This window comes from Telopea speciosissima, chromosome 10, assembly GCF_018873765.1.
Source record: "Telopea speciosissima isolate NSW1024214 ecotype Mountain lineage chromosome 10, Tspe_v1, whole genome shotgun sequence".
NCBI classification, from domain to species: Eukaryota; Viridiplantae; Streptophyta; class Magnoliopsida; order Proteales; family Proteaceae; genus Telopea; species Telopea speciosissima.
The window spans coordinates 15296932-15349273 of record NC_057925.1 but is presented as its reverse complement, the minus strand read 5'-3'; the positions used below and the strand labels follow the sequence as shown (position 1 = coordinate 15349273).

General features: G+C 39.1%; 1 protein-coding gene across 3 annotated transcripts; it reads left to right on the top strand.

The window, feature by feature from the left end:
* Positions 1-12179: 12179 nt before the first annotated feature.
* LOC122642660 (digalactosyldiacylglycerol synthase 2, chloroplastic-like) lies at positions 12180-49193 on the top strand. 3 transcript variants are annotated; one of them, XM_043836201.1, is made up of 5 exons: positions 12180-12278; positions 20101-20441; positions 20742-21005; positions 47363-47712; positions 48450-49193. In XM_043836201.1, exons 2-5 carry the CDS (start codon positions 20160-20162, stop codon positions 48970-48972), a joined length of 1419 nt encoding a protein of 472 aa, XP_043692136.1. In that variant the 5' UTR covers positions 12180-12278; positions 20101-20159; the 3' UTR covers positions 48973-49193. The 3 variants fall into 3 exon arrangements, with proteins under 3 accessions (XP_043692136.1, XP_043692135.1, XP_043692137.1); XM_043836200.1 differs by having other exon boundaries at positions 12180-12281; positions 20106-20441; positions 48450-49192; XM_043836202.1 differs by lacking the exon at positions 12180-12278 and having other exon boundaries at positions 20076-20441.
* Positions 49194-52342: the final 3149 nt, after the last annotated feature.

The following is a 52342-nucleotide window of genomic DNA, read 5'->3' as shown; positions in this document are numbered from 1 at the left end:
GGCAATATGACACTTAGGACTTGAACCATAGGCTGTTAAGCTACAACTTTGTAATTGCTTGGTTGATTCTTAAGTAGGTCATAAATGGGCAACTATATGTTATAATTCATTAACAATAATGAATCAATTATAACCAAACACAATTATCAACAATGATTTAAATAAGAGAGAATTAAGCAAATACATAGAGATACATATAAGATTAATTACAAATATCCAGTTGTTCTAAATCTTCCTGGAAGGCAACCATATCCTTCTCATTTCAACATTCATGATTTCATCTATTCAAAAAAAAAAAACATATGATTCCATCCTACTCAATCAAAAGGATACCAATCTAAACACCATAATTGTTCTAGATTCTTTGTTTAGGCATAACTGTGCCTTTCCCAACTCAAAATGCAAGCTCCCATTTGTTCCAAATCAAAATATTTGATTCTATTTATCTCAGATTAAATATACAAGTCCACCATTTCTAAAAGAGAAAAGGAAAAACTAAAGGAAAAATAAAAGAGCTCCACAAATATCTATCCTAAGACAAGAACTAGAAGAACTGATCCGGGATAACTTCAATTTGTTGAGAGAAAGCTGGGCTAGACGTTGCACCACCGCCACCACCGTGACCAAGAAAGGTGTTGATGTCATCTACCCCTCTCTCGATACCCTCTAGGCGCCGAGTCTGGTCGGAGAGTTGCTTCGTGACCTCATCGAAGGCATCCACCACTCATAGGTTCAGCCGCCTTATGGTCGTCAGAATGTCACTACCTCTCGCCTAATGAAGGAGTAGGGATTCTTTCCCGGTGAGCAATAGGTCTTCGCTTCCCCAATAGACACATTAAGAATCCCCGCTAACTGTGCTATTGTGAAGGCTATAGGGACCCCCTTGACATATGAAATAACCCGATAATTTTGTGTGCCCGGGTTCTTGGTGTCCAGACTTACACAGAAATGTCGGATGAGTTTTGGGTAATATGGTTCAGGGAGGTTGAGAATGTTGGTCCACCCCAATGCCTCGAATCTCTGTTCTACCTTGTATGCTTTGAGATCATCCAACACTACATTTTACCCCTTCCACTATATTTTTGAAGCGGAAGTAGTCTTGGTAAAGCTTTTGGTCCTCTATCTTTTAAAACCATAGTGGATCTAGGATAGTTGGTGCAACTTGTTCAACGCGTGCACGTCGTGTTTTTTGAGCCATTGATTGTTTTAACCTGCAACCAAAAGCCAAGATTGATAGCAAATTTGTACCTTGAAGGCTAAGGCCTAAGTAGGCGATCAATGTAAGGTTGTGAAGTTCAAAACCTAGCCCTTGATTTTTTTCTTTCCAAGCAAATTAAATTACAACAGGATTCTTAAACTAGAAAATTTTAATTTTTATCAAATTGTGATCTAAGAAGTTGGAGAAAAAGGAAAGGCATGGCCATTATGTGAATGACATGATAAATAATAAAGATTCATGGTCATAATATGCCTATAAAGTAATGCTTTATGCAAAACAGTGAGTTCAAGCAAAATATGGACTTATTTAATCTTGAAACATGCTATAAACTTTAAAGAAAATTTTCAGATTTTGTGATTGGGAGATTGAATCATAAGAAACAAGTAAATATGATTTGTGACAACTCAGAGAATGTAAGCTAAGCCCTATCTAGTAAGACCGAATCAAATATGGCAAAAGAGAAGAGGAAAATTTGATTAGGTTTTGATTTTTCCAAAATCCAACCCAAATCCTTGGATTAGATGCCATAGTTGGGTGCAAGCCCTTGTATAGGTTGCTTGTGGTGAGAAAATGATTAAGATTAGATTACAAACCTATTAGGCAAAAAGAAAATAAAAACCCCAAGTTTCCAAAACCTGAATCGTGTTTTGGGGTTTCTCCAAGAGAAAGAAATCAATGGGAGAGAGAGAGATCTTACCTGAATGCGATTGGATGTTATTGAGGAGTGATTTGGAGCACCAAAATCCACCAAGGAGTGAGGAGAGAGCAAGTACGGTCACAGTTGGGGTTTCTCCAGAGCTTTAGAGTTGTGTTTTGAAAAAGAAAAAATAAGCCTTTAAATCGCGGACTTTAAATTTAAAGAAAAAGGCCCCACGATTTTACATATGGTTTCAGCCCAAGTAAAAATCACCTGAAAATCCGCGCTTACCCGAGACTATTTATTATGGTTTTAGTCTTAGTCGGATTTACCTGCGGTTTTATATTTGAGTAAAACCAGGCATAAAACCGCCCAAGCCAGAAAGGGTTTTCTTGCCTTGTCTTGATGAACCAACCTATGTTAGGCTTTTATTTCCTTCATATGTTGTTTCCCTCGTCCCTTGTGACCTATCTTACCTTGGTAATTTAAACTCTATGCTTGGTAAATAAAATTATAGAAGTGAAATATCTACAAGATATGAAAACTGTGTTGCGACAAGAGCATATAAGGGAAAATGAGACATGATAACCATAGGAAGATATTTGGAGTGGAGAGAAATGAATAAGATCAATGTACATGTAAAATTCATGTGAGATCCCTAGTGCATGGACGTGAATAATGAGATCAATGTGAACAACATGTGTTTTTAGTTACTTTACATCCCAATCAATATCAAACAAGCAAGTTACTGGATGAAAATACCTCAACAAGAGACAATAATTATTTATCTGAAGAAAAGAGGAAAGATTCTAAGGATTTTATCAATAATCATATATACAAGGGAATATGCTTGAAGATAAGACAATGTGATAATTTTCTATGAGATTTTATGGCATGTAAAAGAATTAGATTTAAACTTGGAGAGTTTTTCCAAAATATTGTGAATTGAGGATTTTACCACAACCAAAACCTGAACATAATCCAAGTAAAATTCAACTAGACATGATAAACCTAGCAACAATCTCTAAAATGCTTGCAAAGACTTGAAAATTTATAAAAGATGCAATAATTAAACAAGGATCCAACAACTTAGTGCCATCGATCAAATAGGGCTTGATTTACACCCAAAAACCCTAATTCCAATCGATTTGGTATGGATTTGGTGTACATGGCTATGGGATTACAAACAAAATCAAGTATATGATCACATCTTGAAATGATTTATCCCAAATCCAAGAAAAGAGGAAGTAGAAATGGGAAGAAAGCCATATCTTGAACAACTGAGAGTTGAACCTTGAGGCTTGAGATTATAAGAAAAACCACCCAAGGGAAGCTTGAACGGAAGTCCCTGTAGAGATTTTTCTCCCTGCGGTTATGTCCCTTTCTTTGGAGCCAAAAGAGAGTTTTAAAACTCGTGGCTCTGTTTTGTTAAAATTCTATGAACAGACGGACGAACGGATCCACTTGTCGTGAATCCGCTCTGTACAAAACTTGAAATTATCATTTAAAATCTGTGCGGATCAACGAACGGATCCACACTCATGCGTCTGTCCATAGATCCGTTTGACTTCAACTCTCTCGGCCTTTGAGACTTCTGAGACCGAATGAACGAACGGATTCGCATTCCACATCCGCCCACTAGTCCGCTCTCCCTATTTTACGGAGGAGCCACAAATGAACCTGGAGTGCTGACGTCGCTCGTGAGTCCACCCAATTTCTTTTAAGATTTTGTGCTTATTTTGGAGACCTTTGACCATACTTGTATGCAATGATTATGTGCCTATACCCTAGATCGGACACCCTGTTGTGTGATCCATTTGTGTGGGCCACTTAAGTCTAGTTAATACCTTGAAATTGAAAGAAATTAGGACTGGTACCCGACTGGGCCAGCTAATAAGAACTAGCAGGCATTGGTAACCGCTGTGACTCCTCTCTTACATAAAAGGAGAAGAGTTACCTTTGAGGATGAAAACCTTAGACCTTGTGAATTTAAAGACCCGAACTTTATGGATAGGGAAACCTAAACCTATGCGGGTAGAGACCCTTAATGGGATGCGTAGAATCTAAACCTGTGGGTAGGTACTAGGAAAGGAAAGTAATAGGCTGGTTAGGGCTGGGCTGGTCTATGTGATTGAGCCATAAAGATCATGTGTATTTGGAAGTCATTCATAACACCTCAAGCTAGTGACGACTCTATTTGAACTTTACTTGGTCCATCCAAACCTTGTTTAGACTCATAGAGAAAGTCCTACACCATGATTTGATTTTCCAAAAAAAGAAAAAAAAAAAAAAAAGAGACTTAGCGAACCGTACCTAAGAACTACCTGTTCTTGTGGATTGACCTAGATGACAGATATGTCCATAGGGATATGAATGTAATTATTGAATTTATGCCTACATATTGGTGTGATAAATATATATAGATATCCCTTAGAACCTTGGACTTGTGTGACTAGAGTGATTCTCTGGTACTACAGGTATGACTTACCTCGACCCTGTTGTGAAACTAGTTGGAGCCCTGACCTTGGTTGACCATACCTTAGGGTAATGAATAATAAATTTAATGACCGGATATGTTAAATTATGGAGACTGTTGAAGAGTTGACTTGGACAAAAGCTAGTAAAGGTTATTGGTTCTCGAAAGAGGACTGATGTGGATTCTTCCTTGTGGGATAACTGTATAGTAGGTTTAAAGGTTGTGAAAGCTAAAACTGAAGGATGTAACAAGACCTTCTCCAACAACAGATATGAATGGGGTAATGGATCACCAAATGCGTTTCCTCCGTACTGGGAGTGAACAATAGGAGATTCCATCAATATTTCAAATCATTCTAAAGTTGGGTTAGGTAATGAGACAACCAGATGTGAAAGCCTTCAAAATGTGAACCCTATGTTTGGAAAAGGACAGGTTAAATCCTGTAACCCAAGAATGACCAGAGTAGTGAAGGCTAGAGTAGTATCACCTGATCTGGAAGATCTAGGCAACCTCTGTTCCTTGAGACTTAACTTAGTAGTTGGAACCCTGTTTTCCTAGGGTTATTGTGAACCACACCCCTGTGGTAATGTGACCCTGTAAGGAAAAGAGAATTGTGGAACCTGACTTGCTGTGACATGTAGGCACTGCCTCATCTTGACCCGACCTTTAAATTAGTCCAAGATGTGGGTGATTTGGGATGTTGTTATCCAACAACCCTTATCACTTGAGACCCTAGGTGCCTCAAATTTCGGGGATGAAATTTCTTGTAAGGTGGGGAGGATGTTATACCCGCACCCCGGGAGTATAATTAATTATTATTTCTTCCCCGTGACGTGTAGTTATCACTGCCACGTATGCTGGTGAGTTGTTCTCATGGTCAAACCCAGCTACAAAATTATTGACCATAGTACGAGTTTGCCTGTGGAGGAAACTATTCGGGGTCATGGGGGATAAACCATGACAAGAAAATAGTAAGTGCTAGCCCTTAATTTTATTTATTTATCCTTTCCCTCGATGCCTTCGAAGTACGGGTCAAGGTTTGGACCGCCCGGGCTATTTTAATTGAATTGAGAATAATTCACTTATGGGCCCCACTTGCCTTGGGGAAACATGTGAAGAACAATTATACCCATATCATGTGAGCTCATCTTTTAATTAGGTTCTTTCCTAATTATAACTAGTGGGCAGACCCATTAGCTTAAAAGGCCCATTGGGCTTAAGTAGCAATTTAACCTAAGGGTCCATCTAACTCTATTTGACGCAAGGTTGGGTATTCCTTTCTCTTACCCAAATAGAACTAATGGGTCAACCCATTAAGCCCTCTTGACCCATTTAACTTAAAATACCCATTTGACTTAATGACCCATTTATCTTGGATCAACCCATTTAGCTCTTGACCCATTTGACTTAAGGGACCCAAGTCACTTTCTATAAATAAGACAAAAGGGGGGGAGAAGCATTCTTTCTCTTTACTTCTCCCATCTAACCTAAATCGTGGAGGAGAGAAAGAGGAGAGAAAGGAGAAAGAAGAAAGAATAAAGAAGGGAAGAAGAAAGAAGGAAGGAGAAAAGGAGGAAGAAGAATGGAAAAGCTTGGCTGAAGGCTTGGAATCTCATCTCGTGGAGCCCCTCTACGTGGAGCTTTTCTATATTGGGGGATGGTAAGCCATTAAAACCCACCTCTCTTCATCTATTTTGGGTTTTGGGGTTTGGGAAATGGGAGAGATTCGACCTAGGGTTCTCTTGGAACCCAAGGAATCGATGGAACCTCTAAACCTAGACTATGGTGGAGTTATTTCACTCCATTACAAGCTCTAAGCTTAAGCAATCTCTTTCCATTTGAGAAATTTAAGGTTTCTACCCTGTTATGTCCTAAATTAGGTTCTCTTTACTTTCTCTCTTAAATCCTTGGGATTACATGGATCTAATGAGGTCTTAGAACCCTAATGGACCTAGGAGGAAGATTCCTTGAAGCCTCCTTACCTTTAAACCCCTTGGGAAAGGAACCCCTGGTGAGAAACCTTTCAAATTTTGATTCTGCAGGTATGTGGTTTTACATGCGGTTTCAAGACCTACAAGAAACCGCCCTTGCAACCACCCCCTGAATAAGCCCCTGTTAAAGTCGGTTTGAGGTGCGATTTCATATTTTGAGACAAATCACCTGTAAAACCACCCTTGGTAGAGACCTTCCTAAGCCCCTGGTTAGCAAGGATTTACATGTGGTTGCAAGAATTGGGCATGAGACCACCCATAAAACCACCCTGCCTCTGAAACCTTATACTTAAATGATTTATGGGAGACCTTTTGGGGATCCGTCCCTTTACTTAATTAACCCTGTTTTCACTATTTATTTAGGTTTAAAGTTTTTGTCTTGCGACTTGTTACTTAATTGCGGCGACAACTCATAACATCGGAACATAACTTATATGTGAGTGGGTTTGGTTGTTTGAGCTTGATATTATTATTGCATTATATATTATGTTATCATTATAAATTATTAAGCATGCTTGCGCATATTGCATACTTTTATATATGATTGTTATAATGTTGATTGGAGATGCTTTACTTTGATGGGTCTCGGTGCCGGTGGGTGCCAGTGCCGGAACCTCGAATACTATATACATTTATGAAGTAATTATGTTGAATGTCATGTTGAACTGTATGCGCCGTGTCGTGCTGGTAATCGGACACTAAACCAGATGAAAAGTTGATGTGCCCGGATTACCTCTCGGGACGATAGGACTTGCATGTAGTATATCTGCGGCTAAGATTTTATACCCTTATGCTACGACCCTTACCAACAGGGGTTGAGGTGTTGGGTAATCAGTACACCAGATTCTGTGGAGGTGGGAGAGGCCAGTCATGGTAGTATTGGTTATCAGGGGTCTACCACTGAGTGGTCTTGGAGGCTTCGATCGGCGTAGGTCTCAGGTGACAATTGAGGTTTCATTGTAGCGATAAGTTAAGTGACCCACAGTGTCTCCCGAGTTGTCACAGTAGCATATACCTTTGACTTAGTTGTGATGTTAGGTGAAAAATTTATTTAACATATGCATGCATCATTGGACTATGTGAATTGTGTGTTTGTGCATCCCCATCCTCTCATTGGCTCACTGGAGCTAACCCCCTCGTGTACACACTTTTTAGATTATGATGCAGGTACGGAAGAGCCGAAAGCTGTGTTAGAGGAACATAGCAACGGGTGTCCTTGTGGCGATTGCGCCTAAGGCCGTGAGAATTCTAGGGACTTGTTCCCCTTTTGTTTATTTTAGGGCGTAGGCCCATGTATAAACATTTACTGTTATACCCTTGTTGATAGTTATTAGATGGTAATGGAAAATGGATTAATTACAGTATTTATCATCTAGGCTTTGATCATCTAGGACGGATTCACAAACGGAACTTCTAGGTGAATCCATTAGTGCATCCGTCCGGACCCTGAGACTTTTCGGAGAGCGAACGGAGCTACGGACGAAACTTCTCAGTGAATCCGTTCCTGGCTCCGTCCCAACCAGTTAACCAGGTCATATCGAACGGATCAACGGACGGAACCACGCTGATGGATCTGTTCATGGATCCGTCGAATCTCTCCTTGAGATTTGGGAGGAATTCCATCTCCAGCCTTTCATCCATGAAACCATAGGGTTCTTAGGGTTAGGGATGTGAGTCCCAAGCTTTGTTAAGGTCCAAAGCACCTAGCCCTACATAGGACTTAGAGGATTTTAATGGACTGGAGCCATCTCCAGGGTTTCCCAAACCTAGATCTAGGTCTTAAGGCTTTGAGCAGCAGCTCAAGCCATGAAAGCCATGAAGGCATCAAGAGAGAGGAAAGGTAGGTCTCAAATTAGGAAACTAAAGAGGGGTATTGGGTTTCCAAGAGTAAACCCTAAGCTGGGAATCGATCCCAAGGGGATTTCCAAGTTTGGAAAGGAAAGAGAGGGAGAAGGGGAGAGTACTCACTTCAAGGATGCACCAATAATTGGCTTCCACCTCCAGTAGCTCCCTCCAATCACCTTCTTCAATACCTTCAATGCTCTCCAAGCTTCCATAGTTTTGGGTAGGTAGGAGAAGTGAAAAAGCCATAAATGGCTGGGCTGGGCTTTTATAGCTAGCCTCCCACTTAGGGCTTGTTTGGCTTGGGGCTTTAAGAGTTAAACTCATTTAAATACCATCATTGGCAAGTGGGTTCACCCATGTAGCACACGCACAATTCAAGGAGACCAAGGGTGGGTGTCTAGGTGTTTAGGTAGGATGCTTGGGGCACGGGGTGTGGGTCCCACACTAGGAAAAACACCTAAAAGCCTTAAACAGTACGGACGGACTCACAGACGAAAGCAGTCTTGTGAGTCCATTCGTGACTCCGTCGCTGCTGTATAGGACAGAACCCTAAAGAAATTTATTGGGTTTTGGCCCACACTTCAAGGAGAACAAGGGGAAGGTATACTAACATTCACAAGGGCAGTATCTTACCCCTCAACCATCACGACGTGTCCTTCGTGATCCCGAAGAGTCTCCCGACTACAATGCTAAGCTCATCGTTGAGGGAGGTGTCTAAGTGTGGGGACACAGGAAACATCTTCCAGTATTCTTCACTTCGGGGACTCATACTAGGAGGATGGTCAACAAAATCATCATCGACGAATCTCCCCAAATCCGGTTGAGGAACCTCTCTTCTACAGATAGACATGTGTATTGGTCAATGATCTTGTAGCTGGGTTTGACCACAAGTGAAAATAGCTCACCAGCGTATATAGCAGCAGTATCTACACGTCATGAGAGAGAAAAACTATAATTAAATAGCAATTCCGAATGCGGATGTAACAATGAACTTGGTTGATTTGAAGAATGTAAGAAATATGGTAAAGAAGTGAGTAACGGAGGCACCACCAAAGGTGGGTAATGGTGGGATCGCCCATGGAAAATTCAAAAGAGAAGACGACCTAGACTGATACTATGTTATTTAGGTAAGTCCATGATTTTGGAGCTAAGATTAATTTATCTTTTCATTGATAGATGATGAGAATATATACATGAGACCATACATAAAATCATGGGAATCGATTGGCAAGATTGACTTCTAATCTAATGCACTAATTGGGTTGTACACTCATACTTTACAAATATAGAACAATGGATAAGAATGGAGAGTGGACATGCTTTGGCATGGATAAGTTACCGGGAAGATTGAGATGTAGTGAGATGAGAAGAAAACGATAACTGCTCCTAAATTGTTAGAGTACAAATCAAACCTCCTTTCACCTTAATAATAAAAAATATAAAAATAAAATATAAAAATAAAAACAAAGCTGTGACGTCATTGCCAAAGAGAAGTGCACCTTAATTGTTGGGATATAAAACAAAGGAAACCGATTAAAAAAAAAAAATCCAAACTCATCGTCTGATCCTAATTTGCTTCAAGACATTTGTCACTCATCCGTTCTCACAATCTAATCTTAATTTGATTCTTTAATTTGTTCGAGTACAAATCAAAGCTCCTATTATTACCCACACACAAAAAAAAACCATAGTTCGAGAACTCGCGAGATCTCAGTGAGTTTCTCGATTTTTTGAAAAATCGAGACGAGTTGGTATACGAGTTGCAAAAGTGCAACAACTTGACCGAGATCTCGAGAATCTCAACCCAAACTCCAATAAAAATAGTTAAAAAATCAAATTCCAAAAGGAAAAAAAGTCAATTCCCCAGTTCAAGAACAAAAACTGGATTTTCGGCGGTAGGTGCAATTTTCAACTTTCTAATGCTGGGTTTTTTCTCAAATCTAAAAATACCATACATCTTAATATGGTAAATCATTGCTAAAAACCAAAAGTGCAGTAAAAACTTCATTTGTTTTGATGTCCAAGAAAATATTTTCATTTAGAGCGATTTTGACAGCATTCGTGCACACCAAATTAAATTTGACCGGTACATAACTCCTATTTGGACTTTGTTTTTGCAAAATCTAATAGTGCTATTGTGTTTAAATGGTCTGAAATAGGCTGAATACCAAGTTTCAAACCCAAACTAGGTCTAAAACCCACCGAGTTGAGGCTTCGAGTGAAAAAAAAAAAATTGCACCAACTCGACGAGATCTCGACTTGACTTGGTTTTTCAAAGGACCGAGTTGGTACTGAGTTCCGAGTTTTAGTCTTGGTCTAAACCAGGGTTTTAGTAAGCAGAATCAGTCTCTGCCAATACCAATCCAAATTGGCTATATCGCAGATCGAACGAAAGTATTTTTGATCAAGAAACTTAATGAGAGTGAGGCTCCAACTCAACAGTCATAAACGAGAATTAGGGTTTTGAAAAAAAAAAAAGGAGAAGTGAGATTGGGGTTTTTGGAATTTCACTTTTATTTTCTTCTTAAGTGTCATGACCAATAACTAACTATGGGGATTAAGTAAATCTTTTTAAAATATAAACTAGTGGGTGTAAAATAAATTTGAAACCTACCTATCTTGTAATTTCAGTTCTTATCCAGTGGATCTAAGAAATTATCCCTATATATAAAAGGTTCTCTGAACATGAGCTGTTTCCTACGCCTAATCACATAGATAATGGGTGTAAAACAAATTTGAAACCTACCTATCTTTGGACTGGTCTACTGAACAGATTGCTGTAGACTATTTCTCTTTGTTAGTTTCTTTTCTTTCCTTTCCGTAGAGTTTTTGTATGCTCCAAGAACTTTGAATGTGAATACCCACATTCTAGCTCAAGGAGCTTCTAGGTTAGGTCTTTCAGTGGTTGGGTGGATAAAACCTCCAGCGTTCATTGTAAATCTTGCCCTCATTGGCATGAACTTCTCTTGTCTTTTCAATTGATTTGGGTCTTTGGGTCCTTCTTTCGTCAAAAAAGAAGAAGATATTTTTAATTTATTTTTCAAGGAGAGAAAAAAAACAATAAACAAAACATCTGTGAGCAAGCATAGGAAACCCCTCATGTTCAGAGAGAACAATAAATAAAAAAAAGGCACATGGTACTTTGGCAATTCCATATAATTTTTTTGTGTAACAGTAATATTAACAAGGGACAATGTTCTCAGTCCAAGAGCATACTGATCTCTTTAGCCCTAAGAAATGATTCTTTTTCAAGGGCAATGGTTGGATGTTTCTCATCGACATAGGCTACACTCTCCCTAATAACAATATGAGCGAGGGTTCTCCATGCAATAATTCAACAAAAAGAACACGTAACTTTGTCCAACTTGAAGATATTTTTTTCCTAACAATAACAATAATAATAATAAGGGAGAAAGAACATGAAATGACCACCGCACCTCTAGTCATTTCCAAGGTTCCAGGGGGTGTGGTGGTCATTTAATGTGCCCATGTGTTAGGGCATAGGTGAAGCGTGTGCTGCACGATCGGGTTGCGTTGTCTTTCCCTAACAATAATAATATTAAAATTATTATTATTTTTTTGGTAAAATTATTATTATTCAAATGGATAAGATAATGATTGGTTACACATGAGCACATTTTTATTTAATAGTTTTTTTTTTTTGGTAAAAATTTAATAGTTAATACAGCCAAGAAATGATGTAGTTTCCTTGTGTATTTTCTTAGTTTTAATAAAGTTTTTTTTTGATAAAAGAAAAACAAAAAAGAAATGACGCCAGCTAATGAAGGAAAAAAAGCAAACACAAACAAAAGACGAGAGGAATAGAAGAGATTCCCCGTTCTGGCGTTCTCTAATAAGCACGTGCCGGCTGGAGTTTTAGACTTTCAAGTCATTCATACTTGGCGTCTCAAACGAGTAAAACCCTCTCCCTACATTACACGATTATTCCAGATAAACTGGACCTTCACGAACCACATTCCTTTCTGTGTTCCAACCTTTAGTCTCATTGATTCCTTGCAAGTCTCCTTCCCAATTTTTATCGTTTTCCTCCTTTAATCAAATCCAACGGCACATATAGGAGCAGTTCGATTCGATAATCACAGAAAAAAACAGGTACAGATTCATCTAACACATCTTCCAATCTCTCTCTTTCAATTACTTTCTCTGAAATCTCTGAGCTGCGTTGATTGCATTCTGGTGTCGGTACTTTCTTATCCAATACGAATATTTTGGTTTTTATTGTAGTTTCATATTTATTTTATCTAGTTGTTAATTTTATGGTTTCAAATTTCTTCTGAATCCCATTTGATTGTAAATCAACATTGAATGCGATAATTTTCCATTTTCGACCCCTCGGAGGATTTTAAGGAAACTGTGTCCGTGAAAATTGTTGCTGATTTGGTATTTCACCTTGGATTGCTTATTTCTGAGCATGCTTTGGCGTGTTCATTGATAGAAACAAAACAAAATTGTTGAAGATAGACTCTTAATTGTAAAAGACCTACAGACCTAAATTCATTTCAAATACGGTGAAACTTTAAATTAATACCTTGGTTTTATGGTAAGTTAAACTGAAGGAAGTATATCACTATGAAATGTAACCTGAAGTCCCAATATTGTGGCTATGGGATTCATTACCTATGAAACATTATATATGTGTTATTTATTAACAGGATTGCTGCTTTATTTTGATTTAGAACATTGAGATTTTCCCTGAATTCCAGGCCCATTGGTTTTGTTTTTCATTTGGTAGTTGGTTCCTGAGTTCCTCACCCTGATCTCAAAGCCAACTAGGATGTACCCTTTTTCTTATGAACCATTTCTACAGGTTACATACTTGCATGTTTGTATTATGTCTTCCTTATAGAAAATGAATGGTAAGTTGATAACTCGGCCATAGCTCTTGGTATGCATATATTCTGATTTATGTTCATGGACCCATGACTTCTATTTTATTTTTGGGAGAGGGTTCTTTGAGCAAGTGGCATAGAGAGGCCCACCTATGAGGTAGGGCATCATATATTGAAGGACAGTGAGGATATTTCATGTGAGGAAGAGAGAGACAGACACATAGATGCTAGTGTATCCTATGCTCAGAGAACCTTTTGCCTTTTTGTTTTTTATAACAGGTCATTTAGACTGTAGGTTGTGTGGCGACAGCGGACAGAAATCTGACCTGGACCACTCAGACGAGGGGGCGAGCGGGGATTGTTGTTGGTGATGGATAGGGAGTCACCACCATGGTACTAAATCTCGTTTCGTTTCGGTGTTTCGGTCTGACCGAAATTTCCGAGATACCGAAATTTCGTCGAAATATGGTATTTTTCTGTGGGTGTAAAATGCCAAAAATACCGAGATTTTCGAAATTTTCGAAACGAGATTACCGAAATTACCGAGATTTCCGAAACGAGATGACCGGAATTTCCGAAATATTCGAAATATTGCACGGGACACTTTTAGTGACTTTTTCAATATCTCACGATATATCATGAGTCCACGATATTTCGTCGATATCTCACGAGATATCGTCGAAATATGGTATTTTTCCATTTCAGATTGATATCGTATCTCGGACAGCTCGAGATATACGAAATTTGGCGAAATATCGCCGAAATTTCGCGAGATTTTGAACCTTGGTCACCACCTAGATTAGGGTTTAGGATCCATAAATGGTACCCCTACTTCGCAGAAGGTTCGCTAAATTAACTCCCAAGACTCAATGGCTGGTCTGCCCCAGATCTCTGGGTAAGTGTCAGGTTACAGGCTGGGAAGGTGTTAGACACCCAGCAACCGCCCGACCGATGGCTAATCTTCCTAGACCAAACTCTAATGTATACTGTTGTATTATACGTATTATGCACCTAATTAATCTAATTGAAATGAATATTTTAATCCTAGTTGCTAACCTAAGTTAACTAATATACTTGAACTTGGAAAGAAAATCTAAATTATGGGGGTTAAGCTCATGACAGGGGCATTTTGGTAATTTTCCCCAGGGGACTGAGATTTCTGATGAGATTTCAAGAGACTCCAGTCATCACTGTCGGCACAACTCCTGGGGTGCCAAAATTCAATGTCTACAGGTTGATAACTTGGCCATAGCTCTTGGTGTGCACATATTCTGATTTATGTTCATGGACCATGACTTCTATTTTATTTTATGATGCATACACATATTAGTTGGCTCACCTTTCAATCATCCTCAAGCTGATTAGCTGAGGTGGTAAGAACACCGAATACTGAGCGGATAAACAAAATTAAATGAAAAAGAAAAGGAAAGGTTGTATTCTGCAGCAGTTGCAAGAACCCACCAAAGTAGCAGCTCCTGAAAACACATCACTAGCAAATCAGCTGCTAGTAGAGGCAGAATGGGTAGATTCTCCAACTATGGAAAAGCTCTTGTTTACAGGCAGGAAGAGAGAGAAGGGACTGAATTGGCTTAGGGTTATTTGGGCTTTTCAATTGTGGGTTGAGAAATTGGGCAGGTCCATAAATCCGGAATAAACTTGTCAGAAGTGGGAGGAAAAAAATCCCAATTCCTCCTAAGAACTTGAGGTTTCTGACACTCTTCTGTTATTCACATCTACGCAAGACAACTAGCACTGTTTCTATTTATTTATCTTTTAAAATGGACAAAATGTTGAGAACCATACTTGGATGTCGGAATGATTAAGCATGAAGAATACCAGGCTTGAAACCTCACAGGCAGCAGTGACATTGGAATCCTAGTTTTGAAGGTCTGGAAGAGCCTTTCTTCCAAGTCTGAAAGTCGAGGATATGTGGAACATTGGTTCTCCCCCCCCTAGCGCTAAGTGTAGCACTTAATGGATGAGGCAGGAAAGTATCCCTCCTGATGTTTTCAGTAATCCTCATAAACTACTAAACAACCAGGGGGCTTCCAGTTATCACAAAAACATTATTAGATAAAAAGCTTACTATCATGTCTCTTTATACTCATGATCCTTCTTCATATGTTGCCCTTTTTGTTTGTAGTCCAAAAATTCCAACAGCACAAGACATGTTGATGCAGATAAATCAGCAAAAGTGGGCTTATGTTAGTGAAAATAAGCCTTGGATTGGGGTGTATATATATGTTGGGCCTTTAGCCCAATGAGTTGCTATTGTAATGGACCACTTTAATGGGTCTAAAATATGGGTACTAGGTAGGAATACGCGATTTACTTCATTAGTTTATTTAGAGTCCTTATTTGGGCCAATTTCGTTTATTATTTCAGTTTCCTAGTCAATTTATGTTACCTCCTTGGTTTAGGATTGTTTTAAACCTTTCCTTTTTTCTGAGTTTGAGTCTGTTTCTTAGTCTTTTATATAAGTTTGTAAGGGGCTACAGCCTTGAACACAAACTTGAGTAATGAATTTGGCTTGTTGCCTTTGGTGATTCCAAGAACCCTTGGTGGTGATTCCTAATCATAGCTTTTTTTTTTTCTATTCTATTTCAGTTTCAATTTCAAAAGCCAAAAAAAAAATAAAAAAATCTGTCTTTCCCATTGAATTCTAGTTACTTACTTCAACTTGGATTTCTCTAAATCTCTTGTTTTATAATTGATCTCTGAATTTTGTTTTCAGTTCTCTGTTCTGAATCTTGTAATGGTTTCAAAATTTAAACTTTTCAATTGAAACCTAAAATCCTACTGCTACTAGAATTCATACATTTTTTTTTTATAGTTTTGGTTATATTTTGGAAATTTTGTTTCTATATTTTGTTACTGTTCAATCAGTTATTGGAGCTTTAGTTGATCTTTGTTTAGAGCCCCAATCTGTTGATTGATTCTACAGTTGTTGACCTATCCTTCCCGTTCCCCTAGTGGGATTACTCCATAAGTGTGACTCTGACCATCAGATTTTGATCACACTTTATAGACATCTTCTACACTAAAATCAGTTCCTTTGACTTGATTATTTTGATCAAATCAGACCATAGTTGTCAAGGAGTCACCTAGGTGTCCAGGTGCCTTGGACACTTTGGTCGCCTAAGCAGGTGCCTTGGTTGCCTTGTTGGTGTCGCCTTACGTCGAAGACCCTCCGATGCCTTGGGTCGCCTGGACGCCGTGATAACAATGAATTAGACCTTCTGTTATTCTGTTATTAGTTTTCTTTTCAAATCTGGTTTGTTCTTTTTTCCCTGCAATCCTATCGCTAGTTGATCTCCACTGGTTCAATGGGTTTTCAATGCGGGGAGGATTGGTGCTGATAAATCAGCAAAAGTGGGCTTATTTTAGTGGAATTAAGTGTTGGGCCTTTGGTCCGATGGGCTACTTTAATGAGCCTAAAATATGGGTAGTAGGTAGGAATACGGGATTTACTTCATTAGTTTAATTAGAGTCCTTATTTGGATCAATTTCCTTTATTTTGTAAGTTTCCTAGTCAGTTTATATTACCTTATCAGTTCAAGATTGGTTTAGGCCTTTTCTTTTTGGAATTTGAGTCTGGGTTTTAGTCTTTTATATAAGTTTGTAAGGAGCTTCAGCCTTGTACACAAATTTGAATAATAATTTTGGCTTGCTGGCTTTGGTTATGTGGTGATTCAGAATGTCCCTGCTGTGGTGATTCAGTAGGCTCCCTGGCGGTGATTCCATTCTTCATCATATGTTTCTATTTTTTTTTTATTATTTCTATTCTATTTCAGTTTCAATTGCAAAAGCCCCCCCCCCCCCAAAAAAAATCCTATCTTTCCCATAAAATTCTAGTTTCTTACTTCAACTTGGATTTCTCCAAATCTCTTGTTAAAATTGATCTCTGAATTTTGATTTTGGTTCATTGTTCTGCTATTAGTTCTGAATCTTGTGACGGTTTCAAATTCTGAAAATTTGAACTAAAACCTGAAATCCTACTGCAACTAGGGTTTATACAATTTTCAGACTTCTAGTTCTGTTTTGGAAACTCTGTTTCTATATTCTGACTGTTCAATCAGTTATTAGAACCTTAGTTGATCTTTGTTTAGAGCCCCAATTCGGTATATCGATTCTGCAGTTGTTGAGCTGTCCCTTCCCCCAGTAGGATTACTCCATAATTGTGAATCTGACTATCAGATTTGATGCAATTGTGTTATTATGGTTGGACCGGAACAACCCACTTTGGAGAATCAAGCAGCGATGCAACCGGCCCAACCCCTTTTTTTGTTCAAATGGGGTGGTAGATTACATAAATACATAGGTTTATTATGGTATATGTATTACGTAGGAGTTATTTGGTAGTTTCTTTATTTGAGTTATTTCTTATTGAGTAGGTTTCCATATTTAGTTGGGTTTCTATTGATATAAGAGTTGTTCTTTATATTTACCTGTACTTGATATTTATATGGAGAAAGTGCAAATTTTGTTTCCTGGAGGTTGTACCAATCCACTAGAAGGATTAGTTTACCTATTGGAAATCTAGAACTTTTCAAGCCTTAATTAAAATTTTGAAGATTCCTGTGTTTAGTTGGTGAAATCTGTGATTTGAGTCTGGAAACAGCCTCTCTGCAAAAATAGGGGTAAGGCTGTATACATTATGACCCTCCCCAGATCCCGCAGTGGGGGGAGCCTTGTGCACTGGGTACGCCCTTTACACACTGGGTTAGTTATGGATTTTCCCTTTTTAATCAGGGTTATTATTGTCAATTTGTAATTATTATTTCATTCTTGTTTAACCATGTAGGAGCATAGTACTAAATCTCGCGAAATCTCGGTCGAGATCTCGAATATTTTGAGTATCTCGACCTGACCGAAATGAAACAGCAGCTCGAATAAAAAAAATGCAAAAACTCGGTCGAAATTTCGACCATCTTGCGATATCTCGAGACAAAATCAAAATCTCACGAGATATCGAGATTCTTTTTTCAAAAGTAGCTTTATAAATACCAAAACTCGTTAGTCACGGTTGAAATTTCGACCAAGACTTAACAAGCTCTGGTTTTTTGGGTGTTTTTTCTCCTTGTTCTTCATCCTTTCACTTCTCCTTGCTGATTCTTGTTTTATTTATCCTTATTTATCCCTATTCACACAAAAAAAAAAGGTAACCTACTTGTACACTCCCTAAGGTTTGTCTCGTTTATTTGTACACCCCTTACTTTTTAAAACCTTACTTTCAGACTCCCTTGGGAGTCTGGACTTACGGTGTTAGTTTTACAATGTAAAAGACCAAAATAGCCTTTGTACATCGTCTTTCAATAAAGCCAAAAGTTAAATGACCATTGTACCCTTGTTCCATCTCCAGCCTTGAAATAACAATTTAGGGCTCAAATTTAGAAACAAATGTTGGAAACCTAGGATAGGTTACCTTCAGCATGTTGATGATGCAATTTACATGACCACTGTGGATGACTACACTCGTTTCTTCTCCCAGGCTATGACATGACATTCATTTGTCCTACAGTCGGAGAACAATGCACGTCGGCTCCATCGGACTATGAGTGGGGTCGATCATGGACGTCGGAGAAATTATTATTAGAATATTTGTAAACATTTGAGTCACTAGATGACTACTTGACTTGTATTGGACTATTGGGGATATTGTCATATTGATATCATCTTCTTAACTTGTTAGTTACTTATTGTACTTAATATTATGACTTAAGTTATGACTTATGAGTCATTCACTTTATGTTTTCAACTTCCAAGTCAATTTACTTGTTTAAATTGCTTATTAATCATTAATTTATTATGCCCTCTAGTACTTAAAGTCTTAAACAATGTGTATGTGTAATTAACTAAGTTATACGTTAGGATTCGACCGTACATTGCCAATCAATGGTGCAAATCCAAAACGCCACTTTGGGTGACTATTTTTGCAATTTGAACATTTAAATGTGTTTATATAGCCTAAAATAGGGTTTCCAGGAAGTTTCAGGCCTTAACTTGGCCTAAAACCCACTGAAATGACCTACTGAAACATAACAGAAAAAATGCAAAATTTCGACTGAAATATCCGAAATTTCGGACATGATCAGCCCAAAACACCGAAACGAAACGAGTTTTCGAACTATGTGTAGGAGTCCAAGTTAGTTTGAACTCTATCTTCAGTTCAGTTTCAGATTATGATTAGGAGTCTTTAAATTCTTTATTTACTGGCATGTAACCTACAATTGAGCGGATCGATGATTGAATGAAGTTTGAGTTTGGCTTACCTCTCCTTCCTCCTTCCCTGTGAATCTGAGTTTCCCCTCAGGTACAGTGTTCTCTTGAACTCCCTTGATACAAACCAGTTTGACCTGGGTACTTCAGTGGTTGGATCGCCTCCCTAGGGAGACTCGGACCCTAGGTCTCTGTCCCCCATTAGTTTCCCTGGTGTGAGATTTAAACCAGGAATCAAGCTGGTTCTTCTTCTTTCCACCATAGCCAATTGCAGGTTTATTCTTCGAAATATCAACTGTTTTGAGACCCTCTGTAGTTGGAAATCCATAGAGTTGGAGATTGTGAATTGTTCCCTTAACCTTCAAAAGGTTTGAGATCCTATGGGAAGGGTCTGATCCTCGCATGCGAGGTTTTACTTCTGCTGGTTGTTTCTATCGATGGTAGAAGAAGAAGACCTCAAGTTTTGAAATTTGCAATTAAGGACAATTCCTTAATAATTGTTAAAAACCCCCTCGACCCTATTTTATTCCCAATCTTTCTAAAAATTCCAGAAGCAACCCCGCTTCAAATTTTATTTCCTATCTTGTCTTTGATTCTTTTTCTTACTTAAAAGGGGGTCTCAATTTTTATCAGAAGTTACAAGATTGCCACTGCTCTTTAAGACTTGAGTTGTTTGTTACCTTTGGGCCCATAGTGACCCTAATTTCAGGTTATTGAGCCTGGGATCTCATTACAATTTCTTAGTTCTATCGATTGACTGAGCTTACTAATGATTTCTCTGTATTTTATCAATGCAGTGAGAATATCCACTTGTGGTAACTCAAATTTGGCTCCCTAATTGCGTAACTGCTTTCACTTGAATTACAAGGTAGCTGATATAGCAGGCACCCATAGCCTTCCCACAATTGAACCTGATGATTGGATGGATAGGAAGCAGCATATTGCAATTTTTACGACCGCGAGTCTTCCATGGATGACTGGAACTGCTGTTAATCCTCTGTTTCGTGCTGCATATCTTACAAAAGATGGGGAGAGAAAGGTTACTTTGGTGATTCCGTGGCTATCTTTGAAGGATCAACAGCTAGTTTACCCCAATAATATAACATTCAGGTCGCCCAGAGAGCATGAGGCTTATGTCCGTCAGTGGGTTGAAGAGAGGACTGGATTTATAGCTGGATTTAATATAAACTTCTACCCTGGAAAGGTAAATTAGAGCTGCAAATATTTATTTTTGTGACTTTTTATAACATAAGCCTAAAATAAATGAAGCTTATGTTCGTTAGGAATCATGAAGATAGGATTGTAGGAATATGATGTGATACTGTTATTCGAAATTTGAAGATTAAGATTCAGTACAGTGCCCATCCATTCAATACACAGTTTTGTCCTATATTGTTTCTGTACACTAGGTCAAGGCCCCAATTTGCGTAAGCAGAGTCTCCTACTTGAAGCATCTTTTTCTTCTTTCTTTTGTTTGACATTCAATCATTTTGTGAACTTCCAGTTCTCCAGAGATAAAAGGAGCATTCTAGCTGTTGGGGATATTACAGAAATCATACCTGATGAAGAGGCAGACATTGCTGTCTTAGAAGAGCCTGAGCACCTGACATGGTACCATCATGGGCGGAGATGGAAAACAAAATTCCGATTAGTCATAGGGGTTGTTCACACCAATTATTTGGAATATGTAAAAAGAGAAAAGAATGGGGTTGAAGCATTTCTCTTGAAACAAATCAACAGTTGGGTTATCCATATCTACTGCCACAAGGTACCTCTTCCCTCCCCCTGGTAGGTAGGTTCTCTATACAGCAATTCATGCTTTCACACTTCTTTGACTGAAGCAGAATAAATTACTTAACTCTGATTGATTCTAATCTGTGGGCAAGGATCCATGTAGCCGACCCCATTTAGTTGGGATAAGGCTATGCTGTTGTTGTTGATTTTAATCTGCAATATGTTAGTTTTTGCTGAAATGAGATGAAGATGGCATCAAATTGTTACATCTCATATTAAGTATGCCAATATTTTGTGGTATATTATTATGTGTTTTTGTTCAAATTTTCAAATTTGTGCTCCTTCAGTTGGTTGCTAGGAACTATTACATGATGTGGTTTATGAATGGCATTAGGCAGTTGTCACTTCAGCAACGGTGATTGAGTTTTTTCTAAGGATAACCAGCTTATGTTAGTGTTAGGTTTTTAGAGTAAAAAGAGAAGAAAGAAGAAAAGCTCCAAGAGAGACAAAGTTCAAACACGATTTGGTGTAATCTGTTCTCTCTCTCAACTAGACAAACAGCCTTATATTGAAAAGAATATTTAATTGCACTCAAGCCCTTAGCCAAATACAAATAACACATAGAATACATAAAAAGGGGTTTATGTACAAGTATACCCCTGAAACAACTATTCTTATCACTCCCCCTCAAGCTGGGTGGTATATGTCATACATACCCAGTTTGTCTAACATAAAACTGAAGTGATGAGAACTAAGTCCTTTGGTGAATATGTCTGCCACTTGTTCATTTGTCTTCACAAAAGGAGTACAAATAGTCTTAGACTCTATCTTCTCCTTGATAAAGTGTCTATCAACCTCAACATGCTTTGTCCGGTCATGTTGAACCGGATTGTGAGCAATACTGATGGCTGCCTTGTTATCGCAGTATAGACTCATAGGCTCAGTTGTCTCAAACCCCAATTCTTGAACAAGTTTCTTCAACCACAAGATTTCACCCACACCATGGGCCATGGCTCTAAACTCTGCTTCAGCACTTGACCTAGCTACCATAGGTTGCTTCTTACTTCTCCAAGTGACTAAGTTTTCCCCAACAAAAGTACAGTATCCAGAAGTGGACCTTCTATCCGAAATAGACCCGGCCCAATCAGCATCTGTATAAACTTCGATTCTTAAGTGATCATTCCTAGAGAAGAGAATTCCCTTTCCAGGACATGACTTCAGGTACCTGAGGATCCTATAAACTGCATCAAGATGTCCCATCTTGGGTGCATGCATAAACTGACTCACCACTCCAACAGCATAAGTTATGTCAGGTCTGGTGAGGGAAAGATAGATTAGCTTGCCTACTAATCTCTGGTATTTTTCAGCATCCATAAGAGGTTCGCCACAATCTTCCCCCAGTCTGTGGTTCTGCTCAATAGGGGAGGAGATTGGTTTGCACCCCAAGTAACCTGTCTCTGTAAGTAGATCAAGAACAAACTTCCTTTGGAAAAAATTGATCCCTTGCTTGGACCTTGAAACTTCAATCCCCAAAAAATACTTCAATGGACCGAGATCTTTGATCTCAAACTGTCGAGCCAAATAAAGCTTAAGTTTTGAGGTTTCAGCTTCACTGTTTCCCATGACCACAATGTCATCAACATAAACAATGAGAGCTGTAGTAGTACTGCCCTTCCTTTGTATAAACAATGTGTGATCAGCTTGACTTTGAGTATACCCATTCTGTAGGAGTGCTTGTCTAAACCTCTCAAACCAAGCCTTAGGAGACTGTTTGAGTCCATAAAGAGTTTTCCTAAGACGACAAACTTTCCCATTGTCACCAATAAGCTTGAACCCAGGAGGATGATGCAAATACACCTCTTCTTCTAGGTCACCATGTAATAATGCATTCTTCACATCAAGTTGGTACAATGGCCAATCAAGATTTGCAGCCACTGAGAGAAGTACACGGATGGAGTTGTGCTTGGCCACTGGAGCAAAGGTCTCCTGATAGTCAATGCCATACACCTGTGTATAACCCTTAGCGACCAATCTTGCCTTATTCCTCTCCACAGTACCATCAGACTTGAACTTGACCGTGAAAATCCATCTGCATCCAACAGGGGTCCTCCCTTTAGGAAGCTCAACAAGGTCCCAAGTGTGATTCTTCTCCAGAGCCAACATCTCTGTGTTCATTGCTTCTCTCCATTTTGGATCTACCATAGCTTCTGCTACATTCGTGGGAATAGATATGGAAGAGATAGCCACAGAAAAGGCTATACCTGTAAGGGAGATAGAATCATAGGAAACAAACTTGGCAATGGGATTAGTACATGCCCTTGTGCCCTTGCGGTGGGCAATAGGAAGATCTAAGTCTGAGGATATAGAAGTAGAAGAAGGTATACCTGTCTCGATGGATGGAAGTTCAGGATGAGGAGACGAAGAAGGGTTTTGGCAGGTCTTCTTTATAGGAAGCCATGAAGCAAGATTTCTCCTGTCTTTCGTATACACCAGTAGCTCCCCCTGTTCTCTATTCACCTGTGCACTGGGAGACTCCCCCTCAACAACATTATCCATAAGAGGCTCCCCCTCAACAACAGTATCCACAGAACTTTTCTTTCCCTTCGTCAATTTGAAAAGGAGAAATAGAAACAGGGGAGAAAAGAGGAACTGAAATAAACTCTGGGACCTCTTCACCCTCTACACCACCCCGAGATGAACACTCCCCCTGAAGAGGTGACTGAAAATAAGGAATAGTTTCAAAGAAATGGACATCTTTGGAGAGAAGCCACCGACGTGTAGGGGGATGATAACACTTTTAACCTTTGGATGTGGAGGAATACCCAAGAAAGATGCACTTTAAAGCCTTAGGATCCAATTTAGTGTGGGCAGATTTGCTAATATGGACATAGCAAATACACCCAAACACCCTTGGTGGAAGAGAGAAGGAAGAAGAACAGTGGAACTTTGAAGTTCAAGATACTAGATGGCATGTGATTAATAAGAAAGACAGCAGTGAGGAGGGCATCGGACCAAAAGGTTTTTGGAACATGCATGGTAAACCAAAGGGACCTAGCCACTTCAAGAAGATGGCGATTTTTTCTTTTAGCCACCCCATTTTGTTGTGGGGTATCAACACAGGCCACCTGATGAATAATGCCATGGTCTGAAAAAAAGGTTTCCAAACCACTATACATATACTCCCCTCCTTTGTCAGAACGAACAATTTGGATCCGGGTTTGAAATTGGGTATACACTAACTCATAAAAATTTGTAAATGCAACATGGACATCACTTTTGTGTTTCAACAAGTACACCCAAGTAACCCGAGAATAATCATCAATAAAAGACACAAAGTAGCGGAAGCCACGCAAAGAGGTAACAGGGGAAGGCCCCCAAACATCAGTATGGATAAGATGAAAAGGTGAAGTAGATCTATTACCATTGGATGTATAAACTGTTTGACAACTTTTGGCAAATAAACAAGGTTCACAATGAAAAACATGAGAGACAGGAAAGGAGGTAAATAAGTGAGCTAACTGTTTCCTCATAACAGAAAAAGAAGGGTGTCCCAACCGACGGTGCCAAAGCAAAATATCCTCTTGAGTACGTACACCTTCTTGCCCACAAACATAGGATTGAGGTTGTACAGCAGGGGAAGAACCAGTCTCCAAAACATATAAGCCATTAGCTTCATGACCACTGCCAATCACCTTCCTCGTCACCAAATCCTGAAAAAGACAATGGGTAGGAAAGAAGGTGACAAAGTAGTTCAAAGATTTAGTCAATTGGCTAATAGAAAGAAGGTTAGTAGCAAAATTGGGAACATGAAAAACAGACTTCAAGGGTAAGCAAGGTGTAACTTGGATATCTCCCTTACCAGAGATGGAAGAGAATGAACCATCAACAATTTTTACCTTATCTTTCCCAGAACAAATAGAGTAGGAATTATACGGCTGAGACCTACCAGTCATATGATCCGTGGCGCCCGAGTCAATAATCCAAGGTGTGGTGCCGGAGGAAGAAGAGGCTTGTAGTGCAGTAGAAGTAGGAGTAGCAGGTGAACCATCCAGGTGGGCAACAACCCGGCGAAAGGCAGCAATGTCAGCTTGGGAAAGGGAGGAGGAATCAGCTTCAATGACCCCAACATGAGCCTTAGGCCCCTTCTTCCGTTGTCCCTTCAGTCCCCCAGAGGAACCAGGAGGGGGCTTCCCATGGAGATCCCAACAGAAGTCCTTCGTATGGCCAGATTTACCACAATGGTAACATAAGAATCGGCTCTTCGAAGATCCCTTAACAACCCCTTTATCAACTCCCTTAGGGGAGTCCTGAGAGGTGGAAGAAACAAGAGCAGATCGCTCAACAGTGGGGTTGATACTAGTCCCCATGGCACCCCTACGGGTTTCCTCACTCTGTAGATATCCACACACCTCCTCCAGTGAGGGAAGACTAGGTCGGCTAAGGATTTGTACCCTTAGAGGCTCAAATTCAGGATTCAGGCCACCAAGAAGAAATAGTACCCTCTCCTTCTCAAACAACCTGTGTACCTTGACTTCATCATCAGGACACAGTTGAAGATCTCTATAGTGATCATACTCCTCCCACAGGCCCACAACAAGACAATAGTAGTCAGAGATGCTTCTATCACCCTGGCGTAGGCTAATAATCTGTTGGAGAAGTTGGTACACCTTTGTAGAGTCTCCAACACGATCAAAGATACGGGCTACTCTATCCCAAATGTCTTTGGTAGTCTCCTAACCCATAAACCTCCATCCAATCTTAGGCTTCATTGAGAAAAGAAGCCAAGCCATCACAAGAGAGTTCTCAGTGTCCCATTTGGAATACCCTTGGTCGGTAGGAAGAGGGGCCTTGATGCTGCCATTTATGTACCCCATCTTTCCCCTATACCTAAGGATCAGTTTCATGGATCGGGACCAATCTAGGTAGTTGGTATTGTCCTACTTGACAATGGGAAGCTGCACATTTGGGTGCTCATATGAAGGGACAGAGGGTGATGCAGCAATTTGGTCTGCAGACAAAGGCAAGGCTGTTTCCACATTTTTGTCACCCATATTTACCTTAAATCAAATACTTAGTAAGTCCAAACAACTGTATTCCAACCACAACAACTGCTCCTTGAACACAGCAGTAAAAAAGAGGCAAAAACAGAGACCAGAAAACTGAAAAAGGCTTGTAAAACCTCAACAAAGCAGCAAACAGCAGCGGAGCAACAAGGGCAAGTCTTCCTTACCCAAAAACGATGCTGAATGGCCCAAAGAATGTAGCAGACAAAGCTCTATCGAAGAGCTGGATCACTTCAAGAACTCTGACTGGCAGAAATGGGTGCAGATTGCAGAATGTGTCTGGCCGAAACTCAGATTCTATCCTCTGATGCTGCCAGTAGACTTGAGATGATCAAATGGCAAGAAAGGGGACTTCCAAACGAAGCTAGAGCATTTGGTTGCTCTCTATTTGGTTGTCAAACAAGGAAGAAACAGCTTGGTGAAGATACCCTAAGGTTTCCTTCGCAGACCAGCAAGAACAAGGAGATGGAGGCTAACTCTAGCCTTCCACGCAACCTTCAAACATCTTCAAACTCCAGGAACAAATTGCTCTGATACCATGTTAGGTTTTTAGAGTAAAAAGAGAAGAAAGAAGAAAAGCTCCAAGAGAGACAAAGTTCAAACACGATTTGGTGTAATCTGTTATCTCTCTCAACTAGAGACAAACAGCCTTATATTGAAAAGAATATTTAATTACACTCAGGCCCTTAGCCAAATACAAATAACACATAGAATACATAAAAAGGGGTTTATGTACAAGTATACCCCTGAAACAATTATTCTTACTAGTTAGTTCAGTTCAGGATTGAAGAAAATACTTTTGACCAAGGGAAGGGGGTCATGAACAATAATTACTGAGTTCAGGGTTGTGGAATATTGAAAGTGAGCATTTGGGTTCTTCAATTTGAGAGATGGGGTTAGGATTTTAAGAAATTGAGTATGGACTGATTAGTGAGATGTAAAACTGAAGGTATTTAGGTCTTATGAAAATCTAGACAGTGATTTAGGGCTGGCCAATTGGTGGTCAAGGCTAGGGAGATCATAATTGGAAGGCTTGCTGGTGCTTTTGGATATATAGGCGATCAGCTATCAACTAAATTTTATGGTGTTTTAGGGTCTCTACAATTGGGAGATGGTTTAGAAGGTGGTCTATGGTATAAGGAGGAGAAAAAGATGGTTCTATTGGAACCTACATTCAACTTAACAAAACCATGATTTGATTAAACCTATCCTATTCTATTCACTCATTACCCATTTCTCTAAACCTTAATCTGTACTAAAACAGTTCTATTCAATGTTTTAATGGAACCATGAAACAGCGTTAGGTCATTGTATGCCAGACCTGAATGATCTAATATTTAATTAGAGCAACCCTTTCCTGAAAAAAGAATTTGTTGAAAAAGCGGCCATCCGGCCGTCCCAAATGATCAGGTCATTGTACTCTTCATTTAAACAGTAGGGCAGGAGATTATACCAACAATTTCTGAACCCAAAGCTTAAAAACATTTCACTCTTCCCATGGCCATTCAGTTCCTGACTTCCTATAAGGGGTTTTAATGGGTGGGAAGATATTCTCTGGAGCAGTAGTAGAGCATAGAGCTAGATCTGAGAGTTGATTGTTAGTCTTCCTCACGCATTCTGTTATGATTAAAAAAATTTCTGATAAATCATTGATTTGTCTGGTATCTATAACATTTACTACTTTATTTTTACCAGATCGAATTTTTATGATGTTCAAAAATTTATAGATCCAATGTCACATTCAGTAAAGATTTATTATACAAGTGTTTCCATGTCTCTTACCACCCCGTCAATTTTGTTCCACTAGATTCCTCTTTCATGGGCACGTGTCTTTCCAGCAAATGGGAAATCTTCCTCCTGTTACATGAATCAAAATTTTCATTCACCCGGGAGTGTTCAGTGCTCTCTCTCTCTCCATGGTTGAGGGTTAATTAATAAAATCAAGGGGATGTTTGTGACTTAAATGCCGACAGGGTTCGGGGCACTGCTCTCGCAAGTGCCGACCCAAAAGGTCACAAATAGACATGTAAAAGTAGTAGCAAAAGTCCTAGTATCGCATACAACACAGCGGAAGCTTAAAGGTTAAGTCACATTTTAAGAGTTAATTTATGCACTAGTGGCAAATGGCTACATTTATGTGTAAACAAAAATCTGAATCAAACATACCAAAGTGTTATTTACAATTCAAAAAGTCAACTGTTCTTAACATCATGAAATGTCTTTTGGGCCTAACCTTGGGTTCTTAACTCACATACACTACAGTTGCACAAGCCTCCTCATCTGAAAAATATCAACATATATGGGATGAGCTTACGCCCAGTGAGGTACATATGATTCTATACACACAAGCAATCAAAGATACAATAATGGATACAAGGACATAAATGACAAAACGTAGAAATTCATTCCTTAATTAGTTAGGTCAGGTCTTGGCCATTTAGTGAACTACCATAGTTCACCAACTGTTGAGGGTGGTTGTCCATAGTTATCAAGGCGTCGCCTAGGCGTCCAGGCTCCTTGGTCGCCTTGCCACCATGGCGGTTGCCTTGCTTTTTGACCCTCTACAATGCCAAGGCCACCTTCCCGCTTTGATAACTATGAAATGCCTCAGAAACAGTTGGAACAGCTTCCACAATGCAAGATGTCAAACTCTCTAGCCCAGGGATCAAAGCTATGAGAATCCTCCCTAGATAAAAGATCATACGTGCTGTGCTGCCCTCGAGTTGCTTGATACAAAAATGGATTGCCATTTTTGTTTTTGTTTTTTGGGTTGTTCAGGTTGTTAGTTTAATAGAGAAGAGAGTAGGTTCGCCAAGCTGAACAAACATTCTATTAAAAAAGACAGTCCCAGTGCACGAGACTTCCGCTACTGCTGGGTCTGGGAGGGGCAAATATACGCAGCCTTACCCCCACTTCGCAGATAGTCTGTTTCTGTGTTTTGAACCAGCAGCCATTTTTACTCACAAATTACCAAGTACAAATGCACATTTAGGCCATCAGATAGCTGCTCTCCAATTAAAAATACACCGGTTGAGACACAAGTCGGAGCATCCGAACAAAGCAGAGGAGGGTGCTCTCGAAGAGACAGCAGCAAAAGCACGAGTCTCCATTGATCACCTATCAGCAGGGGTAAAGTGCCAAGGTTAGCATCTCTTATCTCAAGCTCCTCCATGGGTGATTAGGCAGGGACATGATTGAAGCTGCAGTCTTCAGGTCATGGGTCTGATGCAGTACTGAATTTGAAAGACTTAACACACTAGCCAAACAAGATCTTTTCACACACAATAAAATCCACAGATTTAAGAAATATTAAATCAAACAAAATCGGATGGTCAAACAAGGAAGAAACTGTGATTGAGTTTAACAAATAGCAAGGGAAGATTTGCTGAAAATCTGAACCTAATCGGATGGCCAGATCAGCAAATAGGCTAACTCCTAGTAGGAATAGGACTAGGGGTAAAACAGTAAAGAGCTAATGGAATTAGGGTTTAAAGGTGAAGATAAGTTGCTGATTTCATATATGAAATTAAACCTATGATAAGTAGCTAAATTGGTTCATGAAATCTGAATCAGAATTCAGATGTAAAACAATGTTTAACAAGGCAGAGGGCAAAATAGAGATTTCACTCCAGCAGTCAATCGGCTGGTCAGAATTGGGTGAAACTTAAATCGAGTTCACTAGTTAGGGTTGTTAAGATTCAATCCAAATTTCAGCTAGATCTAACAGCTGGTTTACTTAATATAAAAAAAAGTTTTGCGTGTGAATCTCAACTATAACCAGAATTTCAGAACTAGAACAGTAGTTACTAAAAGATGAATTGCAGGAAATTAATTTGATCAGTGCTTACTTGAATGGATGGAAGGAAAGAAAGATGGAATAGCAAGAAAAACAGAAATTAAACACCCGGGCTTCACACAAGGTGGTTTGATTGGATCAAACACCAGCCTGTGACAGAATCCCTAGAGAGCTAATTTTACATGTTTTAGAGAAGAGAAGGGTGCTGAGTATGTATGGGGATATTATTAAAGATATGTATGATGGCGTGGTGACTAGTGTGAGAACCGTGGGAGGTCAAGATAGTGAATTCCCAATTACAATTGTGTTACATCAAGGATTAGCTTTAAGCACTTATTTGTTTGCGCTTATTATGGATGATTTAACCAGGAACATTCAAGATAGGGGTGTCAAACGGTCGGTTCGGCTCGGTTTTGGTTGGCTGAATCGGTTTTGGTCTAGGAATGAGTGAATCCGAAACCAGACTTTTAAGAACTTTCGGTCTTCGGTCGGATTTGGCTTCAGTCCGGTATGATTTCGGCTAATTCGGTTTTTTAATATCGGGCTGATACCAGGTTCGCTAAGTTTAATTTTGGGCTTGAACCACATTATAATCATAGATAATAGATATATTCATAACCCGTACTATTATTTTATTCATTGGATTTTTTTCATACACAAACAGAGATGTTCCTGGCATTAACAGATAATAATTGCATTTACAAACATCCATCATCCATGTGTAGCAGTATTCAGTGACTGCATATTCTGCATTCAGCAATAAGAGAGTAATGATACCTGTATGCTGCTGTTTGTCAACCAAATAATGTAATTACTTTTTGCAGTGTCAATTAAAACCACAAACCTTTAAAACCCTGTCATGATTCATCCATTGAATGCATTCAGCACTCTCATTCTCACAAGTTAAAACCTACAAAAACTGAAAATTATAACATCCACGATCCATTCATCCATTGAACGCATTCAACCACCACTGTTCACTCTCATGCTCAAAAGTTAAAACCTACAAAATATGAAAATTATAACATCCATGATTCATTCATCCATTACATTGAATGCAGCATTCAGCCACTAGTCACTCTCATTCTCACAAGTTAAAACCTACAAAATATGAAAATGACAAAATTCCAAATGCTACCAGCCAACCACGCATGACAGCCCTCAAATGTCACAAGTTAGCTAACTCTCCTGCTGACCTACATAAATAACAACTAATTTAAGTGCTGAAAATGGAATTCAACACTTTTATCTACAACATTTCATAAATTTAACAAAGTAAATACCTGAGATTGAAGTAGAACCATCTCCACTACAATGAAAAGAGATCACCACAATGAATGCAATCAATCCATGATCAATATCCTATGCAAGTAATATCATTAAAACATGCATGTTGGCATGATCCATTAAATCTCATTCTCAGAAGTTCAAGCCTACTGAAATGAAAAGTAACAAATCCAAATACAACTATGCATATATGACACATCTCATAAAGAAAGTCTAAGACAACCTCTCATAAGTCATCATCCTTCAGTAACTCAGCTACTCTCATATAAATAACAAATAATTTGGTTGTGAGAGCTGAGAATAGAATTCAGTTATTGCATTTACCATAACTCATAAATTAAGGAAAATGAATACTTGAGAATGAGCTTAAGATGGTACCATCCTCCACTACACAATAGAACAAGTTGAACAGTCAGCAAATGATGAAGCTTGAGAAGTACCGCTTGTGGTCCGATACTCCAATCCCCCTTTCAGTGTTCGACATTAGCAACACATCGTTTACAACATTAGCCATGTCATCGGCATCATCAATAGGCTCAGCTTTAGACAAAGTATAATTATTTATTAATTAATTAATTTCTACTAGATACACCAAATTAGGCAACTAAGTCAAGCAAATGAAAAATATGTGAATGGAAATTACCTTCAAAGTTCAAAATCTAAATCAAATATCCAATCTCGAAGGCAAATCAATGCTTCAGCATTGGTAGGTAGTAGTTTGCTCCGATCTTTGTCAATAACATGACCCCCCGTGTTAAAAGCGGTCAGAAGCAACCGTTGAAACTGGAATTGCTGATATCGTGAGCCATTTTAGTCACGTCTGGATACCTTGACCAATTTGTCTTTCAAAATGAAAACACATCAACCCAAGGGAATCATCATCGAATGGGATCTTTGAATCATCTAAATACACATCTAGTTGTAATTTAGATCTATTATCAACTTCAACACTCTCGGATGCCATAAATTCTTATGGAACATATGAATAATTAGTACAATTAGTTAGTACTTAGGCTTCATAATTATAGAAAACTTGCAACTAAAAATATAATAAGGTTGTAAAATATGAAATATATTTACCACTATAGCACTATATTTTGACGAGATCTAGAAGTCCCAGCTTGATTAATTAAAATTGTAGAAGACCTAGAACCACTTCCATCCACGCTCTTGTACTCATTAAAGAGCCCATACAATGCACTTTTCACTTGTGTAGCAAGCTCAGATGTGTTTGGGTCCAAGGGGGAAATCTTAGAAAATGCCCAATTCACAAATCCAAGCTTATACTAAGGGTCAAACACCAAAGCAATGGCCAATATCAGACTATACCGACTCCAATACTTGTCAAATTTTTTTTTTTTTTCAATTTCCACATCCATTTCTATCATAAAACTCAGCTCATTTGATGCCTCTTCCAACAAACTTAGGTGCATCTTCCACATATTGTGAAAATAAAGATTTGCAATGGGATACTTGGAACTAGGAAGCAAAATAGTAATTTCATTGAAGGGTTGCAAAAAACTCATCAATTTTTTAATTTTTAACCATTGTAAATAATCGGGACAAGTCTTATAATAAGGGTCCGTTAACTGAAGGTGCTTAAATCCTCTCCTATAAAACAAGGCAAACTCATGCATGTGATAAGTTGAGTTCCACCTCATACAGACATCACCATTCAAGCCCTTACTACTTACTATTATCAATTGCTTGCAAACCTCCAAGAATCTCACCTTTCTTGCTTAGGATGCTTTCACATAACCAACGCTAGCATAAACCAATAACACAGAATCATTTATGCACTACAATCCATCTTGAACAATGAGATTTAAGATATGTACACAACAACGATTATGAAAGAAAGCACCATTACACAAAAGGGATCTCTTCAAAATCAGATTTTGCTTTAAGATTTCAACCAAAGAAATATTTGTACTAACATTGTCCAAAGTTATTGAAAAAAGTTTTTTTCAATGCCCCATTCAAACTGGATTTTTTAAACCATTTCAGAGATTTGTATACCAGAATGTGGAGGCAACAATATACAAAATCGCAACAACTTCTTATGCAAAACCCAATCCTTATCAATATAATGAGCTGTCAAAGAAATATATCCATCATTGGTGATGGATGTCCACAAATCACTAGTTAGAGATATCCTCCCATTCAATGATTTAAGCAAATCCTTGATTCTATTACTCTTCATATTGTAGTACTTCAAAATTTCAGACATTTGTGTGTTTCGGCTAATATGAGAGTAGTCAAGAAAAAAATAGGTGATTAGCTCCCTAAAATCCTCATACTCTACAAAATTAAAAGGCAACTCATGTTTGATAATAAGCCGAGTAACTTTGTCATGGACAATGTTTTGATCAAGTTTTTTATATCTAACCATCATTTCCCCTTCATTAGAAGCAATAATCATTTGTTTCACATCTTTGTTTTCAAGTTTTGAGCATATCAAAAGATGTCTCCTATGGCTACCGGTTCCATTAATGGGTTAATGCTGTTGTCAGCCTTATAGACTTGCCCACATTTCTTGCATTCTGCTCTATCCCTCCCATCTTCATAATCTTTCCTATTAAGTGGTTTAAATTCATCCCACACAGAACTTCTTTTTCTCCTCTTGTTTTTTTGAATTTATTGCACTTGCAGTAGTTACAGTAGCTGTTGATGCTTCTCTAGGTTATAACGACCCCAAATCCGGACGGGGTACAAGGTACTGCCCTCACGGGCATTGGTCAAAAACCACCATTCACATTTGATAACCCAACTCCCATACATAACATACGTACACAACGGAAGACTTAACAACACTTGGAGTTGGATTTAAGGTTTACACATTTATATAAATCTACTGGTGGCAGACACTAAAGTTCAGCATAGTTATCAAACGTTATATTACATCAAAAGATTGTATTATCACATTGTTTATCCAAACATCATAAGTTCCCATGATCTGTCTCTAAGGTTAGTGCACCATGTGCTCTCCTATAAAGTCTGGAGTTGTGCACACCTCTCTTCTGAACTCATCATCTGAAAAAAGTAGATTTATTATAGGGATGAGCTAACAGCTCAGTGAGGAAAACATAATACAATACAACCAAGTATTCATGTACTTCAATATAGTGTACAAATACAATGTTTTACTATTATGTCAGATTTTAGCCAATATTGCGAAATACCGATAGTGCACTATATAGGAGAGGTTAGCCTGACCTCGTGTCAATAAATTTACTCTTTACCCCCGTACTGTAACTCAAGAGAGGAATGACACGGCTCGTACTCGTAATCTCGTATCATATACAGGATTTTACCGAGTCCTTAGCTTGCTTTTGTATTACATAAAGGATTTTATCGAGTCCTTAGATCGTTCACATACAAGATTTTATCGAGTCCTTAGCTCGTCCACAGACAAGATTTTACTGAATCCTTAGCTCATAAGAAACCTCATCTAGTACATAACCCCCTAGTGGAAAGGGACGGTATTCATAGGGTCATGTTCTCATAGTATTACTATTATCAATCTCATTCACTTGATTCACATATTTCGTACACTTATTCACATAACTCGTATTCTTGTTCACATTTCTCGTACACATATTTACATTTCTCGTTCACATGTTCACATTTCTTGTACACAAACATATACTCATACAACTTGCATATAACACCTTAACATATACTTAACATCATCATATCATTTATCTCATAATCATATCATTTTAAATGTGTCATGTCAAATATTTCAATACATCTCATATAGCAACACATATGCAATGCTCTCACATTCATTAATCATGCATGCAAGTCAAATATTCAATAACTATATTACACATCATAAAACACAAAGTCATGCTAATACATTTCAATATATATCATATAGAAATACCAGTATGATTCCCTCACATTGCTTGTTTTAATGATTCACACATTCAATCTATTTATTGTAACACCCAAGTCTGTCAAGTCCTAAAATATCAAGCCAAAGTATCATGTCTATAATTTTACAATCGTATAATACCTACCATAGTACATATAAATATACCTAGTATATTAAATTACAATATATTCATGACCTATTTGCTAGGTGTTACACAAGTAATCCGAATCCATCATCAGATTCATCATCAACATTGGGACCAAGACAAGCTCCTCCTCAATATCTTCTATAGGGATAGTTCGTTTGAACATTTCTGAAGCTAACTCTTGTCAATAGGAAAACATACAACATATTCAAACCACATCGGAATCTAGTATTCTAAATCACATCACCTATCAAAGAAGTAACAGAAATAAACCAAAGTAGATGTTAGTTATAATATGGTTACCTAAGCATATTATCCTATGAAATATGTATTGAGAAGAGATTAAAGGTACTGACAAGAGCACAAAATAATTCTAGTAACAAGATAGCTAAGAACATGATATAGCCACAAACTATAAATTTTCTATTTGGTAACAACTAGCAACTAACAAGGAGTGAGCTTTGTAAGCCACTTCTACAAAGTGTGCTTTTCTGAACCATTTTTAATTAAAGGCTAATATATAAAGCAAAATATGAGTTACCTGCCCGCTCCAACTGCTGAGAATGTTGAAAGAAATCCCTGACAATGGAGAAGAGAAGATAAAGGAGACCTATTAATGGACTACATAATGAAACAAAAAAAATTGTTGTTGAGACTTGAGATATTGAGATGTGCAAAACAAATCTAAACACTCACAGGAAAGCAAGCCGAGGGATTTTCGATAATGACACAGGTAAGGCTCCAGACAAGCTGTTATTTGCTGTCTCCTACCCAGTTCCCACTTCCTATACAGAAGAACAAAGAAAAGGGAAAAAAAATAAGAGATCAGAAACAAGCTTAAATGAAGAAAATAACCCAAACAAATCAGAAACTATAGAAAGTGATACAAGTATCGATCTCATACAGTAGACAAACAGTGACAGCGCTCGTGTACATATATATAGTATCATAGCTGTCAAAGCATCGCCTAGGCGCTGCTTAGGCGTCCAGGCGGTTTTGTTGGGGCCTAGGCGACATCCGCCTTATTGCAAAGCGCCTTGAATTGACTTTTATTGGTATCGAACCCAGTATTGGCCCTTATTTATGCCAAATATCATTTAAGTAAATACCCCCTAGTTGAATCCAATAAAAATAGTTAAAAATAAAATTCCAAAAGGATAAAAACTCAACCCCCCAGTTCAAGAACAAAAACTGGATTTTTGGCGGTAGGTGAAATTTTCAACTTTCAAATGCTGGGGTGTTTCTCAAATCTTAAAATTCTATATATCTTAATATGGTAAAACATTGCTAAAAACCAAAAGTGCGGTAAAATATTCATTTGTTTTGATATATAAAAAAATATTTTCATTCAGAGCGATTTTGACAGCATTCGCGTAGACCAAATAAGGTTTGACCGGAACACAACTTCTTCAATATAAATCAAATTTAAACAATTTTGGATTTGTTGGAAAGCTGGTTTTGTGCTCTAACTAATACATAAAGTCTCATGTAAAAATAAAATCATTTGAGTAGTCAAACTTCTTAGAAAACAAGAACATCTCTCTAAATCGAGAGCAATTTAATTACTTATAGATAAGATCATATTTTCTAAGAACAGTATAAACCAAATGTACGTTTTGATTGTTTCAAACTTCCAATAGGTTGCTTCTTCAGTTCTGCTGTCTTCTAGTTCTATGCTGATTTTTGATGACTTGATGTGGCTTAATATTGATTTTAGATGACTTGAGGAGACTTAATGTTGATTTTTGATGATATTAGGTATATATCGTAGCATACTAAAATATTGTAGCATCCTAAATAATGTTAGAAAAGGGGGAAAATAAAAAATAACACTTGAGAGCACCTTGGTCGCCTAGATGACGCCTAAACGGGCGCCTTGTCGCCTAAGCGCTTAAGCACCTCTCCACTTGTCGCCTAAACGCTTAGGCACCTCTCCACCGCCTTGGGTCGCCTTGCCGCCTTGACAACTATGTATAGTATATCTATGCATTTGATCGTTCAACATCAAACAGTGATAGTGCTCCTTAAGCCTGCATCTGCATGATTCATGAATATTGAAAATGACTTCCATTAGCATGTTTGCAATATACTATCTATAACACAGCTCAAAAATATTTCAAATGAATTACTTACACGTTCCCATTGATGGTCATGCATGAATAGGGAAGATACGAATCCATAGAAATCAATGATCAAAGAGAGAAGATGCCTAAGAGTAGAAGAAAGATATTTCTAATTAATAACTTAATTTCCAGATGCAGACTATAAGAAAATGGAAAATTTCTTTATAATAATAATAGCCAAAGGGGCAAAGCCAACTTACAGGTCGGGGACACCTTCTAGCCTTCTTTAATGCTTCAAGATATTTGTAAGAACTAAGTTCCTTTGGTAATTAGCTTCTTGGAAGCCTGAAATAATATATGAAAGAGGCACAAGAAGAAACGTGTCAAGCTCAGCGAGTCAACAAGTAGAAGAATTTATTTCACACAAAATACATATTATTACTTTGTTGTGGACTCATCAACACTCCATAATACATCATTTGGTTGTCTACAACTCAAGAATAATATGAAATTCCATCAAACTTTAGATATGCACTACATCAAACATCCGAACCGCATTAACATGGAACAAACCAAGCAAAGCAAGATCTGAAATACCTTGCATTGTAAGGCGTCTTGCAAGCAAGCCTGTAATATAGCTTCGGTAGTCGCCCCACCCTAAAATCACAAGATTCACTTCCAAGTCCCACCGCTTGTAGTCAATCTCCTCCGTGCAAATGATTCTCAAGCTCGAATTGATGAACTCAGAGTCTTAGAACTCGTCCAGTAATTCCCAAGAAGCCCAAAACTCGACTCTTTCCTCAACCCACAGCTCTCGGTGGCAACCAAAGAAAACAAGGAGAAGATTACAAGCTGGAGCGAAACTGTAGAAGCAATGTTGGCCGTTGGTGTTCGTGGATGTAGAAGATTAGAACTTAGAAGGAGATAAGAAGAAGATTAGAACTTAAAAGGAGATTATTAGAAGAAGAATGAACGAGCTGAAGAGGGTTTCATATAGCCATTTAGAGTTAGCCGTTAGCGGTAGGGAAAGAGACAAAGAGAGACAAGAGAAGCTGCTAATTGTTAAAGAGAATATATATGCCCCCTGTGTTAATAGGGGTTTTTTATTTATTTTAAATCAGGCTTTAAACAGTTGGTTCAATCAAGCGCTTGTCGGGCTAGTCCAGACCGAAACCGAGGTATGATCATTTTGTTTCGATATTTCGACATTTTACACCCAGAAATGGCCAAGCAAAACTTATAGTAAAAATACAATATTTTGGCAAAATTTCAGTATCTCGGAAATTTTAGTCTAGCCGAAATGGCCTTCTGAAATGAGATTAAATACTATGGATACAGGATAAGCTCTGTTAAAGTCGTTTAAGGTGGCATGGCCATGTTCAACCCAGGCCTTGGGATGCACCAGTATGGAGAAGTGATTTGATTCAAATTGAAGGATCTAAAAGAGCTAGGGGCAGACCTAAAATGACCCTAGGAGAAGTAGTGAGGAAAGACATGCATAGTTGTTGAAATAGGCTACTTATCACTTACCCGATTGGGGTAAGCAGTCCTAATTCTATTAGGACTGTCCCCTACTCGATTGGGGAAGTATTCGTAGTCATATTAGGATTTTCCCTCTTTATTCCCTCTTTTATTTTTCTCCCTCAGCCGAGTCCTAGTTTGGTATTCCTAGTTGTACTAGGAATCCCTAATAGGAGTAGGACTGAGGTAGATTCCTATTTGTACTTGGATTCTTTATTATTCAGCTTAATGTAAATACAGGGCCTGTGTGATTGATTATGATCACTCAAGCATTATATTTCGTGGCTTCTAACATGGTATCAGAGGCTGTTCTGATCTGATATGAAGAGCAGCTCCTCCCCTCAAATTTTCTGGTTCTTCTTCTTCTCCATCTCTCTCGGCTACAGGTCTTCTTCTTCTCCACCACTCTCGGACTCTCTCTCTCATTCAGGGCAGCACCTTTGAGGTGATCCAATGAAGGTTTAGCTGCTGCCCTCAATGCCACCTCACTGAAGATTATATAAACTTGGGTGTGATCAGAATCTACCGCAGGTTTCCTCCAAGCCTTGGAGATCGAGGTACTACCTTTTTCAAGCTGGATTTCTGTATTTTTCTTGGAGATTGGTTCCTGCACTTGTTGATCTACACCTACATACTTTCAGATTGCAGTTTTTTGAATCCAAACTAAATCAGATTCAGACCTGCAACTTTTTTAAGCTATTCATAAATTTTTTCAAATTTAGGGTTTCTTATTCCCTCATCAGAAGTTACTGGTTTTTTTACATCATTGCTGCCCAAGTTTTATACACCATGGGAGATTCAGATGTTACCACAGCCAACTCTGGAGGGGATTCTCAGTCCCGGACAGAATTCCTCCCTTATACTGCCGCCATTAAACTAGATGGCACCAATTATCTCATATGGGCCAGATCTCTCTCCTTGACTGTGGCTGGTAGAAACCTCATTGGACACCTTACTGGCACCACCAAACAACCCACTAAGGAAGGTGCTGCCCGTACTAAATGGGCTGCCAACGATGCTATGGTCATGTCCTTTGTTTTGAATTCTATGCACACTGACCTCTCTAGCCAGTATCTCCTCCTTGACACTACTACTCAGATATGGACTGCTGTCAAGGGAACCTATTGCCGATCAGGAAGTGGTGCACAGGTTTATGAGATCAGGAAGACCCTTCAGAACACTACTCAGAAGGAGTTATCTGTCATTAAGTACTATGCTGCCCTCAAATGCTTATGGTAGCAACTGGATCATTATGCTCGATTTCAGCTTACTACTACTGCCGACATTACTGCCTATCACTCCTATGTGGACCAGTTTCGGGTGTATGATTTTTTGGCTGGCCTTAATGATGATTATGATCCTATTCGGGTGCAGGTTCTTGGTAGGGTTCCTTTCCCCTCTTTAGAGGAAACTTTTTCATATGTTCACAGTGAAGAGACTTGACGGGCTGCTATAATGGTTGATCCTAAAGTTGAGAGATTAGCCTTACAGGCTTCTGACTCCACCTCAACTCCTTCTTCTGAGAGTATTGCTACCGCTGCTACAGCCAAAGAGCCTGTGAAGTGTGATCATTGCCACAAACCGTATCACACTAAGGCACAGTGTTGGAAACTACATGGGAAGCCTGCTGATTTTGAGGCCAAACGGGGTCGTGCTAAGCCTAAAAGCTAAGCCAATCATACTGAAAGTGTAGCTCCAGGCCCCACTACTGATATTGGTTTCTCCCAGGAAGAACTCCAAGCTCTCCGGCGTCTGTTATACACTTCCGTTGCCTCTACTACATCTGCTGCCAATACAGGTTACTTCTTTGCCCGTACAGGTATTTCCTTTGTTGGTCATTGCACATCGGTTGTCTCCACTCCATGGATTATAGACTCTGGTGCCACTGATCATATGACAGGTTCTTCTAACCTCTTCCATTCATATTTTCCTGCTTCTGGGAAAGATAAGGTTAAAATTGCTGATGGGTCCCTCTCCTCTATCTCAGGGAAAGGATCCATCGGATGTTCCCCTTCCCTTACTTTGTCTTCTGTGCTGCATATTCCCAAGTTTACCACTAACCTTCTTTCCATTAGTAGTATTACCAAATCTCTAAATTGCAAAGTGATTTTTTTTCCTACTCATTGTGTTTTTCAAGAACTAGACTCGGGGAAGACGATTGGATCGGGTAAAGTGCATGGCGGATTGTACCTGCTTGATGGCGCCCTTGCTCCTACCCAGGCATTACCTTCTAGGCTTTGTCACCCGGCATCTTTTTCTTCTGAATTATAAAAATGGCACTCTAGACTAGGTCATCCACCTTTAGGAACCTTATCCACTTTATTTCCTGCATTAGTTAAAGAATGTAATAAGGAAGATTTTTTTTGTGAGCCTTGTGTCTTGGCCAAACAGACACGTTCAAATTTTCCCATTTCTAATAATAGGTCTTCTTCCTTATTTCATGTTGTTCATACTGATGTGTGGGGTCCTAGTAGAAAAGTTTCACTTTCGGGTCATCGGTGGTATGTCACATTTATTGATTGTTTTTCTAGATTTACTTGGGTTTACCTCATGCACACAAAGAGTGAGGTCTTTTCATGTTTTCAACATTTTCACCAGATGGTTAAAACCCAGTTCAGTGCCACTCTTCGCATTTTGCGGAGTGACAATGGGACAGAGTACATGGACGATCAGTTCCAAAATTACCTTGCTGCCCATGGGATCCTCTACCAGACCAGCTGTGTTGACACTCCAGCCCAAAATGGTGTGGCTGAGAGGAAAAATCGCCACCTCTTGGAGGTCGCTAGAGTACTTATGTTTGCTCGCAATGTGCCTGCCTTTTATTGGGGGATGCTGTCCTTACTACAACCTATTTAATTAATAGGCTGCCTACTTGGCTATTCATCCTTTGTTGTACCCCCTAGGGTGTTTGGATGCGTCTGTTATGCCAGGGATACACGGTCCCCTGGTAAACTTGAACTACGTAGTCTCCGTTGCATTTTCTTAGGTTACTTTGCTACTCAAAAGGGGTACAAATGTTATTACCCTCCATCCCGCAGGACCTTCGTCAGCATGGATGTCGTCTTTCATGAGAATGTATCCTATTATGTGTCCCCTCCTCTTCAAGGGGAGAGTGTTAGTGAAGATGTGCTGACTATAGACTCTCCACCTCCACTTCAGTCTGTTTACAATGAGCCTGACCGGCCTGCTCCTAGTTCTTTCTCCCCTAGTCCTCCCTCTGAGTCAGGGGGAGAGGTCCCTATACAGGGGGAGACCATCCCTATTCAGGGGGAGCAATCTACCCTAGTTCAGACTCCTGTCCAGAGAACTACCCCTAGTTCAGACTCCTGTCCAGAGAACTATTAGTGAATTTCAGAGGAAGATTAATGACAGTGGTGTACAGACCTATGCAAGGAAACATAAGCAGGTTCAATCAACTGTTGCTCCAGTACCCATCCAATTGCCGAACCTGGGTCCAGAACCTGCCTCTCCACCTGGTAATGTTCCTTCTCTTGATTTACCTATTGCTCTTCGCAAAGGTGTCAGGGCTTGCACTCAACATCCCATATCCCATGTTGTATCTTATGACTCCCTTTCTTCATCCTTTCGTGCTTTTGTTTCTTCTCTTTCTTCTGTTTGTATTCCTAACCATTGGCAGGAAGCTCTATCAGATGGAAAGTGGACGGCAACAATGATAGAAGAAATGGATGCCTTGAAGAAAAATAACACGTGGGAGCTTGTGGTTCTTCCACTTGGGAAGAGAGCAGTTGGATGTAAGTGGGTGTTTGTAGTGAAACAGAAGATGGATGGCACCGTTGATAGGTATAAGGCACGACTAGTGGCCAAGGGGTTTACTCAGACATACGACATTGATTATCAGGAAACCTTTGCACCTGTTGCAAAGCTGAATACTGTTCGTGTGTTGTTATCTTTTGTAGTCAACCTTGGATGGGATTTACAACAGCTGGATGTAAAAAATGGTTTCCTGAATGGGGAATTGGATGAGGAGGTGTACATGGATATTCCACCGGGTTTTTCTTGTGAAAAAAACCAAGGTAAAGTGTGCAAATTGAAGCGTGCGCTATATGGGCTGAAGCAATCACCTCGAGCATGGTTTGGCCGGTTCCACAAGGCGATGATTTCTGTGGGCTATAAGTAGAGTAATACTGATCACACACTCTTTCTAAAGTGGGTTGGTGAAAAACTCAATGTTCTTATAGTCTACGTGGATGACATAGTGGTTACTGGCAATGATGGTGATGAGATCAGACGGTTGAAGACCTTCCTTGGACAAGAATTTGAGATTAAAGATCTAGGGAAACTACGATACTTTCTCGGGATTGAGGTTGCCAGATCTTCTAAGGGCATCTTTCTCTCCCAAAGAAAGTATATCCTAGACTTATTGGCTGAAACCGGGTTGTTAGGCTGTAACCCTTCAGATACTCCTATGGATCCTACTGTTCGTCTCAAAGAAAAAGAGGGTGAGCCTGTTGATAAAGGCTGGTATCAAAGGCTTGTAGGGAAGCTGATTTATCTCTCACATACTCGTCCTGACATTGCTGTCGCTGTGAGTACTGTGAGTCAGTTTATGCATGATCCCTACTCTTCTCATATGGGGGCTGTTCTTCGTATTCTGCACTATCTGAAGTCAGCTCCTGGAAAAGGAATTCTTCTGTCTGCACATGGTCACCTACGGATTGAGGCATACACTGATGCCGATTGGGCTGGTTCAGTGGATCGTAAGTCCATCTCTGGGTATTGCTCCTTTGTAGGTGGAAATCTTGTCACTTGGTGTAGCAAAAAGCAAAATGTAGTTGCTCGTTCTAGTGCTGAAGCTAAGTTTCGAGCTATGGCACAAGGTATTTGTGAGTTACTCTGGCTTAAAGGTTTGCTACAAGATCTTGGTGTTCCTATTCGTCTTCTTATGATGTTGTACTGTGACAACAAGGCTGCAATCAGCATAGCACACAACCCAGTACAGCATGATCGTACCAAGCATGTTGAGGTGGATAGGCATTTCATCAAACAGAAGTTAGAAGATGGGCTGATTTGTATTCCCTTTGTGACATCTGCTGATCAACTTGCTGATATCTTCACCAAGGGATTATCTGGAAAATTGTTTCATCCTAATCTAGTCAAGTTGGGCATGATCGACATCTTTGCTCCAACTTGAGGGGGAGTGTTGAAATAGGCTACTTATCACTTACCTGATTGGGGTAAGCAGTCCTAATTCTATTAGGACTGTCCCCTACCCGATTGGGGAAGTACTCCTAGTCATATTAGGATTTTCCCTCTTTATTCCCTCTTTTATTTTTCTCCCTCAGCTGAGTCCTAGTTTGGTATTCCTAGTTGTACTAGGAATCCCTAATAGGAGTAGGACTGAGGTAGATTCCTATTTGTACTTGGATTCTTTATTATTCAGCTTAATATAAATACAGGGCCTGTGTGATCGATTATGATCACTCAAGCATTATATTTCGTGGCTTCTAACAATAGTTTAGGCCTGGTCTCAAGTATGACCTTGATAGAGCTGAGTGGAGGGCAAGGATCCAAGTACCCTACCCCATTTAGTTGGGATAAGGCTGAGTTGTTGTTGTACCAACCTACCTTCATCACACATAAGGGGTTCCTTGATCAAACACAAGGGACCTTCAATGGAGAAGAGAGCAGCAAAAGCAGCAACTTTATTTATCAAATTCGTGTACTATGCTTGCCCCCCTTACTACCTTATAGAAAACTCAAAAGTAAACTCAAGCACTGAAAAAGAAAGGCCTAACCCAATCCTTTACTATTAAGGTAACCTAAACTGACTAGGAAAGTGAAATATTCAAGGAAACAGACTCAAAACTGGACTGGACTTATAGAATCCTAATCCAGCCTGATTAAAACACTTAATAACAATTAAAATAAAGAAATAAAGACACTTAACTAAGTAATCCCGTATGCCTAGCCTCTACCCACATTATAGGCCCATTAAAGTGGTCCATTACAATGAAAACACATGGACCAAAGGTCCAACCCAAGGCTTATTTCCATTAAAATAAGCCTATTTGGGTGATCTAATTGCATCAGGGCCTGATGAGTCGACCAATTCCTCTACCCTGCTGTCCCTTCTCTTTCCTGATCTATCACAAAACCTTTCTCTAGCCAAGAATGCCATTATTGATTGAGTCAGAGCAATTTATTGGCAAAGGAAAAATCTTCCATTTAGCAAAGGAATAATCTAGAAAAGAACAGGTTTGATGAGACCAATAACCTGTAGGAGAGACTACTATACAACAAACTATAGGGCAGGAACACAGTGATAGGAAACTGGAAGCAAATAGGCCATTATTAGCAGAAATTTTACACTTTGATGGAGCTGAGTATTAGATATAATAGTGCTTAAACCCTGTAGAATATATGCCCCAAAACTCAATGAATAGATTAGCAGAAATTAGTGACTTCATATGAGACAGCAGGAATTCTTAATCCAGAAGTCAGATGGACTCCCAACTCTGGTTGAAGGTAGTACTTACAGAGGAGAACAACTGGTCAAAATATGGACCACATCTGATGGCTATAATAAAAGAAACAACAGATACAAAACCAGAACCTAGAACTGGGAAAATTGAGAACCACAGGTACTGCTATGCAGTATAGCTTGAACAGAAAAAAGGTGATAAAAAATGAGACAATAGTAGGAGGAAAGAGATATTTAGAGAAGTATTCAGACCTGTAAAACTGAGTTTCAATCACCTTGGAAACTCCACATAAGGTTGATGTGTTTTGCTGGAAGTCTAAGAAGAAGATTGAAGAAGAATGGTATGGCTTGGCTTCACCACCCCATCAACCAAGGCTTCACCACCTTGGGTTGCACTTTTTTCACTAAAGGAGCTGCTGCTCCATTGAAGAAGACAAAAAATAATCCATAGCCAACTAATGGGAGGCTGCTGTCCCTCTATTTATAAAAAAATGATGCTTTATTTAAAAAAAGAAACTCTCCATGTAGTGAGATATCCTTGACAACTAGGTAACAACAGAATTTAGTAACTTCCTACAAAATAGAAAGCCCCCCAAAACAGCAACTACTAAATAGGAATTACTAAAGATCTACTATCTTAAATTAGAAACAACTCCTAACACAAAATAGAAATTTGCTAACATAGCCTCCACAGAATATTCCTGCAGCTTATACAGATCTTCTAGTAGCATCTGTGACCCACACCATGGCCCACGCATGAGATAAGCACTAGTTCTGGTCTATACCAGAACCTGATAAAAAAACAGAACCAGAACCGAGGTCGAAAATCAGTTAGCCTGGTTCTGTTCTTTCTTCCTGTGCTGGATGCTGGTACTACTTGAGCTCTGCATCAAGGGTGATTTACTGAATCTGGTATGCATCCTGGCTCCCAGGACTCTTTATTGGAATTTCAACAATTTGTCCCGCTAGGCATCAGCAGCTTCGTGCTGCACTGGAGTGATCCAATATGTTGTTCCGTACATTCCACCACTTCTCCATTCGTTTTCAAATGGCCTGAGAATTTCTGGGTCTATTCTGTTTTCAAAACACTACCAGTATTGCTACGATGAGGCGATGACTATTCTTTCTCTGCAAATAACATCTTGGCTGTCCTTATTTTCTCCTAGCTATTTTGGGGTTATTCCACTCTGTACAGGGCCTGCAGGCCATATCTGATATTAACTCACAAGTCACAAGCACTCATGTCTTATCGCACCAAATCATCCCCAGTCATCCTCAGCCTTCCCATGGTCATTAATACTTCTGAATGTTCTTTTTGTGGGTCTTCATTGCACATGAACGTATCATCTTTATTTACTTTCTCATCTTGTCAGCTATTGTCGCTACTCGCTAATGGTTTCAAATGCATGTTTCTGATTCTATTCTTCCTAGTCTTCCTGATGATTCATCTCAGCATTCTTACCATAGTTGCAATCATTTTGTGTGTGTTTTCACCTATTACCCTACATTCTGCTTCGTACAGAATTTATGATCTTGTACTGTTATAAAACTTGCATCTTAGCTCAGCATTCTAAACTTAGCTACAGTCACTTTTTGTAAATGTTTTTTTTTGGCTTTCCCAACATTCTGCTCCATACAGAATTTCTGACATTGTACTGTCTTATAAAATTTACCCTTTACATTACTGAAATATTAAGGCCCAAAATACCAAAAAAAAAAAAAGACATGATTAATTGTGAATTAACAGTGGAGACAATGATAGACAATAGTTCCACGACAAGATTCATGTAGCCGACCTCAAGTAGTTTGGGATGACCATGTCTTTTTCATATTCAAATTTTTATAAAGTACTCATCATCTGGAATAGTCTTCAAAATAATAGTACTAACTGCTTTAACTTGGTTCATGTTTCTGTTTGTTGTTGATTTAGAATTCATGGACTTCTTTGTTGCATTATTCGTGACTAGCAACCTAAATCTTGCTTCAGTTTACTTTCTTTGCTAGGCTTCTTCCTTATCACTCTTGCACTGTTTTCTTTAATCAAGAACTCTTTCACACTTTCTGATGATTAGCACATTGGTGGGTTGACCTTTTGTTAACCAAACAAATGCTGATTCCACAAAATCAATTTCAATCCACCTATTTACTTTGATTCCCCTTTCCTTGATATACTAAGTAGCTCCTCTCATGACAGGTTATAAGATTATCGGCTGCAACACAGGATCTTCCAAAATCCATTATATGCAATATCCATGGTGTCAACCCCAAGTTCCTTGAGGTTGGGAAGAAAAAGCAAGTGTTGCTGAAAAATGGAAACCAAGCCTTCACCAAGGGTGCATACTACATAGGGAAAATGGTGTGGAATAAAGGCTACAGAGAGCTCCTTAAATTACTTTCTGATCACCAGAAGGAACTAAAAGGTCTTCAGGTTGATTTATTTGGAAATGGAGAGGACCACGATCAAGTTGAAGAAGCAGCTAAAAAGTTAGAACTTGCGGTTAAGGTCCACCCTGGGTGTGACCATGCTGACCCTTTATTTCATGAGTAAGCTCTGAAAAGATCACTATCTATACCCAACTCCCTTCTGATCTTAAGTTTAATTTCTTGTTCTTAGCACTCTCCGCCTCCCCTCCTCTCTTGGAGATAGAGGGGAGGAAAGGGGAAAGGAAAAAACTCTGTTGTTGTTATTGTTTCATTAATGCTGTCTAGTTGGAAGGGAAATGATTTTAACACAAAATTAAAATGGAAACTTTTGTAATCATCACCAGTAACAATTGCTTTAATCCAAAACATTCCAAATCTAATCATTAAGTTTTTACTTTGCAACCAAATCCCTTGGATTTGAAAAGTAAAATAAAGATTATATCTGAGAAGTATAATTACTGAATATGGTAAGAGTTTTAAATAGGTTAGACAATCATGATTACAGAAGTTTCCTTTTTCTTTTTTAAACCAATTCCACTTTCCTTCCCTTCCTTTTACTTACAACCAGACAGCAGGAATAAAAAAAAAAGAGGAACTTTAACTACAGCCACCATGCACGGTAACAAGTTTGGACACCATAGAACTGGTCAGTCCTGTGGATGCTGGTAGAAATTCAGTCCGTGGGCATCTAGTTTTCCCTCAGAGGAATGCTATGGAATGGTGTCTTAATTATTCTCTTCTTTGCACACTTTATTTTTTCCCCGAGTCTTTAATGACTCAAATTAGATTGCATTGTTTCATATATCAGAATTCATGAAGTTGCCATCTTCTAATTCCATTTCTTTCCCTGCTCTCAGTTTTAAGGTGTTTCTAAATCCAAGCACAACAGATGTCGTCTGCACAACCACAGCTGAAGCACTAGCAATGGGCAAAATCGTCATTTGTGCCAACCATCCCTCAAACGACTTCTTCAAACAATTTCCAAATTGCCATACATACAATGATGCTGAAGGGTTTGTCCAAGTGACATGCAAGGCACTGACCGAAGAGCCAGTCCCACTCACTGATGAACATAGACATGAACTGTCCTGGGAGGCTGCGACGGAACGATTTCTTAAGGTAGCTGAGCTCAATCAGGCCTTCCCATGTAAACCAGAGGAAACTCCAACAAAGAATTTTATGGCAATATCATTGAATTTGAAGAGGAACTTTGAGGATGCATCAGCATTTGTGCATTATGCAGCTTCTGGGGTTGAAGCTGCACGTAGAGCATTCGGTGCAATTCCTGGAAGTTTGCAACCAGATGAGGAACAATGTAAAGAGCTTGGGTTGTCTGTTCCCAAAGGGAAGCATGGTTCAAAGTGGGCTTCAAGACATTGATGCAGTCGACGTGTTTATTAAAATTTGTCAGAAACATTTTGAAGTCCATGTTTATCAATGTCCCCTGGAAAAAGAAATTCTCTTTGATTACAAAAGGTTTCATATGTGATCTCAGGTAAGAAAAAAGTATCCCATGTTTTCTCTTCTAAAAATGATTGTTGTATGCTTGGTATTACTGTAATTTTATCATAGGCACTTAGCTGTAATTGGATGTATGATATACACTGTCAATGGAGTGGGATGTCTGCTCCCTTTATTATTTTACTTCTCTCACAAGTTTCCTGGTTACCTTCTTGGCCTCTCACCGAGGCAGTCTCGACAAAAGTTCTTTCGTTCGGCATTTTTTTGGGAGGGTTCGAGTTAACATAGTTCATGGAATAGGTATCTAAAGAATGGTTTGGTAAAGATGAAGGGCCCTGAAGTCTCATCAGGGGACTTTCTAAGTGAAAGTGAGAGACAGATTTGAACATATGAGATCCCTAATTGAGTCCATCTAAAATATCGAATAATTATGCCATGGTTGTCAAATTTTCAATAACAGATTTCTTCTCTTCTTTGAAAGTTAGAATCCCCCCTCATTTATCAAAACTAGTAAATGTTTGGTTTGGCATTTGTAGAACTACCCTAAACCTTATTGTTCATCCATATATTTCAAATTAAAGGAAATCCAATTGAATTTCTTGAAGTTTGTAGATTAAGATTAAGTGGTAAACAGATAAGATTTCTTGGCTTGGTTTGATGATTTGGAACTGGGAAAATCATAAGAATTCAATTTAGTAATAAAAAAAAATCATAACAAACTCTAGAGGGCCATAAAAACATTTTGAAAAGTAATGAAAACCCTATTTTTACTCCTTTAATTGCACTGATTTTATGGGCCAAGCCTGGGCGACTGTTTTGGGCCTGAAGTCTGAGCCCCAGACAAATGGAAGTGGTCTAAATCTGTAGTTCCAGGTACCAATGTGGGCTTAAAACACATATGAGGACTGAACTTGAACTGGTCTGGGCTATGAATCAATCAGTGTCAGCCTGGCCTATGGGATCCATGACAATTTGAGGCAAGGACTCGTTTCTTGTATACTTAATGTCTACCCTGGCTTTTAAAAGTACATTTGAGTTGGCCAAAATTTTGACTAAATTAAACTGTTTCATAGTTGTCAAGGCAGTGGACGGGTGCCTAAGCCACATGAAGTCATCAAAGATCAATATTAAATTCATTGATGCTCTTTTTTAGTTATTTAAAACATGTTTTAAATCCCCTTTTCTTGTTGTGCCCTTTTTCTGTGGTTTTCGAATTTATCTCAATGATATGGGAAATCAAAATGCTCCAAACTTGGTCATGAGTTCAAAACACCTTGGGGCCTATCCTGCCCCCCTCTCTTAAAGCTCTTCAATTCCAAAAAAAAAGAAAAAAAAAAAGAAGCTCCAAACTACAATAAAAATTGTAAAACATGTTTCCTTTTTTGAGTGAAAAAAGACTCTTTTTTAAAAAAAAAACTTAAATTTTGATTTCTAAAAAGTTAACTTAATATTAAATAAACTTATGGTCCACACATCAAATATTAATATTTAATTCATAAGCCATGAATTGGTCTCACAATTTATATATGTATATTACGCTTTTCATAGTCTTAATATTTTTCAAATCTACAGTCTAAACACTTAAACTCTATAATGTCTTTTTTTTTTTTGTTTTTTCAAAATCTTTGACCATCCTATTCAAATTTTGAGTTGTTTTAAACATATCATATTGAATAAAGTATTGGACTAAGTTTTCCTCCACGATAGAGGACGGTTCACCCACCATCTTAGGGTTCACAAACCCCTCCTAGGGTCTTAGCATGTTAAAAAATATCCTGCTGATACTCTTTCCCGCCTTCTCTCGCCCCACGGTGAATGGGATACCATGCACCTTGGGTGGAGGGAATCTCAGTCCTAAAGTTTTTTTTTTTTTTTTTTCTAGTACCGTTATAACTATGGGTCCAACTGGATCAGGCTCTTCTCCTACGAGCCCAACACCTAGTGGGTGCCTAGTGAGGCATCCAAAGGCTAGGCTGATGGGTGCACGTTGGGATGCGCACTGGGCCCCATGCAGGCACACATCCCTGCGTGTGCCCAACAGCCCAACCGTTGGATGCCTCACTGGGCACTCGTTGGGCGTTTGGCTCGTAGGAGAGGAACCGAATATGTGTCCAACCAGATCTCGTCGTCGGAATAGTTCAAGTGCACCATCTCCACCCAATTTGGATATTGCTCTAGCAAGTTGGATATCTTGTCCCTACTCATCATCAAATTGAGAGAGAGAGAGAGTACAAGTCCGGTGCTCGAAGGGATTAAAATGGAGAGAGGGAGTATGTCTATGGTTTTATTTTTTGAGCAAGAGATCTCTACTCGGTCGCATAGTCTCTATATAAGCGTCTGGGCCAATGGGAGAGCACGCCTAGGTATATACCCAAGGGGCAAAGGCATCATTTCACAGTGCCCTTTTGTTTTTTTAATAATTATGTTAGGGAAAAGGTTCTCTCTCTCGCTCTCTCTCTCTCTCTCTCTCTCGCTCGTACATTTTGTTGCCCTTAATTGGTGCACTTTGTTTATGCTGCTTGCTTAGAGAACCATTCCCATTTTTCTTAAAGGAGAGAGTTGTCTAACCAAGAGGCATAAGGGAGCATCCGAACGAGGTGTGGCAAAATGGTATAGAATGACAAAGAGGTCATCATTTAAAGTGACAAGGAAGACATGAACATGCTAGTGTACTTTGCCCCAATGGCTCAGAGAACCTTTTTCTCTATCTTTTTAGGGAAAGAGAACGCTACTTGGGCGCATGCGGTATGCTGCCCCTACGCCCAGACATAGGGGCATGCAAAATGACCACCCCGCCCCCAAGAGATTCCGCCTTTCCATGGGGGCACGATGGTCATGTCACCCGCCCTTGTGTCTAGGCACAGGGGCAACGCACCACACGTGCCCAGGTAGCATTCTTTCTTCCCCCCCCCTTTTTTTTTTAAATATTAATCAAAGATAAAAGGTTGGGTACATCTAATGCATATCGCAAGCTAGCGTTCGCTATGTCTATCTCTCTCCACACCCTCCCCCTTTTTGAAATGATTACCTGCCCCTCATGTATGATGCCTCTTCCCATGCCTCCATTGGTGTCGCCCGTTAGCATATCCCTCTCCCTTAATCAAATGTACACAACACACCCAAAAACAATAACTGGGTAAAAGAAAGCTGATGGTCTGGATGAAATGACTGCCCCACACTCGTGAAATGAAAATTTCAAACCATGTTGGATGCCCCTCGCACATGCTCTCGTTGGCCCTCGCGTTGGTGCAGGCCACACAATCTAACAAGAGCCCCTCCCAGAAAATTA

Excerpts from the sequence above, each read along its gene's own strand:
- LOC122642660 (XM_043836201.1), top strand. The coding sequence starts at position 20,160 with ATGGATAGGAAGCAGCATATTGCAATTTTTACGACCGCGAGTCTTCCA. Across the intron at positions 20,442-20,741 it reads TAAACTTCTACCCTGGAAAG|TTCTCCAGAGATAAAAGGAG; the intron begins GTAAATTAGAGC and ends GTGAACTTCCAG. Across the intron at positions 47,713-48,449 it reads GCTGACCCTTTATTTCATGA|TTTTAAGGTGTTTCTAAATC; the intron begins GTAAGCTCTGAA and ends CCCTGCTCTCAG.